Source organism: Rhinopithecus roxellana, chromosome 7 (assembly GCF_007565055.1).
Source record: "Rhinopithecus roxellana isolate Shanxi Qingling chromosome 7, ASM756505v1, whole genome shotgun sequence".
In the NCBI taxonomy this organism is placed as follows: Eukaryota; Metazoa; Chordata; class Mammalia; order Primates; family Cercopithecidae; genus Rhinopithecus; species Rhinopithecus roxellana.
In genome coordinates this window covers 113,477,350-113,549,438 of record NC_044555.1, presented here as the reverse complement: position 1 = coordinate 113,549,438, position 72,089 = coordinate 113,477,350, and the positions used below count along the sequence as shown (strand labels likewise).

Sequence of the window (72,089 nt, the reverse complement as noted above, 5' to 3'; positions counted from 1 at the left end):
GGCTACTTAGAGGTCAGGTTTGGCATTGGAGAGGAAAAAAAGATTTTAAACAAAGAAGCTACCTGATCAGATTTATGTCAGGGGAAGGCAGAGGACAAACATTTTGGAGCTAGTATGACTCAGTTTTGAATCCGTAGCTCTAGCAATAGGAGCTGTATGAGCTCCTATTTAGACAAGTTATTTAACTTTTTTGGCATCTGTAAAATAGGATAATGATGCCTACTATTATGGGTTAAATTTTATTTCCCCAAATTTTCTGTTGAAGTCTTAACCCCTAGTACCTGTGAATGTGATATGATTTGGAAATAGTATCTTTGTAGATGATCAAGTTAAAATAAAGTCTTTATTTGGACCTTCATCTAATATGACTGGTGATGATTAATTTTGGGTGTCAACTTGATTGGATTAAAGGATACACAGATAGCTGGTAAAGCATTATTTCTGAGTATGTGTTTTTTCACTCATGTTTGGGACAGTGTTTCAAAAAGAGGTTAGTATTTGAATCAGTGGACTGATTAAGGAAGGTCTGGCCTCACCAAATGTGGGCAGGCACCATCTAGTCAGCTAAGGGTCTGGATAGAACAAAAGGTAGAAGAAAGGAAAATGTGATCTTTCTTTCTTCTAGAGTTGGGACACCCATTTTCTCCTTCCTTTGGACATCAGAACTCGAGGTTCTCTGGGCTTCAGACTCCAGGACTTGCACTAGTCACCCCTCAGGTTGTCAGCCTTTAGAATTGGACTGAGCAAGCTACCAGCTTTCATGGTTCTTCAGCTTACAGATGGCATATCATGGGGCTTCTCAGCCTCCATAATCACATGAGCCAATTTCCCTAATAACTCCTCTCTCAAATATCTACACATCTATATATGTCATATTGGTTCTGTTTCTCTGTAGAACCCTGATTAATACAACTGGTGTCCTTATGAAAAGGGAAAATGGAAGGGCAGACATACACACACAGAGCACACCATTTGGAGATGAAGATAGAGATCAGTGTGATGCATCTGTAAGCCAGGAATGATAAAGATTGCAGCAAACCACAAGAAACTAGAAGAAAGAAGTGGAACAGAGTCTCCCTCACAGCCCTCTGTAGGAACCAATCTTGCTAACACCTTGATCTTGGACCTCTGGCCACCAGACCTGTGATACAATATATTTCATTATTTTATAGTTTTAAAAAATGTTTTAATTTTCAATTTTATGGATACATAGTAGATGTATATATTTATGGGGTACATGAGATATTTTGATACAAGCATGCAATGTACAATAATTGCATCAGGGTAAATGGGGTATCCATTACCTATCTCAAGCATTTATCATTTCTTTATGTTTCAAACATTTCAATTATATCCTTATAGTTATTTAAAAATGTACAATAAAATATTGTTGACTGTAATCACCCTGTTACACTATCAAATACTAGTTATTCGTTCTACCTAACTATATTCTGGTACCCATTAACCATTCCCACTTCATCTCCACCCCACATTACCCTCCCCAGCCCCTGGTAAACATCCTTCTACTGTCTATCTCCATGGGCTCAAATGTTTTGATTTTTAGATCCCACAAATAAGTAAGAACATGAGATATTTGTCCTAATATGTCTGGCTGATTTCACCTAACATAGTGATCTCCTGTTCCATCCACGTTGTTGCAAATGACAGGATTTCATAAAGCTGAATAGTACTCCATTGTGTCTATATATCACATTTTCTTTATCCACTCATCTGTTGATGGACACTTAGGTTGCTTCCAAATCTTACCCATTGTGAATAGTGCTGCAATAAACATGGGAGTGCAATTATGTCTTCAGCATACTGATTTCCTTCCTTTTGAGTATACTCAGCACTGGGATTGTTGGATGGTATGGTAGCTCTATTTTTAGTTTTTTCAGGAAACTCCATACTGTTCTCCATAGTGGCTGTACTAATTTACATTCCCACCAACAGTGTACAAGGGTTCCCCTTTCTCCACATCCTCTCCAGCATTTGTTATTGCCTATCTTTTGGATGTAAGCTATTTTAACTGGGGTGAGAAGATATGTCATTGTAGTTTTGATTTGCATTTCCCTGATGATCAGTGATGTTGAACACTTTTTCATATGTCTGTTTGCCATTTACATGTCTTCTTTCAAAAAATGTCTATTGAGAGCTTTTGCCATTTTAAAATCAGATTATTGGATTTTTTTCCTATTGAGTTGTTTGAGCTCCTTATATATTCTAGCTATTAATTCCTTGTCAGAGGTATAGTTTGCAAATATTTTCTCCCATTTTGTGAGTTGAGACAATTCACTCATGTTGTTTAAGTCATCTAGTTTGTGATAGTTTGTTGCGGCAGCCCTAGCAAACTAATATACCCACCTTAATGGAGGATTAGAGATAATCTAGGCATTCAATAAATGATGGCTATTACTATTGTTCTTTCTCTCAGTTGCTTAATCAGGTATGACTGGGAAGCTCCCAAAAAGCAGGACGGTGTGCAGTGTGAGAAGCACAGGTTCCAGGGCCCAACAAAGGCTTGGGTACACCACTTACTAGTTTTGTTATCTTGAGCATGTCACTAAAACTCCTTGATCTTCAGGTTCCTCAGCTCTAATATGGAAATAAGAGTAGTAGCCACCTCAGAGCGTTGTGAGAAATGCTTGAGAAAAAGGAATTTAAATGATTACTCAGTATAGTACCTGGAATATTAAAAGCACTCGGTAAGAGATAGCTATTGTTACTACTATTGTTGTGGTGATTATTATTATTATATGTAGTATAGGCTCTATAGGCTTATGTCAAGTTCTGCCTTATCCTTGAAGCTTTTCTTGAATGCCCTGATCAAATGATTTTTCTTTCCTCTTAATTCCTGCAGCTCAAGCCTTGACACTGAATTACATTTTGTCTTTTGAGTTGTTTCAAGTGTTTATCTTCTCTTTCCAAGGACACTGAATGCTCTATGAAAGCATGAGTTGTATCTTCCTATGTTTCCGTAACTCCCACGGCACTTAAACACAATTCTTTGCTTTTAGTAGATGCTCAGTTATTGCTTACTGATTGATGACTGATACATTGAAGCCAAGTAATTGCAGCTTCAACAGGGATTCAGGGGCGTTGAGAAGGGCTCATTTGTAAGCATGTCCAGCTTTTGAGTTACCTTAAGGGTTATATTTTTAAATACAGAGGTATTTGCTTTTATTGTCACCTTTCAAAAACAATAATATCCCATTGAATATTGTGTTAAATTCACTTAAGTATCATCCCACATAGACATGTAGCAGTTTAAAAAAATAAAAAATCAAACCAAAAAGCCCTCCTATCTCAAAAGAGTTGGATTAGATACTATTTAAATGCTAAATTCTAACTTAAATGTTAAATTCTAATTTTGTCAGTTAAAACATGTCCTGAGGTATCCATGGTGTGGTTGGGAGAAGTGGCCTGAAAAAGTGGGTTTAGGACCAGATTGTAAAAGGCACTGTGGTTGGTTCATGCTAAAGAGTTGGGATTTTGCTTTATAGGCCTAGGGACTCATAATGAAAGCTCTGAGGATGCTGCTACCTCTGAGGCCTCTCCAATGGGCTCACTTTCCCAGCCTTTTTAGCAGAAGGCCTAGAGGGAGAAATATTTTTTAACTGTGAATTGCTGTTTCCAAAACATGACTCTTTTACCCTGCCACTCTCATCAATCAAACTCTTGGCCACTTCCCAAGATTCATTGAAGACGGTGATCCCTGACTCTATGGCTTCCTCTCCACCTCACACTTTGCCCTTATGATAGGGGACTTCAATGCCCATGGTGACAATCCACCCAGTACCTCAGCTTCTCATTTTTCTGACTTCATCTACAGTGGCCTTTCCTCCCCTCCACCTGAGCTATGCACTCATGGCCACACCCTGAATCTTATCATCTTGGAGAATTACTCTATCTCGTGAATTCTGAACTCCACAAACTATTCTCTGAACATGATTTTCCTTCCAGTTCTCTCATTCCATTATTGCCAGCAGTTTTTAGCTTCATCAAAACCATCAGTCCCCTTTGCTTCTCCAATTACTCACCGTCTGTCCTATCTTTTCTCCCTTAGTATTTTAACCTTTGACCACCCTCTTACTGAAAACTTCAGCTTACATGTCCTCTCATTCATTGAATCTGCTTGGCAAAAGTCTTTGCCTTCTTCAACTATATTCCTGCAGAAAACCATACAACCACTTGCAGGTTGGAACTGCTGTAAATTCACATTCTTCAATTTCAAGCATGTCCTCAACATTGTCAAACAATCCTTCTATGCATCACTAAGATCGTTCCCATTTCACACAAAAGATAATTCGACCTGTCATCATTTTCTTTAAGATTACTACCTCATTACCTCTACCGTCATTCTCATATTAACTCATTTTTTACCTTACAAAGACATTTGGACCAATCAGGTAGAATTTCCTCAACTGCCTTTCCTCTTTCTTCCCACCACACATTGTATTTATGTTTAACTACGCCATTCCTTCTTGTATCATGAAAGAAGTGTATCCTATTACTCCTAAAGGCTTATTTTTTCCCTTGTACCCAGCATCTCTTCTCTGTTCCATGATATTATTATTTTTTCATTCTTGTATCTTCAACCTTTCCATGGATAGCATATAAATATTTAAGTCTCTCACATATTAAAAAAAAAATCTCATATTCCTGTTTAGAAAACCAACCTCTCCCCTTCTCAGATAATGTTTGTGCTGTTTTTGTTGTTGTTGATTTTAGTAAGTTTCAAAGACCTCGGGCTTTTAAAATCTCTGTACTCGACTGGATTAAGAAAATGTGGCACATATACACCATGGAATACTATGCAGCCATAAAAAAGGATGAGTTTGCGTCCTTTGTAGGGACATGGATGCAGCTGGAAACCATCATTCTTAGCAAACTATCACAAGAACAGAAAACCAAACACCGCATGTTCTCACTCATAGGTGGGAACTGAACAATGAGATCACTTGGACTCGGGAAGGGGAACATCACGCACTGGGGCCTATCATGGGGAGGGGGGAGGGGGGAGGAGGGAGGGATTGCATTGGGGAGTTATACATGATATAAATGATGAATTGATGGGTGCTGACGAGTTGATGGGTGCAGCACACCAACAAGGCATAAGTATACATATGTAACAAACCTGCACGTTATGCACATGTACCCTAGAACTTAAAGTATAAAAAAACAAACAAACAAACAAACAAACAAACAAAAAAAAAAACAAATAAAATCTCTGTACTCATCACTTACTAGTTGTATTACCTTGAGCAGGGACAGTACTTTGCAAGTGACAGAGATTACCCTGGCAGCATGACTCACTCTTTCCTTTCCTATATTGAGTTCCAGGGTAATATGGTGGCATTCCTTCAAAGTTCCTGCATATTCGAATTGCCATTTAATGTTTACTTGGTTAGAATTAAGTCCTTCTTCCCAAAGAAGATTACATTTTACTCAAGAGAATATTTTAGCTGGTGTTTTGTTGTTAGCCAATAGTATTCCTAGATGATTCCTGTCTTCAATAGTTCACTTGAACGAATATTTACTGAATGACTATTATGTTCCAGGCACTATTTATAGGTTCTCCCTCACCTCTGTGTCAGTTTTGTGATCTGTATCAGGAAAACATTTTTCATGGCTTCCATATGGCCAGTCTGTAGTCCACACTCACAAGGATAATACCTTTAACAGATGCTATTAATGCCCTACCTCATATATACTTGGCTAACCTAAAAATGTAAGGGTTAATGCTCCCAGGGGTGGCAGAGAGTAGATAAATGACCTAGCCTCCCTGTGTTCCAGTGAGACAGTTCTGAAGTATGTTATACCAGGCTTCTCAAAGAAGGTTTCCCAGTAGGATTGAGCCCCATTTGTCCATAGCAGTAACCTGCTCATTAATGTACATGCTATTGGTTTTTATCTCTTCCTGCCTCACTTTTCCCACTTTACCACTTAGGCTAGCCCACAAATAACCTACAGTCTAGTAGTCTTTGTTTCAATTCTGTTTTTGGAGGAGCCAAAGTAAAATAGTGTGTTACCCTAAAGGTGCACTTACTGTGGGCCAGCCATCATGATATTCACTTCACGTACCTTAGCACAGTGGTTAAGACTGAGATTAAGTTAGGCAAAATATACAAAATGCTTATAATAAGGTCTAGCACATAGCAGGTACTCAATAAATATTAGCTATATAATATATCAGACAAGGTCCAGAGACATAAATCACACCAGTTATTTGAACAGAAAATTTAGTACAAAGAATTGTTACCTGGGCATAAAGTCATTACACCAACAACTGAAAAGGTAAAAAGAGAACTTTAAAGCATCACAGAATTAACAACTGCAGGATATAGCTACCATCCCTGGGAAAACAAATGGAAGAGGTCAGAAGTGTTAAAGCTTAAAATCTTGGAAGAGATGTTCATCAGAGCTGAAGCTCAGACCTCTGAAGAGGGCACTGCTCAGCTGGTACTGCTGACTCTAAGCTTGCAGGAGTGGCTCCACGAACCTCAGACCTTTAGGGAGGGGCAGAGTTGGTATATTAGTCCATTTTTACACCGCTATAAAGATACTAACCAAGACTGGGTGATATATAAAAGAATGAGGTTTAATTGACTCATAGTTCTACACGGCTGGAGAGACCTCAGGAAACTTACAGTCATGGTGAAAGGGGAAGCAGACAACTTCCTCACAAGGCAGCAGGAGAGAGAAGAAGGAGCGAAGGAGGAAGAGCCCCTAATGAAGCCATCAGATCTCATGAGAACTAACTCACTATCATGAGAACAGCATGGTGGAATCCACTCTCATGATCCAGTCACCTCTCACTGGGTTCCTCCCTCAACACATGGGGATTATTGGGTTACAATTCAAGATGAGATTTCGGTGTGGACACAAAGCCAAACCATATCAGTTGGCTGGTGCTGTTTCTATGAAAGGGGTATGATAAGGTGAGTTTGGTAAGTTCTAGAAAAATGAAAATCTCAATTCAGAATGTGCTGCTTCTGGAAGAAACTGCAACTATTGGAGTGAAGAAGTGTTGTTAAGGGAGATATTTATAGGAAATGAAACCAACAAGAAGTACACAGTCAAGAGAAAGTCCCTTCTTCCTCCTCCAGCCACAAGAGTCTTCCTCTAATGTACCCTTTGGCACTTCCTAACAAGGAGCCGACTGGCAGAAAAGAAATATGGTTTGTATGGTATCTGTCTCAGCATCACAAAACTGAGTATAGACAGATGGGTTTTGGGCTGAGAGGCAGCAGTCTAATAATTGGCATGAGTGCTCTCTACAACAATCCTTTGGGGGCAGGTACTACAGTTATCCCTGCTTTTTAAAAAGACAGACTTAATTTTTTCAAGCAGTTTTACATTGCTGATGGTTAATCTTATGTGTCAACTTGGCTGGATCAAAGTTTGTCCAGATAATTGGTTAAACATTTTCTGGGTGTGTCTGTGAGGGTGTTTCTGGAAGAGAGTAACATTTACATTGGTAGACTGAATAAAGCAGATTGCCCTCCCCCACGTAGGTGGGCTTCATCTAAACTGTTGAAGGCCTGAATAGAACAAAAAGACTGAGCAAGAATCTGCTCTCTCTGCCTGACAGTCTTCAAGCTGGGACTCGAACAGGAATTTACACCATCGACTCTTTTGAGTCCCAAGGCTTTGGACTGCAGATATTGAGACTTCTCGACCTCCATAATCCCATAAGCCAATTCCTTATTATCTGTCTATCTATGTATCTATGTATCTACGTATGTATGTATGTATGTATGTATGTATGTATGTATCTATCTATCTATCTATCTATCTATCTATCTATCTATCCCGCTGGTTCTGAGTCTCTGGAGAACCCTACTACTACATAGGTTCACAGCAAAATTGAGTGTAAAGTATGGAGAGTTATATCCCTGAATTTTTATGATTATACTGCAAGTTACTAGTTCAAGATCACACAGCTATCAGTGGTAGAGCCAGGATTTCAACCCAGGATTTCAGGTGCCAGAGCCCACACTATTAATCACCTAAACAATATCCCCATGTAAACAATATCACTGTTTCTCTCTCCTTTTATCCAAGTTCACATGTTCTCCAGTGTGATTAAAGTTCTCTGCAACTCAAACCTTTTATGCATTTGGGTAGAACAATCTTCTTTCTTCTTCACACTTCTTTTTCCAAATTAGTGACTATTTTCTACACTTCAGAGTCAGAGCAATGAAGTGTTTATCAGGACACCACTCAGCACCTCAAACGGTTTTGGTGAACTTAGGTTTCTGTGGGTCCCATTGAAGAGCATGACAAATGTATAATACTGTTGAAAATGTATGTGCATTCAACTGGCATTTATCCTAAGTAGTAGGTAGAAGATAAACGTAGTGATTATGAACTGATGCCTGCAACATCTGGTAAGGAGGAGAAATCCAGGTATATTCTGTTCTCACTCCTGAGAGACCAAATGATTTTCCTTGGGCCAAGCTCCCTTGTGACAATGAGTTTATTCTCTGTGGACACTACCTTCATCTAGATTCAATGTCTCTTTCTGAACATTTCTAGTCATTATGCCAAGTCAGAAGCACTAAGCTCAAGTTTGAAGGGTAGGTGTAGGGTCACCAGAAGGTCACTAATATCTCTTGCCAAGTTGAAGAATTTTAAGACAAGTGATTGTCCAACTGTAGAGCCAACACCTGATAGCCTTCATGCTAGAGGGTGGAGACCTCTACAAGGAAAACTGCAGCTGGAATCCTTCTCAGGGGCTGCCCTTCAACAGAAAGTCTGGTTTCACTCAGCACAGAAATGTTGACCCTGGGTCTGTACAACTCACATGTGACCACATTTTACACACAACAGTTATCATCATTGTCTAAGGTTGTGATATCTCATGGTGCAGGAGTTCCTTCTTTCCTTTCTAACAGGTTGGAAACCTTCCATTTGCCGAAGTCTCCAAAGAGGGAATTTCCAACATGACAATTTGGACAGGCTTGAGCCTGGTGTGAGACAGCCTTTGCTCTTGTGATCTGCTTTGTGAGGAGTGAAACTGGATGTTATAATTGATGCTATTCAGAGAAAAACAGTGATACGTGACTGACATTCTGAGTTTCCTAACTGGATAAGTATTTGATGAAATCTATAATGAGTAGGATACGTTTTCCTATCATGTTAATCAGAAGCTTGAGCCATTCAGACCCTCTCAAGCAGTGGCCATTAGCCAACTACAGGCATTTCATGACAATGGCTTTCATCTTTAGCATCCCATTATTGGTGCATGTTGCTATGAAGACTGATGCTTAAAGGGCAAGAGAGGTGAAAATCTCTATTTTCTGTCATTCTTAGGAGAATGTCAGGTTCCAGTACTTTCTATCCCTTCTTATTATTGTTCCAATTCCTCTTTAATCCACTTGATCAGGATTCAATTATTCAGATTCTTACCTATAGCAGACACTACCAAATGAAAATATTTTGTGGAGTACCACAAGATTTATGATATATGAACAGGACCTAGATATAACACAGGATGTAAAACAAGTGGACTAGTGACAAGGTTTGAATCCTAGTGCTGTATTTTAAATTCTCAAAAACAAAGAACAATCTAGTCATGAAGGCCTAGAATAGAAGACGACTGTATTAATGACCTTGGTCATTAGAGAGCATAGATATTGAAATCTTGGAAAACCAAGAGAAAATATCAAGTCTGATGTGGCAGTGGAAGAACCAAGATGAGAGACAATCCTGAACTAGGAGCTACAAAAAACGTGAACAGAACAGATATAAGTGGGGGATAAAGTGAGGAGAATCAGGTGATGGTAGAAAATAAAATATATCTGAAGTGCTTGCATTTATCTGCTGTTGTCTGGGCATGGCATGGATGGGGAGGACTGGCTTAAAGGTACAGGGTCAGAGCAGACAGCAATGGCACTATGATCCTGAGGAGTTTCCATCAATGTGGCCCATGAACTTCTTCTGGATAGTCTACAGGCTGCTCATTTGTAGTTTGGGGTTTGAAAATATGACAAAGACTATCCTCTAGTTTGTGTCACAAATGAATTTATTGATGACATTGATGTCTCCTTTGAAATAAGGTGCTACAGTATGAATGTGTCCCCTAAAATGTATGTGTTGGAAACACAATTCCTCTGCCCTCATGAATAGATTAATGGATTAATGAGGATTCTGCCTTCATGAATGGATTAATGTTCTCCCACAGGAGTGGGTTTCTAACTATGAGAGAGGCTTTGTTATAAAAGCAAGTTTTCTCTGGCTCTTGTGCTCTTGCACTCTCACCATGTGATGCCCTCTGCCATGTTATGACACAGCAAGAAGGCCATCAGCAGATGTTGGTGCCATGCTCTTGGACTTCCCATCTCCAGAACTATGAGTTAATAAACCTCTATTTTTAGAAATTACCAAGTCCGTGATATTCTGTCTTAGCAACAGAAAATGAACTATGACATAAGAACATTATTTTCATTATTTAGCGGATTTTAAAGGTGGCAGCATGTGGGGCCAATGCTTTGTAGTGCCTCTGTTTCCACCAGAGTTCTCTGTGCATTATAGAGAATATGTAGGGAAACTCAGGATAACTTTCACCAACATTTCCAATCTCCCCAACCAACTCCAACCATATCAATTTTGAAAGGGTTCAGCTTCCCTCCAAGCCCCTAACATGTTTGTTCTAGTTTATTTCTGGTGACTTTAGTGTTTTTAAAAAGCAATATATCATTGTTTCAGTTGCCCAGTATAGTCCTTCAGAAGCTAACTCTTGTAATGCCACACACCTTTCTAGCTTAAGCCCTTACCATAGAAATAGTGGAAAACAATATTTGATTGTTATTAATTGCTACTGAAGGTTAGTAATGTATTTCTTTTGGAAAGAAAACAGATAGTCTCACATGAAAATGATGATACAATACATCGATCGGTGAAAATTTGAAGACTGGGTGACTGATTTCAGTGGCAGGGGTGGGGGGAGAAAGACACACAGAGAGAAAAATCTTCTCACTTTCACCTGTTTGACCATAGTTGACTGAATCAGCAATAAAGGTTGTGACATTACCAAGGAATATCAAGTCACTAATATAGACACAATGACCACTTTCTTGTAAGACAGTCTGGCAATCACGGTCACCTCTTTCACCCATAGACATTTGATTTGAAATACTACAGTTGTAGGGGTATCCCAGCTGTAACACACATTTCTATCCAAGTTACTTTTTTAAGTCTTTGACTTCAGCAGCCATGAGATGTTTCTTGTAAAGGAAAATAAAACTCAAATATTTAAAAGCCATTGGGTAAATAAAAAAGTTTGCCCTCAGTTGGTTTCCAGAGTTTGGTGAATTGTTTTAGAAAGATTTTACAAATTTAACAATTTTAATTACAAGAAATAAGGTAACATGACTGTCACTCTTCAAAAACATGCACTTTTTGTTCCAGGATTTGAAGATGCCTAACCAGAAAGTACACAATTGCAAAGGCAAATTTTCAAGTACAACATGGAGCTTAATCATAATAGTAACATTTATTGAGTGCTTATGTAAAAGTATTATCCCATTTTATAGATGAGGAAATGAACCTACAGAGTTTAAATAATACAATGTCAAACAGGTAATAAATGGCACAGCTGAGCTTTAACCCAAGTCTTAGACCAAGCCCATGATCTTAACCATTTTACACTTCTTATAGAACTGTGAATGGTATGTATCTCTAGACTACAGGAATCTCATACTTTGCAATTATTTTTGGTCTAGAAATCTTTTCAATAATCTATATGTCACTATTTTGTATAGCCAGTTTATGAAACAAGCAGTAAAAAGTGTCTCAATTCAATCAACGTTTATGGAACACTTCCTCTTAGTCTTCTATGTCAAGAAATTACCTTATAGTCAGGGACACAGTCCTGTGTCCTTGCAAAGGAAAGGAAAGAGGCAGGAGATGACAAAAAGGGCAATGGCTTGGAGGCCAGAATACCTGGGTTCATCTCTCAGCTCTTGCATTCATTTTCCAGCTGTTCAGCATAGGATGTTCACAGTCAAGAAATTACCTTATAGTCAGGGACACAGACATAATATGTTAAATGAAAAGAACACTCATAGATAATAACTCTGATTGAAGTGACAACTTGTATATCCAGAACTTTCTTGCTTTTAGGTAATTTCATTATTTTGAGCAAATGCAATTTGCTAAATCTCTAACTGAATAAAATGTACTTTTATATCATTGTCAAGCTTTCTATATCATTAAATTCATACATAAAAGAACAGTCTTTGTCAGATAAGGCGTCTTGATTTCTAATTCAGAAAACATGTCTGTTGTAGCAGGTGCTAGATTAGAAGTACTGACCATGCTAAATGTCAGAGGTGTTCAGCAAATGGAGAGATAACAGAGAGGATTGACTATCTACTTAGGGGGTGCTTCATGGAGGAAGAAAACTTTGAGCAGAACCTTGAAGGTTGAGTATAATTTGAATAGAGAGAGAAAGGAAATAAGCATAGGATAAAAGAAAAGAGAAAAAAAGCCTAAGGAGGTCCTCCAGGGGACGTTTATGTGTAGGAAGAGAAAGTTTAAATCCATGTAAGACACCAAAAAGGAATTACTAGAGAGGAAGAAAAAAATAGAAGCAGAGACAGAAGTCAAAAAAGAGAATTTCAAGGAGGGGGCAATAATCCTCTTCAAATCATAGAGATGTGGTGGAAGGTAAGAACAAGAACCGGGCATAAAATGGGTAAGCCTTGAAGCTTCTGGACAGTGGCCCATAGAGTGGAATAGGTAGTAGACAGGCTTGAAGGTTAACGTGGATGCATAGGCAGAGGAAGCAGTCAGTAAATACAGCATGTGTGGACTTTAGCAGTGAAGGGGCAAAGTTAGGTGAAAAGGAAATATCGACTCACACAAAAGGTCATCTACTTTTTAAGATAAGATGGTCAAGATTGTTTTTGAGGGTAAAAGGGAAGAAAACTGTGACCCAGGAGAGAGCAAAAATACCATGGATTAAAGATGTAATTGGAGAGATAAGAACCCAAAAAAGGAGGAAAAAATGTGGTCCAGAACACAGTTGTACCTTACTTTCAGAATAGCAGTTCATTCATTCAACAGATATTTGTGAGGTACCATGTTAGGCATGGGAGGCACAGGAGAGAAAAAACCAACTAACCAACCAATCAACCAACCAAACAACAAAAAATTAGAATCCCTACCTTCGAGACACTTTATAGTTTAGTGGGAGGGAAAGATTTTTAAACAAATAACCACTAAAATAAAAATAAAATTACAAATGGTGGTCATCATAAAAGAATTAAGTAGTAGCATGAAATAGAATCATGGGGGAAGCTGCAAAGACAAAGCCTTCCTGAAGAAAACCCGAAGGAAAAGCAGGAGCTGGCCATGTGAAGACCTGAGGTCTGGGGATAGAAATTTTCTGAACAAGGGCAACAGCAAGTACACAAGTTCCAAGGTAAAAATAAAATAAAATAAAAATAAATAAAAATAAAAAGTTTGGTATGTTCTAGAATCTAAGAGAAAGCCAAGTAAATGGCAATGATAACAGTGAGCCTCCTGGCCTCCTAGTGAAAAAGATCAGGCCCAGTTCCATTTTCTTTCTGAGCCAAGTGAGAGAGGTGAACCCATCCCACCACCACGACCGTACCAGCACTTTCCCTCTGATTCTGTGAAACAAGGAGAAGGAGCAGGGGCTGCTTCTAGGAGAGGAAGCTCAGCAGGAACCAGGGAAGAAGCTTTGAGTAGTTAGGCAGGCAGGCAGGCCAAGGTAGGCTTGGGCCAACTGAGGAGCAGATGGCTGCAGGAGCAGCAGCTGGGGCTCATCCACAGGCATGTCTCTGGCCTGCCCCTGAGCTCTGGATAAAACTTCTAAGGGTCACAGAACAAGAAGCTCTGTGCTGTGTGATTGATTGATTGATTGATTGATTGATTTACAAATGGACTGATTTTTTTTTAAAGCAACTAATAGTCATTGTCTGCTACCACATGTACCAAATAAGGTGGGTGATCAAGCTAGGCAGTACCATTAAAAATAATTTTTAATGAAATGTAGTGTGTGTGTGTGTGTGTGTGTGTGTGTATGTGTGTGTGTATATATATAGCATGCAGTTTGATGAGATTCAACAAATGTATACATCCATGTCACCACCACCCCAGTTAAGATACAGAACATTGCCAGGTGGTTCACGCCTGTAATCCCAGCACTTTGGGAGGTTGATACTGGTAGCTGGTGAATCACTTGAGCCCGGGAGTTTGAGACTAGCCTGGGCAACATGGCAAAACCCTGTATCCACCAAAAAATAAAAAAAAAAAAAACAGTGAGGCGTGTTGGCATGCGCCTATAGTTCCAACTACTCAGGAGGCTGATGTTGGAGGATTGCTTGAGCCCAGGTGGCAGAAGTTGCAGTGAGCCAAGATTATGCCACTGCACTCCAGCCTAGGCGACAGATCCAGACCCTGTCTTATAAAAAAAAACAAAAAAACAACCACCGCCCCCAGGAAAAAAAAAAAAAAAAACAGAACATTTTTCACTTCAGCAAGTTCCTTCAGTGCCCTTTCCCAGCAAAGAATGTCATGTCTTTCCCCAAAGGCAACCATAACCATTGTTCTGATATTTCTCACCATGGAATCATTTCACCCTTTTTGAGGGTGATATAAATGGAATCATGCTGTTTGTACATTTTTTGGATCTGATTTTATTCATCATAATATTTTTGAAAAATTTCCACCCAATTTCATGTATCAGTAGTTCATTTATTTTTATTGTTCTCTAGTATTACATTGTATAAATATACCACAATTTGTTAATCCATTTTACTGTTAATGGGCATTTAGGTTGTGTTTTTAACTATAATGCATATACCCACTATAAAAATTCATGTACAAATCTTTTTGTGGGTACATGTTTTCGTTTCTTTTAGGTAAATATCTGGGAATATAATATCTGTGTTATAAGGCCAGGGTAAATTTAACCTTATAAGAAAATGTGAAACATTTCCAAAATGGTTGTAACATTTTACTTCCCCACCAGCAATATATGAGAGTTCCAGTTGCTCCGCATCCTCTTCAACATTATGTACTGTCATTTTGGTGGGTATAAAGCAGGAGTCTCCAACCCCTGGGCCAGGGAACCAGACCTCACAACAGGAGGTGAGCAGCAGGTAAAAGAGAGAAGCTTCATTTGTATCTACAGCAGCTCCCCATCACTTGCATTACTGCATGAGCTCCACCTCCTGTTAGATCAGCAGCGGCATTAGATTCTCATAGGAGCATGAACCTTATTGTGAACTGCACATGCGAGGGATCTAGGCTACACACTCCTAATGCCTGATCATCTGTCACTGTCTCTCATAACCCCCTGACAGGACTGTCTAGTTGCAGGAAAACAAGCTCAGAGCTCCTGCTGATTCTACACTATGGTGAGTTGTATCATTATTTCATTATATATTACAATGTAATAATAATAGAAATAAAGTGCACAATAAATGTAATGCCCTTGAATCATCCCAAAACCATCCCTGCACTGGTCCGTGGAAAAATTGTCTTCCACAAAACTGGTCCCTGGTGCCAAAATGGTTGGGACGACTGGTATAAAGTATTACCTCATTGTGGCTTGATTTGCATTTCCTTAATGGCTAATGATGTTGAGTATCTTTTCATGTCCTTATTGACCATTCCTATATCTTCTTTTATAAATTGTCTGTTCATGTCTTAGGCCATTTTGGAGAGTTGTTAATCTATTTATTGGTGATTTTATGGAGTTCTTTATATATTCTGATTACAAGTATTTTGGCAGATATATGTGCATGTTGTTATACTGTATTAATTACTTTATGTGCATATTGTCTCCTCGTCTGTAGCTTGCTTATTCATTATCTTTTTAAAAGCAGATGTTTTCAATTTGGTATATTCTACTTTTTCAATTTTGTCATGGCTAATACTTTTTGTGTTCTAAGAGATTTTGTTTACCCCAAGATATCACAAAGTTTCTTCCAAAAGTTTTATGGTGTTAACTTCTAAGTTTAAGTCCCCAACCAATTGCAAATTAATTCTTGTGTGGTTTGAGTTAAAGATTAAAGTACACTTTTCTATATAGATATCCAGTATTTTCAACATGATTTTTTGAAATCAGATAGTATGGAACTTCGAAATTTTTTCTTCTAGCTTAAGTTCGCTTTAGCTGTTCTAAAACTTATGTGGAAATGCAAACACAGTTCTTTTTCAATTTTGGGGGGGCTTTCCTAGATCTTTAAATTTCCACGTACATTTTAAAATCAGCTTGTCTACAACTACCAATCTGGCTGTGATATTGAGTGGGATAGCGTTGGATTCATAGATCAATTTGGGGGAAACCAATTTTAATATTAGGTTTTCTAATTCATTAGTATAGAATATATCAATTTATTTAGGTCTTCTTAAATCTCAGTAATGTTTTATAGTTTTCATTGTAGAGGTCTACACATTCTCTGTTAAATTCATTTCTAAGTATTTTATAATTTTTGATGTTAATATGACTGGCATTTTGAAAATATCACTTGTAATTTTCTATTCTTAGTATATAGAAATACAATTGATTTTGTCTATTGATATTGTGTGGTGGACTGATCCTTAAGATGCTCCCTAAGATTTTCACTTCTTGATGTTCATACCCTTGTGTGACCTCCCCTTGAATATGGATGTGACCTGTGACTTGCATATAGTCAACAGAATATGACAAAGGTGACAGGATGCACGTGATTCTGTGTATGTGATTATGTTATATAAGATTGTAGCACTCATCTGGCTGTAGTCTCTCTACCTTACTGCTATGAGGAAGCAAGCAGCCATGCTGGACAACCCCATGTGGCAAGAAACTGTGGTTGGCCTCTAAGAACTAATGGTGGTCTGGTCAACAGCCGGCAAAAATACTGAAGTTCTCAGTTCTTCAGTCAAAATTAACTGATTGCTACCAATAATCATGAGTTCAGGGTACTGGGTCCTTGTCCAGTTGAGACCTCCACATGGAAACCCAGCCCTGTTCAATTCCTTGATCATAGCCCTGTAAGACCCTGAGCAGAAGATCCAGATACACTGTGCCCAGACTTCAGACAGAAATTGTGAGATAATAAATATGCTTTATATTTTAGCTACTAAGTTTGTGGTACTATTATGCAGTAGTAGAAAATGAATGCAGCTTGTATCCAGTGCCCTTTGTAAATTTGCTTATTACTTCTAATAGTTTTTTGTTTCAGATTCCTTTAGATTCTCTGTGTACATAATATTTCTGGTGGCAAGGACTATTTCACTTCCTCCTTTCCAAATATTTGGTCTTGTTAACTCTTCATTTGTCTGCCTTCTATTTTATTAATTTCCACTCTTAATTGAATTCCTAGTTATTTAGACTGTGTTAATTTCCCACTGTTTGGGGATATATATATAGCATCTTTTGGTTACTGATTTCTAATTTAAATCGGTTACAGTCAGAGAACATGAACGGGTAGAATGAATGAGTAATAATCCTGAAAATGTTGTTGTTTCTGCTGCCTCCTCATTGAAATAATACTGAAACCTGTGCTCCCATTCTGAGACATGTTTCCACAAATGAATGAGAGCCCTGGGGTGGGAGGAAATGGCAGATAGGGGGCAGGACTAACTTGCAGCTCTCACTCAGAAGGACAGAGCAGTGTGTGGAGACCCACATAATGAACTTTTTTTCTAAAAACTACTGCAGGAACATATCACGAAAGCTGAGATAATCCATACACCCTTTGAAGGAGGTAGATTGCTGCTGCAGGCTTTGTAGGACAACCAAGGAGAAGTCTGCTTGCTTTCTCAGCTGGGAGGCATGTTGCCTGGGGCAAGTTCTCAGCCCTGCTCACCAGCTGCCTGGAAATAAACTCAGTGCTGTTACGGGGGCACAGTGGGAGTGAGACAAGCCTTTTGGGCTGCAGGTGGTGTGGGAGCTGGGTGAAGCCTATGACTGCTGGCTTTCCCCCACTTTCCTGGCGAACTGTGTGATGCAGCAGAGACAGCCATAATCCCTTGGGAACATAACTCCATTGGCCTGGGAACCATACCCTCATCTCCCACAGCAGCTGCAGCAAGTCCTGCCCAAGAAGAGTCTGAGCTCAGACATACCTAACCCTGACCCTGCCTGATGGCCTTTCTCTAACCACCCTGGTAGCAGAAGACAAAGGACACAATCTATTGGGAGCTCTATGGCCCTGCCCACCACCTGATCCTCCCTATACTACTACAGCTGATGCACTCTTGAAAGTGCCACCTCCTGGCTGGAGGCCAACCAACACAAAGTGAGTGCATTTAACAAAAATACAACCAAGGACCCCCACAGAGTCCACTTCAGTCTCCTGCTACCTCCACCAGAGTAGGCACTGGTACCCATGGCTGAGAGACCTGAAGATGGATCACATCACAGGACTCTTTGCAGACACTCCCCACTACTGCCCCGGAGCCTGGTAGCTCCATTGGATGGCTAGATCCAGAAGAGAAATAACAATCACTGAAGTTTGGCTCTCAGGAAGGTCCATCCCTAGGGGAAAAGGGAGGGCACCATATCAGGGGAGCACCCCCGTGGAACAAAAGAATCTGAGCAGCAGCCCTTGAGTCCCAGATCATCCCTCTGACACAGTCTACCCAAATGAGAAGGAATCAGAAAAACAGTTCTGGTAATATGACAAAACAATATTCTCTAACACCCCCAAGAGATCACACTAGCTCACCAGCAATAGATCCAAACCAAGAAAAAATATCTCTGAATTGCCACAAAAAGAATTCAGAAGGTTGATTATTATGCCAATCAAGGAGGCAACAGAGAAAGGTAAAATCCAACTTAAACAAATAAGGAAAATGATACAGAATATGAATGGAAAAATATCCAATGAAATAGCATAAATAAAAAACAATAACAACTTTTGGAAATCAGGAACACACTTAGAGAAATGCAAAATGCACTGGAAAGTCTCAGCAATAGACTCGAAGAAGTAGAAGAAAGAATGTCTGAGCTCGAAGACAAGACTTTTCAATTAACCCAATTTGACAAAGACAAAGAATAAAGAATTTAAATAAAATAAACACAGCCTCCAAAAAGTTTGGGATTATGTTAAATGACCAAACCTAAGAATAACTGCTGTTCCCAGGGAAAAAGAGAAATCTAAATATTTGGAAAACATTTGAGGGAATAATTGAGGAAAATATCACTGGCCTTGCTAGAGATCTAGACATTCAAATATAAGAAGCTCAAAGAATATCTGAGAAATTCTTCACAAAAAAATCAGCACCTAGGCACTTAGTCATCAGGTTATCTAAAATCAAGACAAAGAAAAGAATCTTAAGAACAGTGAGGCAAAAGCATCAGACAACCTATAAAGGAAAACCTATCAGATTAACAGCAGATTTCCCAGCAGAAACACTACAAGCTAGAAAAGATTGGGGTCCTATATTTAGCCTCTTTAAACAAAACATTATCAGCCCCTGTCTCTACTAAAAATGCAAAAAATTAGCCAGCAAGACTAAGCTTCATAAATGAAGGAAAGATACAGCCTTTTTCAGACAAACAAATGCTGGGACGATTTGCCACTACCAAGTCAGCACTACAAGAACTGTTAAAAGGAGCTCTAAATCTTGAAACAAATCTTTGAAATACACCAAAATAGAATGTTAAAGCATACATCTCAAAGGACCTATATAACAATAACACAATGAAAAACAAAATCGAGAAAAACAATGTATTCAGGCAACAAGTAGCATGATGAATAGAATAGTATCTCCCATCTCACTACTAACATTGAATGTAAATGGCCTAAATGCTCCACCTAAAAGATACAGAATGGCAGAATGGATGAGAATTTACCAACCAAGTATCTACTATCTTCAAGAGACTCACCTGACACATAAGAACTCACATAAACTTAAGGTAAAGGAGTGGAAAAAGACATTCCATGTAAATGGACACCAACAGTGAGCAGGAGTAGCTATTCTTATATCAGACAAAACAAACTTTAAAGAAATTGCTGTTAAAAAAGACAAAGGAGAGACATTATATAATCATAAAAGGAATAGCCCAACAGGAAAATATCACAATCCTAAATATATACACACCTAACACTGGAGCTACCAAATTCATAAAACAATTACTACTAGACCTAAGAAATGAGATAGACAGCAACACATTAATAGCAGGGCACTTCAATACTCCATTGACAGCACTGGACAGGTCATCAAAACAGAAAGTCGGCAAAGAAACAATGGACTTAAACTGTACCCTAGAGTAAACTGACTTAAAAGATATCTACAGAACATTCTATCCAACAACTGCAGAATATACATTATATTCATCAGCACATAGAATATTCTCCAAGATAGACCATATGATAGGCCACAAAACAAGTCTCAACAAATTTAAGAAAATAAAATTATAGCAAGTATTCTTTCAGACCACAGTGGAATAAAATTGGAAATCAACTGCAAAAGGAACCCTCAAAACCATGCCAATACATGGAAATTAAATAACCTGCTCCCGAATGATCATTGGGTCAACAATGAAATCAAGATGGGAATTTAAAAATTCTTTGAACTACGTAATAATGGCACAACCAATCAAAACCCCTGGGATACAGCAAAAGCAGTGCAAGAGGAAAATTCATAGCATTAAATACCTACATCAAAAAGTCTGAAAGAGGCTGGGCATGGTGGCTCATGCCTGTAATCCCAGCACTTTGGGAGGCCAAGACAGGTGGATCACATGGTCAGGAGTTTGAGACCAGCCTGGCCAACATAGTGAAACCCTGTCTCTACTAAAAATATAAAAAATTAGTTAGGCATGGTGGCGGTGCCTGTAATCCCAGATACTCAGGAGGCTGAGGCAGGGGAATTGCTTGAACCTGTGAGGCAGAGGTTGCAGTGAGCTGAGATCGCACCATTGCACTCCAACCTGGGCGACAGTGTGAGACTCTATCTCAAAAAAAAAAAAAAAAAAGTCTGAAAGAGCAACAATAGACAATCTAAGGTCACACCTCAAGGAACTAGAGAAACAAGAACAAACCAAACCCAAACCCAGCAGAAGAAAAGAAATAATAAAGATCAGAGCAGAGCTAAATGAAACTGAAACAAAAAAATAAAAAGATAAATGAAACTGGTTCTTTGAAAAGATAAGTAAAATTGATAGACCATTAGTGGCATTAACCAAGAAAAGAAGAGAGAAGCTCGAAATAAGCTTAATTTGAAATGAAAACAGGAGATATTACAACTGATACCACAGAAATACAAAGTATTGTTCAAGGTTTCTATGAACACCTTTATGTACATTGTATTAGTCTGTTATCATGCCACTAATAAAGACATGCCTGGGACTGGGTAATTTCTTTTTTTGTTAATTTTATTTATTTTTTATTATACTTTAAGTTCTAGGGTACATGTGCACAATGTGCAGGCTTGTTACATAGGTATATATGTGCCATGTTGGTTTGCTGCACCCATCAACTCATCATTTACATTAAGTATTTCTCCTAATGCTATCCCTCCCCCAGTCCCCCATCCCCTGATAGGCCCTGGTATGTGATGTTCCCTGCCCTGTGTTCAAGTGCTTTCATTGTTCAATTCCCGCCTATAAGTGAGAACATGCGGTGCTTGATTTTCTGTCCTTGTGATAATTTGCTGAGAATGATGGTTTCCGGCTTCATCCATGTTCCTGCAAAGGACATGAACTCATCCTTTTTTATGGCTACATAGTATTCCATGGTGTATATGTGCCACATTTTCTTAATGAGACTGGGTAATTTCTAAAGAAAAAGAGGTTTAATGGACTCAGAGTTCCACATGACTGGGGAGGCCTCACAATCATGGTGAAAGGCGAAGGAGGAGCAAAGGCACATCTTACATGGTGGCAGGCAAGAGGGCATGTGCAAGGGAACTCCCATTTATAAAATCATCAGATCTCATGGGAATTATTCATTACCATGAGAACAGTATGACGGAAACTGCCCCCATGATTCAATTATTTCCACCTGGCCCTGCCCTTGACACATGGGGATTATTACAGTTCAAGGTGAGATTTGGATGGGGACACAGCCAAACCATATCATACATGGACTAGAAATCACAGAGGAGATAGATAAATTCCTGAAAATATACAACCCTCCTAGATTAAACCAGGAAGATATAGAAACTCTGAATAGACCAATAACATGAACAGTGAGATCGAAATGTTAATTTAAAAGTTACCAACAAAAAAGTGCAGGACCAGGCGGATTCACAGCTGAACTCCATCATACATTCAAAGAAGAATCGATACCAATCCTATTGACACTATTCAAATGGATAGAGAAAAAGGGAATACTTCCTAAATCACTCTATGAAGCCAGTATCACCGTACTACAAAATCAGGAAAGGACATAACAAAGAAAGAAAGCTGCAGACCAATATTCCTGATGAACATAGATGCAAATACCCTCAACAAAATACTAGCTAACAGAATCCAATAGCATATCAAAAAGATAATCCACCATGATCAAGTGGGTTTCATACCAGGGATGCAAGGATGTTTTAACATTCACAAATCAATAAATGTGATACACCATATAAACAGAATTAAAAACAAAATCACACGATCATCTCAATAGATGCAGAAAAAGCATTTGACAAAATCTAGCAACTTTTTATGATTAAAACCTTCAGCAAAATTGGCATACAAGGGACATACCTTAAGGTAATAAAAGCCATCTATGACAAACCCACAGCCAACATTATACTGAATGGGGAAAAGTTGAAAGCATTCCCCCTGGGAACTGGAACAAGACAAGGATTCCCACTTTCATCACTTCTACCCAACATTGTACTGGAATTCCTAGCCAAAGCAATTAGACAAGAGAAAGAAATAAAGGACATCCAAATCCATAAAGAGGAAGGCAAACTGTCACTGTTTGCTGATGATATGATCGTATACCTAGAAAATCCTGAAGACTCATCCAAAAAGCTCCTAGGACTGATCAAAGAATTCAGCAAAGTTTCAAGATACAAAATTAATACACACAAATTAGTAGCTTTGCTATATACCAACAGCAACCAAGCTAAGAATCAAATCAAGAAGTCAACCCCTTTTACAATAGTTGCAAAAAATAAAATAAACTACTTAGGAAAATACTTAACCAAGGAGGTAAAAGACTTCTACAAAGAAAACCATGAAACACTGCTGAAAGAAATGATAGATGACCCAAACAAATGGAAACACATTCCATGCTCATGGATGGGTAGAATCAATATTGTGAAAATGACCATACTGCCTAAAGCAATCTATAAATTCAATGCAATTCCCTTCAAAATACCACCATCATTCTTCACAGAACTAATAAATACAATCCTAAAACTCATATGGAATCAAAAAAGAGCCTGCATAGCTAGAGCAAGACTAAGCAAAAAGAACAAATCTGGAGGCATTACATTACCCCACTTCAAACTATGCTATAAGGCCATAGTCACCAAAACAGCATGGTGCTGGTATAAAAAATAGGCACATAGACGAGTGAGACACAGTAGAGAATGCAGAAAATAAAGCCAAATACTTACAGTCAACTGCTCTTTAACAAAGCAAACAAAAACATAAATTGGGGAAATGACACCCTATTCAACAAATTGTGCTGAGATAATTGGCAAGCCACATATAGAATGAAACTGGATCCTCATCTCTCATCATATTAAAAAAAACAACTCAAGGTGGATCTAAGACTTAAATCTAAGCCCTGAAACCATAAAAATTCTAGAGGATAACATTGGAAAAATCCTTCTAGAGGTTGGCTTAGGCAAAGAATTCATGACCAAGAATGATACAATGGACTTTAGAGACTTGGGGGAAAGGGCCGGAGGAGGGTGAGGAATAAAAGACTACTAATTGGGTACAGTGTACACTGCTCAGGTGATGGGTGCCCCTAAATCTCAGAAATCACCACTAAAAAACTTACTCATGTAACCAGTCACCATCTGTTCTCCAAAAATCATTTAAATAAAATAAAATTAGAATAAAATAAAATTGGACTTATGCAATTAAAAAAAAAGAACCCCGGGCTTGCCAAAGACTGAGTGGCAGAGGTGGTCACAGAGTCAAAGCAAAAGTAGAGGCTGTCACTTGGTTTGACAGGGCATTGCTGACCACAACGTTAGTAAGGTTGTTGGTATCCAGCCTGGCAAAATATGTACTTGTGATTGGTTAGCAGGGAGTCCCAAAATGAAGCACTCCTTTACCACTACTTAGAATTAAAGTAGTGATTGTTGTCTTTGCACAGCTGAAAGTGGGGTACCAGTTCTGCCAAAACAAAAGCTGCTCATGATTTTATTTTATGTATTATTGTTTTTATTATTTCATTTTTATTTCTTGTGGATACATACTAGGTGTGTACATTTATGGGGTACATGCGATGTTTTGATATGGGCATGCAATGTGTAATAATCACACTGTGGAGAATTCGGTGTCCATCTCCTCAAGCACTTATCCTTTGAGGTTACAAATAATCTAAATACACTCTTTTAGTTATTTTTAAACGTACAATTAAGATTTATTGACTATAGTCACTCTATTGTGCCATAAAATGGTAAGTCTTATTCATTCTTTCTATTTTTTTGTACCTGTTAACCATTCCTACCTCCCTCTCCAACCCCCTACCACCCTTCCCAGCCTCTGTTCTTCTATCTCCATGGGTTTAATTGCTTGGATTTCTGGATGCCACAAATAAGTGAGAACATGAGATGTATGTCTTTCTGTGCCTACTTTATTTCACTTAAATAATGATCTCTAGTTTCATCCATGTGGTTGCAAATGACAGCATCTCGCTCTTTTTTATGGCTGAATAGTACTCCATTGTGTATATGTACCACGTTTTATTTATCCATTCATCTGTTTATAAACACTTAGGTTGCTTCCAAATCTTAGCTATTGTAAACAGTGCTGCAACAGACATAGGAGTGCAGATATCTTTTTGATATACTGATTTCCTTTCTTTTGGGTATGTACCCAGAAGTGGGATTGTTGGATCATGTGGTAGCTCAATTTTTATTTTATTTGTTTATTTTTCTTTCTTTCGTTTTAAAACTTTAGATGTGGGAGTAGATGTAAAGATTTATTCTATAGGTAAACTTGTATCATGGGGGTTTGTTGTACAGATTATTTTATCACCCAGGTATTAACCCAGTACTCAATAGTTATCTTTTCTGAACCTGTCCCTCCTTCCACCCTCCACCCTCAAATAGACCCCAGTGTCTGTTTTCTTCTTTGTGTTCATAAGTTGTCATCATTTAGCTCCCACTTATAAGTCAGAACATGTGGTATTTGGTTTTCTGTTCCTGTATTAGTTTGCTAAGGATAATAGCCTCCAGATCCATCCATATTCCCACAAAAGACATGATCTCATTCTTTTTCATGGCTGCGTAGTATTCCATGGTATATATGTACCACAGTTTCTTTATGCAGTCTGTCATTCATGACATTCAGGTTGACTCCATGTCTTTGTTGTTGTGAATAGTGCTGTAATGAACATTTGTGTGCATGCATCTTTATGGTAGAATTATTTGTATTCTTCTGGGTATATACCCAGTAATGGGATTGCTGGGTCAAATGATAGTTCTGTTTTTAGCTCTTTGAGACATTACCATACTGCTTTCCACAGTGGTGAAACTAATTTATACTCCCACTAACAGCGTGGAAGTTTTCCCTATTCTCTGCAACATTGCCAGCGTCTGTTTTTTTTTTTTTTTTTTTACTTTGTAATAGCAGCCATTCTGACTGGTGTGAGATGGTATCCTATTGTTGTTTTGATTTGAATTTCTCTAATGATCAGTGATATTGAGCTTTTTGCAAGTGCTTGTTGTTCATATGTATGTCTTCTTTATGAAAGTGTCTGTTCATGTCCTTTGCCCAATTTTTAATGGGGTTGTTTGTTTTTTGATTTTCTCTTGTAAATTCTTCTAAGTTCCTCATGCATGCTGGATACTAGACCTTTGTCACATGCACAGTTTGTCAATATTTTCTCCCATTCTGTAGGTTGTCTGTTTACACTATTGATAGTTTCTTGCTGTGTAGAAGCTCTTTAGCTTAATTAGATCCCATCTGTCAATTTTTGCTTTTTGTCATAATTGCTTTTGGCACCTTTGTCAATAAATCTTTGCCCATTCCTATGTCCAGGATGGTACTGCCTAGGTTGTCTTCCAAGGTTTTTATAAACTTGGGTTTCACGTTTAAGTCTTTAATCCATCTTGAGTTGATTTTGTATATGGTGTAAGGAAAGGGCTCAGTTTCAATCTTCTGCATATGGTTAGCAAGTTATCCCAGCACCATTTATTGAATGGGGAGTATTTTCCCCATTGCTTGCTTTTGTCAGCTTTGTCAAAATCAGATGGTCATATATGTGTGGCCTTATTTCTGGGCTCTCTATTCTGTTCCATTGGTCTAAGTGCATGTTTTTGTACCGGTACTATGCTGTTTCGGTTACTGTAGCTCTGTGGTATCGTTTGAGGTTGGATAACTTGATGTCTCCAGCTTTGTTATTTTTGCTTAGGACTGCCTTGGCTGTTAGGGTTTTTTTTTTGGTTCCATATTAATTTTACAATAGTTTTTTTGTTTTTTGTGTTTTTTTTTTTTCTAGTTCTGTGAAGAATGTCATTGGTAGTTTTATAGGAATAGCATTGAATCTGTAATTTGCTTTGGGCAGTATGGCCATTTTAATGATATTAATTCATCCTCTTCATGAGCACAGAATGTTTTTCCATTTGTTTGTGTCTTCTCTGATTTCTCTGAGCAGTGTTTTGTACTTCTGATTGCAGAGATATTTCACCTCCCTGGTTAGCTGTATTCCTAGGTATTTTATTCTTTTGTGGCAATTGTGAATGGGATTGATTGCCTTTCTGATTTGGCTCTCAGCTTGGCTGTTGATGGCGTATAGAAATGCTAGTGATTTTTGCACATTGATTTTGTATTCTGAAACATTTCTGAAGTTGTCAGCTGAAGGAGGTTTTGAGCTAGGACTATGGGATTTTCTGATGTAGAATCATGTCATCTGCAAACAAAAATACTTTTACTTCCTTTCTTCCTATTTGGGTGCCCTTTCTTTCTCTTGCCTGATTGCTCTGGTTAAGACATCCAATACTACATTGAGTATGAGTGGTGAGAGTCTTGTGCCCATTTTCAAGGGGAATCCTTCCAGGTTTTGCCCATTCAGTATGATGTTGGCTGTGTGTTTCTCACAGATGGCTCTTATTATTTTGAAGTATGTTCCTTTAAGACCTAGTTTATTGAGAGTTTTTAACATGAAGGAATGTTGAATTTTATCAAAAACTTTGTCATGTGTTTTTTGCTTTTTGTTCTGTTTATGTGATGAATCACATTTATTGATTTGCATATATTGAATCAACCTTGCATCCCTGGTATGAAGCCTTCTTGATCACAGTGGATTACCTTTTTGATGATTTAGTTCTGTTTATATGATGAATCACATTTATTGATTTGCATATATTGAACCAACCTTGCATCCCTGGTATGAAGCCTACTTGATCACAGTGGATTAGCTTTTTGATGTGTGGGTTGGTGTAGTTTGCAAGTGCTTTGTTGAGCATTTTGCATTGATGTTCATCAGGGATATTGGAGTTTTGTTTTTCTGTTGTGTCTTCACCAGGTTTTGGTATCAGGATGATGCTGGCCTCATAGAATAAGTTAGGGAGGAGTCACTCCTCTTTAGTTTTTTGTCATAGTTTCTGTAGGAATTGTACCAGACCTTCTTTGTACCTCTGGTAGAATTCAGCTGTAAATCCATCTGGTCCTGGGCTTTTTTTGGTTGGTAAACTATTACTGCCTCAATTTCAGAACTTGTTATTGATCTATTCAGGCATTCAGCTTCTTCCTGGTTCAGTCTTGGGGGCGTGTATGTGCCCAGGAATTTATCCATTTCTTCTAGATTTTCTAGTGTATGTACATAGAGTTGTTTATAGTATTCTCTGATGGTTGTTTGTATTTCTGTGGGGTCAGTGGTGATAGCCTCCTTATCATTTCTAATTGTATCTATTTGATTCTTCTCTGTTTTCTTCTTTATTAGTCTAGTTAGTGGTCTATATATTTTATTCTTTTTTTTTTTTTTTCCAGAAAAAAAGCAGCTCCTGGATTTGGTGATTTTTTGGAGGTTTTTTTGTGTCTCTGTCTCCTTCAGTTCTACTCTGATCTTGGTTATTTCTTGTCTTCTGCTAGCTTTGGGGTTTGCTCTTGGTTCTATAGTTCTCTTAGTTGTGATGTTAGATTGTTAATTTGAGGTCTTTCTAATAGTTTTTTGATGTGGGCATTTAGTGCTAAAAATTTCCCTTTTAACACTGGTTTTGCGGCACCCCAGAGATTCTGGTACATTGTCTCTTTGTTCTCATTAGTTTCAAAGAACTTCTTGATTTCTGCCTTAATTTCATTATTTACCCAAAAGTCCTTCAGAACCATGTTGTTTAATTTCCATGTAATTGTATGGTCTTGAGTGATTTTCTTAGTCTTGGCTTCTATTTTTATTGTACTGTGATCTGAGTGTGTATTTGCTATTATTTCAGTCCTTTTGCATTTGCTGAGGATTGTTTTATGTCAAATTATGTGGTTAATTTTACAGTATGTGCCATGTGGTGATGAAAAGAATGTATATTCTGTTGTTTTGGGGTGGAGAGTTCTGTAGAGGTCTATCAGATTCACTTGATTGAGTTCAGGTCCTGAATATCTTTTTTTTTTTTTTTTTTTTTCCTCAGTGATCTAATACTGTAACTGGAGTGTTGAAGTCTCCCATTATTATTGAGTGGGAGTCTATGTTTCTTTGTACATCTCTAAGAACTTGCTTTATAAATCTGGGTTCTCCTGTGTTGGGTGCATATATAATATATTTTTAAGATAGTTGCGTCTCTGTGTTGAATCAAACCCTTTACCATTATGTAATGCCCTTCTTTGATCTTTGTTGGTTTGAAGTCTGTTTTGTCTGAAATTAAGATTGCGACCCCTGCTTTTTTCTGTTTTCCATTTGCTAGGTAGATGTTCCTCCATCCCTTTATTTTGAGCCGCTGGGTGTCATAACATGTGAAATGGGTTTTTTGAAGATAGCATAGCACTGGGTCTTGTGTTTGTTTGTTTGTTGGTTGGTTTGTTTTTAATTCAGTTTGCCACTCTGTTCCTTCTAAGTGAGGCATTTATTTCATTTACATTCAAGGTTAGTATTGACATGTGTGGATTTGATTTTGTCATTTTGTTGTTAGCTGGTTATGATGTTGGCTTGTTTGTGTGGTTGCTTTATAGTGACACTTTCAACTTTTTTCCATCACAATGAAAATAACAAAAGTAACACACAGCTTTACAAAAACAAATTTTTATTAGAAAGCAGTAGAATCTGAGCAGGAAGACAGTACAAAGAATGTAAACGGTGTAAACATCACTACATTCAGCTCAAGCCGATTGAATGCCGAAAGACAATTCTAAATGCTCTATGTGCCCTTCCTAGCAAACTACATCAATTCTATTTTACACAGACAATACACTCTAATTTTGATTAGGTGAAAGTATTTTATCAAAGTCAAACCCAGCGCCAAATACTGGCATCATCACAAACAACTATAAGAATGCTGCTATCTCTGCTAAAACTGGTTTGTTGAATAGCAGCATCACATTTATGATGAGTTAGTGTTGTACATTTGGCTTTATGAGGATCTTATACTTCTGAATTTCAAACATAAAGTTTTCCAACTTGATTGCCCAGTAAGCATCTTTTGCCAGAAATTCATGGAAAATCTCATGTACCAAATATCACACTGACTACAATCAAATCACCCAAGAATAGTCACATTAGACTCACCAGGTTGAATTGTATCTATATCACCTTCCATTTTGCCAGGTTTCCAACACAACTGCATTTTCACAAGACTTAGAAAGTATCAAATCACCTAACCACCACACACAATCAACATAATTCCTATGTATGTCTCTGATAGAAAAATCAGAAAATTGATTTTCTGATAATTAAATGGCCTGTAAGTTTTATTTGGGTTATAATCATAAGCTTTCTTAATTGAATTCATCATTCTCTTTGAATCGATCCACCAAAGTTTGAGTCCATACCACAGGACTTTATTTTTTCACCCAAAAGATCACAACCAGGGCTTAGAACTTCAACTCTGTGCCCTTCTATGCTTCCAAATATTGCCACCAGTGTGTCCATTTGGATATTCCATAATCATAAAGCATGATCTTTACTTACTGACAAGAGTAGATTTGGATCTCTAGGGTGGAATTTCAGCTCATTGATAGCATTTCCGCAGCCAACATAGTGCTTTTTACACTGGATTGTTATGGGATTAATCATCCCAGTTATGCTTCTACTACTATCATAGGTCCATGCACAAGTGTAAAAGTTTTCATCAGCATCAGCATCCATGTAAGATAGCAACAACCAAATTTCTCCTTGTCAATGACATTCACACAAGGTAACTCTGTTGCTTCCTATAGTTCCTAATAGTAATGGATCTTCTTCTTTACTGTGCCAATTAAGTTGAACTCCAAACAGTGGTTGGTTATGATCTTCCTTGAGACTATTTACACATTTGAAAGCATATTTGCATTTCTTTGACTTCCATTTTCCCTTTCCCCAACTTTGCCTTCCAGGTGCATTTGGCATGTTTATAGGTGTATCAGGGTATTCAGTGATTGTACCACTTTCTACTGACAGCGTCATCATTCTCCTCTCCAGAGAGGTGAGGGTTGCTGGTCTCGTCACTGCTCAGCTTCTGCTTCTTCACTGCAGGCATGTCTATTCCCACCAGCACAGTCGACATTTCCCTCTCTTTTTAGTTGTTTGAGGGACCTCCAAACTGTTCTCCATAGTGGTTGCACTAATTTACATTGCCACCAACAGTGTACAGGAGTTCCCTTTTCTCTACACCCTCGCCTGCATTTGCTATTGCTTGTCTTTTGGATATAATCCATTTTAACTGGGATTAGATGATAACTCATTGTAGTTTTGATTTGCATTTCTCTGATAATCGTGATGTTGAGCACCTTTTCATATGCCTGTCAGCCATTCTTACATCTTCTTTTGAGAAATGTCTATTCAAATCTTTTGCCCATTTTTTATCACATTATTAGACTTTTTCCTATAGACTTATTTGAGCTCCTTATATATTCTGCTTACTAAGGCCTTGTCAGATGGGTAGTTTGCAAATATTTTCTCCCATTTTGTGGGTTGTGTCTTCACTTTGCTGATTGTATCCTTTGTTGTGCAGAAGCTTTTTAACTTGATGTGATCCAATTTATCTATGTTTGCTTTGATTGCCTATGCTTGTGAGGTATTGCTCAAGAAATCTTTGCCCAGACCAATGTCCTGGAGATTGTCTCCAATGTTTTCTTGTACTAGTTTTATAGTTTGAGGTCCCAGACTGAAGTCTTTAATCCATGTTTATTTTTGTATATGGCAAGAGAAAGGGTCCAGTTTCATTCTTCTGCATATGGATATCCAGTTTTCACATCACCATTTATTGAAAAAACTGTCTTTTCCCCAGTGTATGTTCTTGACAGTTTTGTCAAAAATGAGTTCACTGTAGGTATTGTGGATTTGTTTCTAGTTTCTCTATTCTGCTCAATTGGTCTATGTGTCTGTTTTTATGCCAGTACCATGTTGTTATAGTTAACGTAGCTCTGTAACATAATTTGAAGTAAGGTAATGTGATTCCTTCAGCTTTGTTCTTCTGGCTTAGGATAACTTTGGCTATCCTGGGTCTTTTGTGGTTCCATAAAAATTTTAGGATTTTCTTTTTTATTTCCGCGAAGAATGTCATTGGGATTGCAATGAATCTGTAGATTGCTCTGGGTACTATGAACATTTTAACAATATTGATTCTTCCAATCCATGAACATGGAATATTTTTCCATTTTTTGGTGTCTTCTTCAATGTCTTGCATCAGTGTTTTATAGTTTTCATTATAGACATCTTTTACTTCTTTGGTTAAATTAATTTCTAGGTTTTCAATTCTATGTGTGGCTATTGTAAATGCAATTGCTTTTTTGTTTCTTTTTCACATTGTTCCCTCTTGGCATATAGAAATGCTACTGATTTTTGTATGTTGATTGTGTATCCTACAACTTTAGTGAATTTATTTATCAGTTCTAATAGTCTTCCTGTGGAGTCTTTAGGTTTTTCCAAATATATATATTTTTTTGTCTGATTGTTGTAACTAGGACTTCCAGTATTATGTTGAATAACAGTGGTTACAGTAGGCATTCTTGGCATGTTCCAGATCTTAGAGGAAAGGATTTCCATTTTTCCCCATGCAGTATGGTACTATCTGTGAGCTTGTCATATATGGTTTTTATTATGTTGCATTAAGTTCTCTCTATCCTCAGTTTTTAGAGGGTTTTTATCATGAAGGGATATTGAATTTTATCAAATGCTTTTTCAGCATCAATTGAAACGAGCGTTTGGTTTTTACCCATCTTTTTTTGATGTGATGTATCACATTAATTGATTTGCATATGTTGAACCATCTTTGCATTCCAGGGTCAAACCCCACTTGGTCATGGTACATGATATTTCTAACGTATTGTTGAATTTGGCTTGCTAGTATTTTGTTGAGGATTTTTGCATCAATATTCATCAGAGATATTGGCCTGTAGTTTTCTTTATTTGATGTGTCTTTGCCTGGTTTTGGTATAAGGGTAATACTGGCCTTATAGAATGAGTTTGGAAGAATTCCCTCCTCCTCCTCTATTTTTCAGAATAGTTTGAACAGGAGTGGTATTAATTCTTCTTTAAATGTTTCGTAGAACTCAGTAGTGAAGCCATCAGTTTCCAGGCTTTTCTTTACTGGGACACTTTTTATTATACCTTCAATCTCATTACTTCTTATTAGTCTGTTCAGATTTTGTATTTCTTCATGGTTCAATCTTGATAGGTTGTATGTGTCTAGAAATTTGTCCATTTTTTCTAGATTTTCCAATTTATTGGCATACAGTAGCTCATAGTAGCCACTAATGATCCTTTGGATTTTTGCGGTATCAGTTGTAATGTCTCCTTTTTCATTTCTGATTCTATTTACTTGGATCTTCTCTCTTTTTTTTTCTGGCTAAATGTTTGTTAATTTTGTTTAACATTTCAAAAAATCAACTTTTGTTTCATTGATATTTTGTACTTTCTTTAAAATTTCAATTTTATTTATTTCTGCTCTGATCTTTATTATTTATTTTCTTCTACTAATTTTGGGTTTGATTTGCTCTTACTTTTCTAGTTCTTTAAGTTGCGTTATTAGATTGTTCATTTGAAATTTTTTCTCTTTGTTAACGTAGGCATTTCTAGCTATAAACTTCCCTCTTAGTACTGATTTTGCTCTATGCCATAGGTTTTGATATGTCGTGTTTGCATTATCACTTGTTTCAAATTTTTTTTCAATTTCCTTATTAACTTCTTCATTGACCCACTAGTCATTCACAAGCATATTGTTTAATTTCCATGTGCTTGTGTAGTTTCCAAAATTCCTCTCACTATTAATTTCTAGTTTTATTCTATTGTGGTCAGAGAAGATGCTTGATATTATTTCAATTTTTCTTTTGAGACAGGGTCTCACTATGTCACCCAGGCTGGAGTGCAGCAGTGAAATCATGACTTACTGCAGCTTCAACTTCCCAGGCTCAGGTGATCTGCCCACCTCAGCCTCCCAGATAGTGCAGACTACAGGTGTGCACTATCACACCTGGCTAATGTTTTGTATTTCTTTGTAGACATGAGGTTTTGCCATCTTGTCCAGGCTTGTCTCAAACTCCTGAGCTCAAGTGATCTGAGCATCTTGGCCTTCCAAAGTGCTGGGATTACAGGTGTGTGTGACTGCACCTGGCCTATTTCTATTTTTTTCAACATTTTATAACTTGTTCTGTGACCTAACATGGTGTATCCTTGAGAATGATCCATGTGCTGAGGAAAAGAATATGTATTCTGCCTCCCTTGGATGAAATATCCTGTAAATATCTATTAAATCCATTTGGTCTGTAGTGCAGATTGAGTCTGATGTGTCTTTGTTGATTTTCTATCTGGAAGATCTGTCCAGTGCTGAAAGTGGGGTATTGAAATCTTCAGCTATTATTGTATTGGGGTCTATGTCTCTGTTTAGCTCTAATAATATTTGTTTTATATATCTGGGTGCCCCAGTGTTTGGTGCATATATATTTAAAAATTGTTATATTCTCTTGCTGAATTGACCCCTTAATCATTACATAGTGACCTTCTTTGTCCCTTCTTATAGTTTTTGCCTTAAAAGCTATTTTTTTTCTGATATAAGTAGAGCAACTCCTGCTGTTTCTCATGATTTTAAGCCCTTTATGGTAGCTGCTGCTGCTGCTGCTACCAGCCCTGTTCACTCTCTAGATCACAAAGTAAATTGATAGGTCTTTAAGACTACACAGAAATCAAAGAGGTGAATCAGCGCCTATGGGCTGAAAAGAAATGGCCTTGTCAGTGGGCAGCTTCCAGCTCATGTGCCTGGTTTTTGTTTTTGTTTTTGTTTTGATTCAGTCTGATTAACAGCAGAGCTGAAGCATGAAACTAGATCTTCCAATTTTAAATCCAGTTTTATATATGACAATAATTTTTGCATGGAGTTTATAATCTAGACCTGAAGACAGTTCCCAAAAGAGTTATTAAAGTTATTTGATAGCTAGCATGGGTAGGAATAGTGTATAACCATTCAGGATGAATACTTAGAAGAACAGTATTTATTTAGATAAGATTCAAAAAATGTTACCTCCGTCTAAAAGTTAGCTTTGCTACTTTACAATCACATTTATACTCAGTTATCTGAATTGGATTGTGGGTTTGTATCTCTAGTCATTACTTCCAGAAACATCTCTTTCTCTACTATCCTGGGGATCTGTGAGCTTCATCAACAGCAAGAGTAGACATGCCACTCACTTTAGAGTGGCTTCCGTCACTAATACTTCCAGTCTGGGATTGTCATGCTAATAATTACAATCTCGTGTACTTTAAGGTTTATGAAGCACTTTTCAACATATGTTTTCTTATTATATACCAGAGTATTAGACACCCGAGTGGGGTCCAGATAGAGTTTTTAGATTTAAATCCAGTTAGCAGATGAAGAAAATCAGAGGTGAGATAACTCTCTCAAAGTCCCACAAGCAGTCAGCAGCTGAGCCACGATTGGAATTCACATCCCCCAATTTTAAATCCTGTGCTTTTCTACCACCCTCATGAGAAGGTAGTACAGGTCCCTTGTCTCCTTGCATGGAGAGGTGTGCATGCACAACAATTTTGTCTATCCTTTGTCTCCACAATACTGCAATAGGTCTTTTCTGGGCTGCATTATGACTTTCATCAATCCTAAATGCTTATGACTTTATGGGCCTCTTCCTCCATAAAAATATAAAGTGCACCCACCATTGGAGCATCCAGATATATAAAAATATAAAACTTATGTTTTACTACTGCACTGTTATAAAGATGAATATGTTTTATTATATATTAAAACATTTTCTTTGATGTAATAGTCCAAAGTTTTTCTTCTGATTTTAAAATAAATTAAGACATTTTCATGAGTTCCTAAAATTATTGTGGACACTAGGCTTTGTGCCTCCTGTTTTTAATGGAGAAGAGGGCCCTGGATATTTTTCTGGACAGAGTGGTGCAGTAAGAGCAGGAAGACTTGCTAGAGTACTTCATAACCTGAAATTTATAGACAATCTGAATCACTGAAATCAATTAAGTGGCATAGAAAATTCTGGACATATGTAGAGATGTGCATTTTTCTGAGGTAAGCATGCGGAGTTTACATTAGATTCTCAAAGGGATCCATTTTCCAAAAACAGATTAAGAAAAAGGAGACCATCTATTGTAGTGAAGGTGTACTAAGGAATCCCATGCCAGATCTTGTTGAGATAACTCAGTCTCTGTATTTCTATGGACTATAGAAGCAGTTGCATTGGTTTAGATGCTCCTTGACTCAAGCATAGGTACTGCCCCCCAATTCCCATCCCTCAACACACACAGTCAAATCTTGAACTCTGTCCTAACAGCCCTGAAGGATTGGTCAGGTGAAAAGAACCGTACCTTTGGCGTTAGTCTCCAGGACCCCAGGATTAAGCCTCAAGTCTATCCCTTTATCCACTAACTTCTAAGACTAGTGCTCTGGGTAAGGAAAGCATTCACCCGGAAGCACAAAAGATCCAAAGGCCATGTGCTTTGGCTGGGGACAGTGGCTGACTGTTGGCAGAAGTAAGACATCAGGTGGTGTCACTTAAATGCCCTCAAGCCAGCCCTTGGCAACTTGTCCCAAATTTTTCAACAGAAGGCTCTGTCAACTCAAAGAGCCACAACACCCTTTACGAAGCTAATAAAGAGCTGCAAACATTGGCAGGAAGAGAACCCACCCACACACTGGCAAGAGCAACAGCAGTGATGAGAAGAGCCCTGCAAAGGCTAAAGAACATGGGTACAGAAGTTTGCAGCTGCTAATCAGGACCAGCAGGAGACCTATAGGAGAGTGACTTTGATGCTAGTTGCAAATAATATAATAATGCCCACCATTACAAGAGAGGGGTACAGCCTGGAGGGCTTGGGGGCCAGTAACTCTCCCACAGTGCGAGGGCTCAGAGCCCCACCCCCACCCACAACCCAATGGAATACCCACGTGAGAACAGCAGCAGTGGGAGCAGGCAACCCTGCAGGAAGAAGGATTTTATCACTGACATTGTTTAGGATGGCTAGCACATGATGAGCATGAAAAGAAGACAGACTTTGAGTTCGTTTTATTATTGTTTTTAAATTCACCACAGGCAGTGCCGCCCTCTCCTCCTTATTGCCTGCACCTGGGGTGGAACTCTCCCACCACCTCTCCCCCACTTGGCACAACATTGCCCCAATCACTAGGGCCTGAGAAACAGTGGAGATGAAATTAGCCTCCTACTATTGGCAGATTGCAAAATAACTGTGGCTCTCCTGGAGGGAAGGCCATCCATTTGTAGTTCTTCCCACATAGGCTCTAGGAAGCAAGTGGGCAAAGGCAGAAAATGCTAAGTCAAGTCCTGGATGGAGTGATGGCAGCCAGTATCCCAGAGCCAGAGAGAATTCCTTTCTGTTCTACTCTTGTAGCTTGCTTCAAATACAAAGGGCATTGATCCATGTGGGCTGCAGAAAACACTTCCATATGGGCACAGTATTAGATGCTTGGGTCTTCAAGTGCTTAAAGTGAATGGCAAATGTAGAGTAGGCCTTTCATAAGGTACCGTTCCAATTATCCCACCATTTTGGGGGTGGGGGGGGTCCAGGATTGACCCTTCTTTTTACCCTAATAAAGATCTCACATAGAAGTTTCTTCTAATTTGTGGGAGAAATACCTGCTCACCTTGTTTGCCTTTTTCTTCTATTAAAGCTGTATTCCGTCCTGTCTTTACACTGCTTTTCTAGTCTAGCCTCACCTTGGAAAGTTTCCTTTGCAGAGTCTATTTAAATGAATGCTGTGTCTCTTTTACTCATATACCAGAAACTTAGAAATCTGGCCTTTTCATTTGAGAAGGATATTTGGGGGTGGGGGGGAAATCTCATTAGCTTGTCAGCCAAATGTATATTTGCAAACACATAGTGCACATCAAACAATACAGACTTGGATAGGGAACAAATGTATTGTGCTCATTAAATTATTAGTATTATTATTTTTACGAAAAGGAATGCCTGAGAAAACAAATGCATTTGGGTGTGTTTGACTACTCTTAGTTTTATAATAGGATTTACTATTTTCTTTCCAAAAATCCCTGTTCTTCAAATTTGTAAAAATAATAAATCCTTTATTTCCATGTCCAACTTGATTCCCTAGTGTTTGATTACTGTTTCACCAAAAGGAAAATAAATATAATATGTGCTATTAAAGTAATTCAGTGCAAATTGGGCATAACACAAAATTACATTATTAACAGCTGTTAAATGACTATAAAATGTAATTAGACACACTCAATTCACTACTCATGAACTGCACCTGATTTCTAAAATATCAATTTAGAACTTCGATTATTCTTGACAAAAGAGAACATACTAAGATTTTAGGTTTAAATTCCTGATAATGGATGTATTCCCCTGTGACCTTTACTGGGATTCCAAATAAGAGGAGGAGGAAAGAGTTGTTTAAGCGCAGGAGGGGGATTGTGAGTTATCATGTGGGTGCCGGCCGGGTTCCCACTGAATCCCTGCCAGCTGCAGTGAGGCATGAGTGTCCTGGTTAAATTTTAACTCTCTGCTTGCAAAGAAGCAACAAAGCCCAGCACAGACACTTGTATTCTAGATGTTTATAACTTGCTCTTCTTGACTCCTCAATTTCTTGGCTGCCTTTTCAATGTATTCTGTTAATTTGCTTAATAAAAATAAATAAAATAATGCCAGTCAAAAAGTATGGGGATATTCATTCCACACTTTCCTCCTCCAAGGCAGGATGGAGGCAGGATGACATGATGTCCAATATATGCTTTGGGATACACATGGGATCATAACTGGTTCTCATCGCAGACTCCTTACTCTAGTCACCCTGGCTTTTCCTACTCTGCCCCTACCTACCTTCTCAGTCTGATTTCCAGCTTCTCCCCTCTCTAGCCAAGGCTACTTGCTATTTACCCAAATGTGCCTTGGGTAGATTACTTTCCCCTTTTCATAGTCCTCTTTTTCCTTCAAGCTGCAGTTCCACATGCACATTTCCTTTTTGGAGCTTTTACTAACCCCCCAATGAGAGGCCCCCTTTTGTTCATCAGATCCCCTGGAGCCTCAGCCTGAGCCTCTTCTGTGATAGTTGCTACACCGTTTTCTGATGAGAGGTTGGTATTGCACAGTGGTTTATAGTGTGGACTCTGGAGTCAGACAAAATTGGGTTTCAATCTTGGTGCTTCTAATCTCTCGTGGTGTGATTATGAGAAAATTGCATCACTTCTCTGAGCCTCAGTCTCATTATTTATAAAATGAACACAATAATAGTTTTATTTCCTCATTCTCAAATCATGAGGACATGAAAGTTTTAGAATTCAAAGATTTGGGGATTTTAAATGGTATAGCGCACATTTTGTACACTACAAAACATCCCTCAGAAGGGATACTGCCTTGAAAGCAAACACGTTAGTACTTCTACAGTGAAACAAATGAATAATTACACAAAGTAGGTTAAAATGACAAAAAGCCTCATGTCAGTTCAGGTCAGCTTTTACTGCCAAATTGATTCTGGAAAAAATCATATGAATCAACTCTGGGTTTTTAAAAACTTTGTACTTTAGAATTATAGATAAAAGACTGTGGACTTGTGAAGGTTAAATAAAATATGTGTAGCACTTAACATAGTGCTAGCACATAATAAATGCTTAATGAAATTAAGCTATTGTTACATGATCATTTGTGTACTTGGCTTTAACCCTTTATTGTCAGCGAGCTCTTGGAGAGGAAGAGGTTTTGTCTTAAACAGCCAACCCCATGCATTGAATTGTACTTTGTAAGTGCTCAATAAATGGTCTTTGGGAGAAAGTCATCACCACATTGCTTAAATATATTTCCAGTTACAGAAATGTAGAACCTTGTAAATGGCTATAATCTAAAGATTAGATCTGAATTCCTCCAAATAAAGCTTATAGTCTGGGCTACTAAGAAGTAAAATACGTCACAATAAAGTCACATGAATTTTCACAAGGAGAGTTACATTGCTTAGTCTCTTACAACAATCATACAAACCTGACCAGCTTTCAGACAGAGTGGGAAAAGAATGCAGTTGGGAGCAAGCACGCTATCCACAACCTAGCCGGAACCAAAGCAAGGGCAAGAGAGAGGCGTTTGACCCAGAGGTCATGTGAAGCCCGAGTGGGAACTGAGAGAAAGTAGCTGACTCCTGGGTGGGATGAGCACTTTGGTGGCATGAGTTGGTGGTCTGAGGGCATTCACCCTCCAAACGCAACCAGCACAATCAAGACTAATTGGTCTTTGTTGGCAGCCTCAATGCAGTCCCCAATCTGAATAGGTCTCCTTCCCTCAGGCTGACACCCCTAAGAGGATTCAGCACTTGTGAGTAATTTGGCCAAGCCTAACTTGAAGTAATAAAACTTTTAGAGCCTTTCCAAGATCTTTCTACAGGAAAGAAAGATTCTGCAGGCAGATCAGAGGAGCTTGTCTTCCCTCAGCACAGGTAACGGCCTCAATGAACCCCATTTGGGATCTTCATACAGATGAAGGGAGAATAGATCCCTAAGGAGAAAAATGAGCTGGTTTCTACACTGGTTGAGATACAGTTTATTGAATGGCAGGTCACTTCGCTTGGATGATCAGCCATTTGTCATATGTGACTGGAGGCCTCTGAGAAACAGGGACAGGGAATGTGAAAGGAATCAATGGGAGTTCTGGCCCAAGAGAAACATTTGCCAGCATGAATTCATTCATTAACTTCTCTAAAGTCTGCTTTTATCTTTTAGCCTCAAGGCCACTCCTGAGTTCAAGATGGTCTCAGTGTAGGAACTAGTCCTATTAACAGACCATAGGGTCTGCCAAGAGCTAGCCAGTGCAGGGTCTTTGCTCCTGAAATACTTCCCACAAAGGCAGTCATATTGAAAGAGGATCTTTAAGTGCATGATATGGGTTAGATTCACTTTGAAATGATGGTCTCATATCAAAAGATATGCCTGGAAAGTAACAAGCCCGGATGCTGCTGTTTTAATTTCAATAAATGTATGTGAACCTATATAGCTCATAGGGGGTCTGGCCAGTTATTACAGTGATACTGACACTATTGAAAATATTTTTGAGACCTCTTTTTGGGGACTACCTTCAGAGTGTGCACTATATTCTTAAGAATCTCTTCAATGGTGACAAACCTATATCTTTGCGGGGTGAATTTGATTTTTGCAAAGAGCCATAAATAACCCCAAAGAAAAAAATCAAGTAGTTAGCCTAGGACATACCTTTTAAACATAGAGTAAGGTAACAATAAAAATGAAAGAAATAATGGCATTTGTAGCAGCCTGGATGGAGTTGGAGACCATTGTGCTAAGTGAATTAACTCAAGAATGGAAAACCGTATATCACATGTTCTCACTTATGAGTGGGAGCTAAGCTATGAGGATGAAAAGGCATAAGAATGATAAAATGGACTTTGGGGACTCAGGGAGAAAGGGGGAAGAAGGTGAGAGTTAAAAGACTACATGTTTGGTGCAGTGTACACTGCTTGGGTGGCGGGTACACCAAAATCTCAAAAATCACCACTAAAGAACTTATCCATGTAACCAAAGACCACCTGCTCCGCAAAAACTATTAAAATAAAAAAAAAAACTAAAAACATAATAAAAATAGAGTAATGAAGAAGCAATGCTTTTCTCAGTGACTAACCCTAAAGGAAAAAGAATGAACTTTCACCTACCACATGCCAGTTACCTTTATAAGACCTTAACCTTACTTCATCTTTAAAATAACTGTCTTAAGGTATTAATACTCTCATGTATAAAATGGGGCTCAGAGAAGTCAAGTACCTTCAGCAAGGTCACACAGGTCATCGGTGCAGAGCTGAGACTGATGGCCATTTCTTCCATTCGTCTGCAAGCCAGAGAGTGTTCTTTCTGTTATACCACACTGCCTTCTTTGAAGGTCATTAGAAGGATAAAAAAGGGTGATCCTTCCCATCTTGATACACTCACAAAATTTCTTTCTCATTTTCACACCAAATAAAATAAAGTGAAAATATATATGTTATTTGTTTTGAGATAGGAGATTGCCAGGAAAGTTAGGAATGAATCAGGCATTTATAAATCACATAACTTTAGATGCTGAAGAAGAGCTTTTTGTTGAAAGAAGCCGTGGTAATTATTTGATAAATGTAATAATTCTAATGGAAATGACTTATTTTTCCTAGTTAACCTATATTTTAACTTCCAAGTACAACTGGCAGTGGTGGTGGCCCCCAGGGAGTTCACATTCTAGTGGGGAGGACAGAATCCCCCTACTCAAAATCAAGTAAACAGATAAAAAAGGAAGCAACAGATAATTGCAAGTTCTAATGAGGTCTATGAAGAAAACAAGAAAGAGGTTGAGATAGAGAATAATAGGGGCATATCTACTTCAGGCCTCTCTAAGGCAGGACAGGATAGCACATGAAGTGTGGGGCCAAGAGCATTCCAGACAGAGGAAACAGTGTGTGCAAAAGCCCTGAGGCTGAAAAGAGCTTGGTATGTTCAAGGAATAGAAAAAGGTCAAGATTATGGTGAATGAGGAGAAGTAGTGGCACAAGATGAGGTGGAAGGGAGGGTTAGAAGCAGATCGTAAAGAGTTTCCCAAACTGTGGTAAAGACTTTGAATCCCATTTTAGATAAAACTGGATGGGTTTAGGCAGAGGAATGACATGACGGATAGTCACTGAAGGTAGATCACTGGCTGCAGTTGTGGAGACTGGATTGGAGGGAAAGCAAAAGCAGAAGAGGGAGGGCCTCCATTGTAAGTGTAAAGGAAAGCGATGATGGTGACTGGGACTAGGGTGATGATGGTAGAGATGGAGAAAGGAGGCTGGACTTAGGATATATTTAGAGATGGATTCAAGGGACTTCTAATAAAATGGATATGGGGACTGAGGAAAGGAAGAAGCCTAGGATGAATCATATATTTGGGGCTTGAATGACTTGGTGGGTGGTGGTGCCAGTCACTGAGCCAAGGAAGGCTGGAAAAGGAACAGTGTTTGGGGGGAACAATCAACGTTCAATTTTGGACTTGCTAAGTTTGAAAAGCCTTTCGAAATATCTACATGGAGATGCCAGTTAGGCAGTTGGAGATGTGAATCTGGGCTAAAAACATAAATTTGGAGGTCATCAGCATATGTTGTTATCTATAGTCACGGACTTCATAAGATCACCTAGGGAGAATGTGTATATAGTAAAAAGATGGAAACAGATTGAACTCTGGTGCACCCCAACATTAAGAGGCTAAGCAGAGGAGGAGTCAGCAAAGGACACTGAGAAGGAGTGGCCTATCGTGTAGAAGGAAAAGAAGAGAGTGTTGATTTTTGACCTCCTCAAGTTCATGAATCCAAGGGCTCTAGGATAAGGGGAACTTGACTATCATCCATTACTGCAGTAGGACTTCGATGGTTCTTGTAAAGTCATGGTGTCTAGTTTTATGCTTGACAATTAGTACTGGTTCCTGGCCTCAGGTTACCGGTCTTTGGGGTCAACTCCTATGTCAAATAATGTGCTGGTAGTAGACTTTCTTGGTACTCTGGGCATTAATAAACCAGCCCGGGAAGCTTCCTGGAGTGCCCACAGCAACACTGATGGGTGTAGTCAAAGCTACAGCCTTGGGACTTAGAGCCAGGCAAGACCAAGCACCCATAGGTAGCACAGAAAATCAGTATTCAAAAGACGCATAAGGCCCCTATAACCTCCTTGGGGAATTTATCACGTAATCTGATAAATTGTGTAATATTCATTTAATGTCCATCTCATGCCCTAAACATGCCCCTCTCAAAGCAGGAATTTTGTTCTGGCTTGTTTCCCACTTTATCCCCTGTGCCTAGCATAGTGCCTGCTCATGCTAATTAACAGACGTACAAACCAAATCAGCAGTACGGGATTGGTGTGGGTTGATAAATGGGCTTACTGGAGCAAAGCCAAGTCTATGCGACTCCTGGTTCCCAGAAACTACTACTATTGGGGGATCTAGGCAGGCACCAGCCCCAGCAGCTCTGTAGGCAGTCAGAACACCTTTACTCACAATATTTAACAAAAGGGAGTTGAGGCTATAGAGCTGAGATTGGGGGTTGCACTGTCATCATCAAGCCTGAATGTTTTCCAGTGGGTCTTAACTTGTATACCCACATGGCATGAGGCTAGCTTTGCCAGTGTTAGAGCAGAGTCTACCATTTGTATGGTAGACAGAGTCTACCTTTGGCTGTCAACAACATGGTGAGCGTCTCTTACTTGCTTGTGCTCCTTCACTGCTTCAAAATCAGCCCAGCTGGTATGGAGCAGGATCCACTAGCCATCAGATGTAGCAAGTGGTCAGCTTGCTTTGGATGTGTACACAGCAGGTCACAGGTTGGACACAGTTGCCCCCCTGCTAATGAGAGCACCTCCTAAGAGTAGGGAATGCACGGGGCCCTTTCTCAAAGCTGTATGTTCCAATGAAGGCCCACAAACTGTCCTCATCCCAGGGGAAGGCCTCTATTTGACAGCTGGGTCTCTGAGGCAGAGCAGCTGGTTATGGATCATGTTGTAAAGGGGAGTAAGTCCACCTTGTGGGGTCTTTAAGGATCACTCCAAACACAGTCATGGAAATTATACTGGGAAAGGACATGAAATGAAAGGATTCATTATACTCACAGGCCCTAGAGACAGAAGGCATGGCATACCACACAGGACCATATGGGAGGAGCTTCCAGGGAGCAGGCTTAACCAAGAAGGTGGGGAGCTGAGAAAGCAGGGACCTGTGGTCAAGCGCATTTATGGGGAGTCAGAGTAAGTAAAAGGCATGAGGAGATTTTACTGGTGCATCTGAATGTCTCTAGGTCCCAGTTGGGGGAGGAAGAGAAGGGGAACTTGTGGCAGGGCCCAGCCTTATCACACAAGTATATATATGGTCACCTGGGTGGGGTGCTCACAGCTGGTTTGTGGGGACGTTGAGGAATCAGGAAAATATGGAGTTTTAAAAAAATTTCTGATACATAAATTGAATGTGTCTCCCCGAAATTCATTTGTTGAAATCCTGACCCTCTATGTGAAGGTATTTGGAGATGGAGCCTTTGGAAGGTGATTAGGTAATAAGGGTGGAGCCCTTGTGAATGGGATTAGTGCCGTTATAAGAGAAACCCAGAGAGCTCTCTGGTCCTCTTTTTCACCATGTAAGGACACAGCAAGAAGTTAGCAATCTGTAACCCAGAAGAGGGCCCTCACACAAACCCAACCATGCTGGCACCATGATCTCAGACTTCCAGCCTCTGCAACTGTGAGAAACAAATTTCTGTTGTTTATTAGCCATGCAGTCTATGGCACTTTACTGGAGCAACCTAAGCTGACTAAGACACAGGTGGCAAACTCCTCCTTGATAGAGGTGACAAATAGCTCCTGTGGGGCACTCACACAGCATGACAGACGACAAGAATCCAGTTTGGCTTTCCCGTGGGCACTTCCTAGCTGCCTCTGTGGAATTACCTGACTCCACCGCCTGAACTACTTAGAAAAACTAAAGTACAATGTGATCCATCAACACAAGAAATACTAGTTGCTGGGGGTCATCAAAGTATCTAAGTACATGAAGAATTTAGATAGCAGCACATAGTTAAGAGCATGGGCTTTGGAGACAGAGATAACTGGATTCAAATCTTTTTTTTTTCTGTTTCATTTATTTATTCATTTATTTACTTATATATGTATGTATATTTATTATACTTTACGTTCTAGAGTACATGTGCATAACGTGCAGGTTTGTTACATATGTATACATGTGCCATGTTGGTGTGCTGCACCCATTAACTCATCATTTACATTAGGTATATCTCCTAATGCTATCCCTCCCCCCTACTCCCCCCCCCACAATAGGACCCGGTGTGTGATGCTCCCCTTCCTGTGTCCAAGTGATCTCATTGCTCAATTCACACCTATGAGTGAGGACATGCGGGATTTGGTTTTCTGTTCTTGCGATAGTTTGCTGAGAATGATGGTTTCCAGCTGCATCATGTCTCTACAAAGGACACGAGCTCATCGTTTTTTTATGGCTGCATAGTATTCCATGGTTTATATGTGCCACATTTTCTTAGTCCAGTCTGTCACTGATGGACATTTGGGTTGATTCCAAGTCTTTGCTATTGTGAATAGTGCCACAATAAACATACGTGTGCATGTGTCTTTATAGCAGCATGACTTATAATCCTTTGGGTAGATCCCCAGTAATGGGATGGCTGGGTCAAATGGTATTTCTAGTTCTACATCCTTGAGGAATCGCCACACTGTTTTCCACAATGGTTGAACTAGTTTACAGTCCCATCAACAGTGTAAAAGTGTTCCTATTTCTCCACATCCTCTCCAGCACCTGTTGTTTCCTGATTTTTTTTTAATGATTGCCATTCTAACTGGTGTGAGATGGTATCTCATTGTGGTTTTCATTTACATTTCACTGATGGCGAGTGATGATGAGCATTTTTTCACGTGTCTGTTGGCTGTATGAATGTCTTCTTTTGAGAAGTGTCTATTCATATCCTTTGCCCACTTTTTGATGGGGTTGTTTTTTTCTTGTAAATTTGTTTAAACTCCTTGTAGATTCTGGATATCAGCCCTTTGTCAGATGAGTAGATTGCAAAAATTTTCTCCCATTCTGTAGGTTGCCTGTTCACTCTGATGGTAGTTTCTTTTGCTGTGCAGAAGCTCTCTAGTTTAATTAGATCCCATTTGTCAATTTTGGCTTTTGTTGCCATTGCTTTTGGTGTTTTAGACATGAAGTCCTTGCCCATGCCTATGTCCTGAATGGTATTACCTAGGTTTTCTTCTAGGGTTTTTATGGTATTAGGTCTAACATTTAAGTCTCTAATCCATCTTGAATTAATTTTCGTATAAGGAGTAAGGAAAGGATCTAGTTTCAGCTTACTACTTATGGCTAGCCAATTTTCCCAGCACCATGTATTAAATAGGGAATCCTTTCCCCATTTCTTGTTTTTGTCAGGTTTGCCAAAGATCAGATGGTTGTAGATGTGTGGTATTATTTCTGAGGGCTCTGTTCTGTTCCATTGGTCTATATCTCTGTTTTGGTACCAGTACCACGCTGTTTTGGTTACTGTAGCCTTGTAGTATAGTTTGAAGTCAGGTAGCGTGATGCCTCCAGCTTTGTTCTTTTGGCTTAGGTTTGTCTTGGCAATGTGGGGTCTTTTTTGGTTCCACATGAACTTTAAAGCAGTGTTTTCCAATTCTGTGAAGAAAGTCTTTCGTAGCTTAATGGGGATGGCATTGAATCTCTAAATTACCTTGGGCAGTATGGCCATTTTCACAATATTGATTCTTCCTATCCATGAGCATGGAATGTTCTTCCATTTGTTTGTGTCCTCTTTTATTTCACTGAGCAGTGGTTTGTAGTTCTCCTTGAAGAGGTCCTTGACATCCCTTGTAAGTTGGATTCCTAGGTATTTTATTCTCTTTGAAGCTATTGTGAATGGGAGTTCACTCATGATTTGGTTCTGTGTTTGTTACTGGTGTATAAGAATGCTTGTGATTTTTGCACATTGATTTTGTATCCTGAGACTTTGCTGAAGTTGCTTATCAGCTTAAGGAGTTTTTGGGCTGAGACGATGGGGTTTTCTAAATTACAATCATGTCATCTGCAAACAGGGACAATTTGACTTCTTCTTTTCCTAACTGAATACCCTTGATTTCTTTCTCTTGCCTGATTGCCCTAGCCAGAACTTCCAACACTATGTTGAATAGGAGTGGTGAGAGAGGGCATTCCTGTCTTGTGCCAGTTTTCAAAGGGAATGCTTCCGGTTTTTGCCTATTCGGTATGATATTGGCTGTGGGTTTGTCATAAATAGCTCTTATTATTTTGAGATACGTTCCATCAATACCAAACTTATTGAGAGTTTTTAACATGAAGGGCTGTTGAATTTTGTCGAAGGCTTTTCTGCATCTATTGAGATAATCATGTGGTTTTTGTCTTTGGTTCTGTTACTATGCTGGATTACGTTTATTGATTTGCGTATGTTGAAACAGCCTTGCATCCCAGAGATGAAGCCGACTTGATCATGGTGGATAAGCTTTTTGATGTGCTGCTGGATTCGGTTTGCCAGTATTTTGTTGAGGATTTTTGCATTGATGTTCATCAGGGATATTGGTCTAAAATTCTCTTTTTTGGTTGTATCTCTGTCAGGCTTTGGTATCAGGATGATGTTGGCCTCATAAAATGAGTTAGGGCAGATTCCCTCTTTTTCTATTGATTGGAATAGTTTCAGAAGGAATAGTACCAGCTCCTCCTTGTACCTCTGGTGGAATTCGGCTGTGAATCCGTCTGGTCCTGGACTTTTTTTGGTTGGTAGGCTATTAATTGCCTCAATTTCAGAGCCTGCTATTGGTCTATTCAGGGGTTCAACTTCTTCCTGGTTTAGTCTTGGGAGAGTGTAAGTGTCCAGGAAATTATCCATTTCTTCTAGGTTTTCTAGTTTATTTGCATAGAGGTATTTATAATATTCTCTGATGGTAGTTTGTATTTTATGGGGTCGGTGGTGATATCCCCTTTATCATTTTTCATTGCAACTATTTGATTCTTCTGTCTTTATTAGTCTTGCTAGCAGTCTATCAATTTTGTTGATCTTTTCAAAAAAACAGCTCCTGGATTCATTGATTTTTTGGAGGGTTTTTTGTGTCTCTATCTCCTTCAGTTCTGCTCTGATCTTAGTTATTTCTTGCCTTCTGCTAGCTTTTGAATGTGTTTGTTCTTGCTTCTCTAGTTCTTTTAATTGTGATGTTAGTTTGTCAATTTTAGATCTTTCCTGCTTTCTCTTGTGGGCATTTAGTGCTATAAATTTCCCTCTACACACTGCTTTAAATATGTCCCAGAGATTCTGGTATGTTGTATCTTTGTTCTCATTGGTTTCAAAGAACATCTTTATTTCTGCCTTCATTTCGTTATTTACCCAGTAGCCATTCAAGAGCAGGTTGTTCAGTTTCCATGTAGTTGAGCGGTTTTGATTGAGTTTCTTAGTCCTGAGTTCTAGTTTAATTGCACTGTGGTCTGAGAGACAGTTTGTTATAATTTCTGTTCTTTTACATTTGCTGAGGAGTGCTTTACTTCCAACTACGTGGTCAATTTTGGAATAAGTGCGATGTTCAAATCTTGATTCTACTATCAGTCAGGCAATGTGACCAGGCTACTTACCCTCTCTAGCATCAGTGACTTCATATTCAGTGGGATAATAGTAATACACACACATCTCCTAGTGTTGTTAAGAGGGTGAATAAGATCATGTATGTGTAATACTCAACGTGGTACCTGCCACATAGTAAATGCTGTAAAAAATGTAGCTATTACTATGATCAGAGCAGCAATAGGCATAGTGGTCAGGAGCTAGTCTGGGGCCAGTCTGCTATGCTGCAATCATGGCTCTACCTCTTACTGTGTGAATTTGGGCAAGTCATTTAACATTTCTAAGCCACAGTTTTCCCATCTGTAAAGTAAGAGTAACAATTTTTCCTACCTCAAAGAGTTGTTTGGGGCTTAAATAAGAATTTATATTCCATGAGATTTTTGTAGGTGTGGCTGGGTTTGGGGAAAATAACACAAAATGACAGAAACAGTTCAATGGAAAATAAGTTTGGGAGTCACTGCACACTAAATATCCTTCTTAGAGAGTCACAATGCACCGAGGCATATGACTAAAGGCTCTGGCAAGTCCTGCAGTAAAGCAACCCTATTATTGTTACATAATTCCATGTTTCTCCAAATCATAGAATCTACACCTCCTTTTCATGCTGCATATATTAACACGTGGTAAACCAGTACCCATGGGATACTTAGAACAGTGCTTGACACAAAGTAATGTTTCAGTAAGTGTTAGCAATCAATATTTAATATTATGTATTAATTCCCTAAGAGGATGGTGCCACAACTGAGGAAGGTGGCAGAGCTTTTGATTTTCTTTTTACTTTTTTTTGTTGAAAACTGGTTTGTTATTATTATTATTATACTTTAAGTTCTGGAATACATGTGCAGAACGTGCCGGTGTGTTACATAGGTATACATGTGCCGTGGTGGTTTGCTGTACCCATCAACCTGTCATCTACATTAGGTATTTCTCCTAATGCTATTCCTCCCATTGACCCCCACCCCCTGACAGGCCCTGTTGTGTGATGTTCCCCTCCCTGTGTCCATATGTTCTCATTGTTCAACTCCCACTTATGAGTGAGAACATGCAGTGTTTGGTTTCCTGTTCCTATGATAGTTTGCTGAGAATGATGGTTTCCAGCTTCATCCATGTCCCTGCAAAGGACATGAACTCATCCTTTTCTATGGCTGCATAGCATTCCATGGTACATATGTGCCACATTTTCTTTATCCAGTCTATCATTGATGGGCATTTGGATTGGTTCCAAGTCTTTGCTATTGTGAATGGTGCCACAATAAACATACGTGTACATGTGTCTTTATAGTAGAATGATTTATAATTCTTTGGGTATATACCTAGTAATGGGATTTCTGGGTCAAATGGTATTTTTCTAGTTCTAGATCCTTGAGGAATCACCACACTGTCTTCCACAATGGTTGAACTAATTTACACTCCCACCAACAGTGTAAAAGTGTTCCTGTTTCTCCACATCCTCTCCAGCATCTGTTGTTTCCTGACCTTTTAATGATCATAATTCTAACTGGCATGAGATGGTATCTCATTGTGGTTTTGATTTGCATTTCTCTAATGACCAGTGATGATGAGCTTTTTTTTCATATGTTTCTTGGCTACATAAATGTATTTTTTTTGAAAAGTGTCTGTTCATATCCTTTGCCCACTTTTTGATGGGGTTGTTTTTTTCTTGTAAATTTGTTTAAACTCCTTGTAGATTCTGGATATCAGCGCTTTGTCAGATGGATAGATAGCAAAAATTTTCTCCCATTCTATATGTTGCCTGTTCACTCTGATGATAGTTTCTTTTGCTGTGCAGAAGCTCTTTAGTTTAATTAGATCCCATTAGTCAATCTTGGCTTTTGTTGCCATTGCTTTTGGTGTTTTAGTCATGAAGTCCTTGCCCATGCCTATGTCCTGAATGGTATTGCCTAGGTTTTCTTCTAGGGTCTTTATGGCTTTAGGTGTTACATTTAAATATTTAATCCATCTTGAGTTAATTTTTGTATAAGGTATAAGGAAGGGGTCCAGTTTCAGTTTTCTCCATATGGCTAGCCAGTTTTCCCAACACCATTTAATAAATAGGGAATCCTTTTCTCATTGCTTCTTTTTGTCAGGTTTGTCAGAGATCAGATGGTTGTAGATGTGTGGTGTTATTTCTGAGGTCTCTGTTCTGTTGCATTGATCTATATATCTGTTTTGTACCAGTACCATGTTGTTTTGGTTACTGTAGACTTGTAGTATAGTTTAAAGTCAGGTAGCGTGATGCTTCCAGCTTTGTTCTTTTTACTTAGAATTGTCTTGGCTATACAGGCTCTTTTTTGGTTCCATATGAAATTTCAAGTAGTTTTTTCTAATTCTGTGAAGAAAGTCAATGGTAGCCTGATGGGAACAGCATTGAATCTGTAAATTACTTTGGGCAGTATGGCCATTTTCACAATATTTCACAATTTTCACAATATTGATTCTTCTTATCCATGAGGATGGAATGTTTTTCCATTTGTTTGTGTCCTTTCTTATTTCCTTGAGCTGTGGTTTGTAGTTCTCCTTGAAGAGGTCCTTCACATCCCTTGTAAGTTGGATTCCTGGGTATTTGATTCTCTTTGCAGCAATTGTGAATGGGAGTTCACTCATGATTTGGCTCTCTGTTTGTCTGTTATTGGTGTATAGGAATGCTTGTGATTTTTGCACATTGATTTTATATCCTGAGACTTTGCTGAAGTTGCTTATCAGCTTAAGGAGTTTTTGGGCTGAGATGACGGGGTTTTCTAAATACACAATCATGTCGTCTGCAAAAAGAGATAATTTTACTTCCTCTCTTCCTATTTGAATGCGCTTTATTTCTTTCTCTTGCCTGATTGCCCTGGCCAGAAGATCCAATACTATGTTAAATAGGAGTGGTGAGAGAAGACATCCTTGCCTTACACCATTTTTTTGTTTTGTTTTGTTTGAGACAGAGTCTCACTCTGTTGCCCAGGCTGGAGTGCAGTGGCACGATCTTGGCTCACTCCAACCTCCACCTCCCGGGTTCAAACAACTTTCCTGCCTCAGCCTCATGAGTACCTGGGACTATAGGCATGCAAGACCACACCCAGCCAATTTTTGTATTTTTTAGTAGAGACAGGGTTTCACCATGTTAGCCAGTTTGGCCTTGAACTCCTGACCTCAGATGATCTGCTTGCCTTGGCCTCCCAGAGTGCTGGGATTACAGGTGTGAGCCACCATTCCTGGCCACTGGGCCTTTGATTTTCTTGGCTTTGGTTTTCTCTAGTAGGCAGGCATCTCCAGGCTTCATAGCAGAGAGTAGATGGGGCTGTCTCAACTGATTATCCTTGTATATACTGCAATTAATGCACAGTGGACAACTACAGAAGTTGGATATAAAGCAAAGGCCTTGGAAGTTTATGCTTTGCTCCTTGACTCTCTATTACTCAGGCTTTGTAGCACTAACAATTTGCATCCAAAGTCAAGAGAAAAGACAGACAGGGTAGCAGTGCACCCTCCTCCAATTCCCACTTACAGTGCTTAAACACATTCTTCCCTTCACACCACCCCACTACACCCATACATACACATTGCACAATAGCCTCACATCCTTGCCCCAGCAGGAAAGGTAGTGAATATAGGAAGAGGGTGCCTACATAGAGAGAAAGCGCTGGCCTGGGAGTCAGCAGATCTGGCTTTTACTCTGGCAATGGCCACTAACAAGCCCCACAACCTTAGAGAAAACTCAAATGGAGACCACCTGTCTGGGCTCACACTTCAGACTTAACAAATTGAGAGACTGAACTGGATTATTTCAAAACTTCTTTCTAGCCCTAGGATTAACATTCAAAGTGAACAGAGATGAGCATGCCCATTTTTTAGAATAGGAAACAGGTACAGAGTGATTAAGTGACTTTCCCAGGATTATACCAGTGGTAAATGGTAGATCTGAACTGGGACAGGTCTCAACCCCCTGCCTTCCCACCACAGATCTGCCATGATCTCCCTAGATCCCCCTGTGTTCTAGGAACCACAGACACAAAGTGTGGAAACAGGTAATTACAAAACAAAACCAAAACAAGCAAGAAAAAATTAGAACGTACACTCTTCCAGTCTTAAGGGATCTTCTAAATGGCCCAACGGACTTTTTTTTTTTTTTTTTTTCATTTTCCTTCTCATGGTTGTTCATCTTTTCTACGTTTAGTCCTTTCTCATTCCTTCCTTTTTCTTCTCTCTCTTTATTTATTTACTTTTTGGAAAGGATTTGAAAGGTAATCTGTTGTAAAGCACCTTTCCCTTTTATTTGTGCTCAAATTTTTTTTCATCATAATCATTCACTTTCCCGTTTATTGAGCACATATTATTTTTAACATTTATTTTAGTTTTGGGAGGTACATGTGAAAGTTTGTAATATAGGTAAACTCATGTAATGGGGGTTTGCTGTAGAGATTATTTTGTGACCCAGGTATTAAACCTAGTACCCAGTTATTTTTTCTTTCTACTCCTTTCCCTCCTCCTACCATCCACCCTCAAGTAGACCCCAGTGTTTATTTTTCCTTTCTTTGTGTTCATGAGTTCTCATCATTTAGCTCCCAGTTATAAGTGAGAACATGTGGGTATTTGGTTTTCTTTTCCTGCATTAATTTGCTAAGGATAATAGTCTCCAGTTCCATACATGTTCCCACAAAAGACATGATCTCATTCTTCTTTATGGCTGCATAGTATTCTATGGTATATATGTACCATACTTCATCCAGTCTGTCACACATGGGTATTCAGGTTGATTCCATGACTTTGGTATTGTGGATAGTGCTGCAATAAACATTTGCATGTATGTGTCTTTATGGTAGAATGATTCATATTCTTCTGGGTATATATCCAGTAATGGGATTGCTGGGTCTAATGGTATCTCTGCTTTTAACTTTTTGTGGAATTGCCATATTGCTTTCCACAATGGTGGAACTAATTTACACTCCCACAAACAATGTATGTGTGTTCCTTTTCTCTGCAACATAATCAGTATCTTTTTTTTTTTTTTTTATTGGAGTTTTTGCTCTTGTTACCCAGGCTGGAGTACAATGGCATGATCTTGGCTCGCTGCAACCTCTGCCTCCTGGGTTCAAACAATTCTCCTGCCTCAGCCTCCCTAGTAGCTGGGATTACAGGCATGCAACACCATGCCCGGCTAATTTTTGTATTTTTAGTAGAGGCGGGGTTTCGCCATGTTGGCCAGGCTTGTCTCGAACTCTTGACCTCAGGTGATCCGCCCGCCTCTGCCTCCCAAAGTGCTGGGATTACAGGCATGAGTCACCACACCCAACCTTCTTATTTTTTAATTTTATAATAATAGACATTCTGACTGGTGGTGTGAGATGGTATCTCATTGTGGTTTTGATTTGCATTTCTCTAATGATCAGTGATATTGAGCTTTTCTTTATACGCTTGTTGTCCACATGTATGTCTTCTTTTAAAGGGTGTCTGTTCATGTCCTTTGTCCACTTTTTAATGGAGTTGTTTTTCTCTTGTAAATTTGTTCCAATTCCTTACAGATGCTGGATACTAGACCTTTGTCAGATGCATAGTTTGCAAATATTTTTTCGCATTCTGTAGGTTGTCTGTTTACTCTGTTGATAGTTTCTTTTGCTAGGCAAAAGCTCTTAAGTTTAATCAAATCCCATTTGTCAATTTTTGATTTTGTTGCAATTGCTTTTGGCATCTTCATTATGAAATATTTGCTCGTTCCTATGTCCAGAATGGTATTGCTTAGGTTGTTTTCCAGGGTTTAGGGTTTTACATTAAGTCTTTTATCCATCTTGAGTTGATTTTTGTATATGGTGTAAGGAAGGTGTCTAACTTCATCTTCTGCATATGACTAGCCAGTTATCCGAGCACCATTTGTTGAATAAGGAGTCTTTTCTCCATTGCTTGTTTTTGCCTGCTTCATCAAAGGTCAGATGGCCCTATGTGAGCAGTCTTGTTACTCTGGGCTCTCTATTTTGCTCTATTGGTCTATGTGCCTGTTTTTGTAACAGTACCATGCAGTTTTAACTACTGTAGCCCTGTAGTACAGTTTGAAGTCAGGCAATGTGACACCTGTGTCTTTGTGCTTACGATTGCCTTGGCCTATTCAGGCTCCCTTTCTTTTTCTTGAATGGCTCTATAGGATTTTCTTGCCTGTTACCTAATCTTCACTTATGTCCTAAGCTCCAAATTGGGGGAAAAAACAAACAAACAACAAAAAAAACTTTCATGCTGTTACAAGGTGTGTCTTTTGCCTGAGTTTTTGATATGGTTTGAATCTGTGTCCCTGCCCAAATCTCATGGCAAATTGTAACCCCAACTGTTGGAGGTGAGGCCTGGTGGGAGGAGATTGAATCATGGGAGCAACTGCTGCCATGAATGATTTAACACCATCCCTCGGATGTTATTCTCATGATCGTGAATTCTTGTGAGATCTCATTGTTTAAAAGTGTGCAGCACTTCCCCCCTACTTGCTCCTGCTCTGGCCACATGAGACGTACCTGCTTCTCCTTCACCTTTCACCATGATTGTAAGTTTCCTGAGGCCTCCCCAGAAGCAGAAGCATCTATGCTTCTTGTACAGCCTGCAGAAACATGAGCCCATTAAACCTCTTTTCTTTATAAATTACTCAGTCTCAGGTATTTCTTTATAGTGGTGCGAAAATGAACTAATACAGTTTTCCACCTGAAATTGGACCACCTTTTTTTCTCTTCGTTCGAGAGCCTCATTTTCTCTAATGTATTGGTTCTGAAAGTTAACTGTACATTCAGAATCACCTAGAAGTTTTGGTTAAAAGAGAGAGAGAGAGAGAGAGAGAGAGAGAGAGAGAGAGAGAGAGAGAGAGAGAGAGAGAGAGAGAGATTGCTAGACCTCACCCCAGAGTTTCTGATTCAGTACGTCTGGAGTGAAGCTGAAGATTTTGAATTTTTCGTAAGCTCCTAACTGGTGTTGATACTGCTGTTTCTGGAACTACTGCTTTAATGAGAGTTTAAACTTGCTATCTTCATGTTCCTCCCATCACAATTTAGTGTCCACGGAAAGTTAGTCACAAATGTCCCTTGCTCTAAAGAGACCTTTTGTTTAAATCAGAAACAAAAAAAAAATGCTGGTTGTTTGGGGTAAGCCTCATCCAAAAGTGATTTGCTTTGATTGCGCTGATTGACAAGTGTCATTTTTCATGGCTTATTACTAATTCCAAAGCTTGTGAGTAAACTGAAAGTTCAATAATGAGCCAATGATGGCATGAATAATCGCAGCCTTATTTATGAGAGAAATGACATCTAAGAAAGCTTCCTATGACATTTTTCTACTCTCTGATCAAGAATACTTCTTGTTTGGTTTATAGTTTGCATCCAGAGGAAACTGAGAGTGAGTTGGCCTGGTGTGTGTGAAAAAACATTAATCTGGGAATCAGGGAAAACAAGGTTTAGTCCTGGCTCTGCTACTGACTAGTTGAATGACCAGCTTCTTTCCCTCTCTGGGCCCTAGACTTACAGATGTAAAATGAACTTACTGGAAATATATATTTCATGCAGATTTTAAGATGTGAAGCCAGTTTGGGAGGAAAAAAACCCAGTCAAACAGTTCAATAGTAAAATATGTTCTGTTATCACTCCATTCTATACGCCCTTCTCAGAATGTCACACTATTCCCTGGCATATCTCTTAGTCTGTTTTATGCTGCTATAACAAAATACTTCAGGCTGGGTAATTTATAATGAACAAGAATTTAATTGGCTCATGGTTCTGGAGGCTGGGAAGTCCCACAATAGGTCATTTGCAAACTGGAGGCCAGGGGTTACTGCTAACATGGCTCAGTCCAAGTCCAAAAGCCTCAGAACTAGGAAAGCTGAAGGTGTAACTCTTAGTATGAAGCCAAGGGCCTGAGAACCTGTGGGGCTGGCATCTAGCAAAAGCCTTCTTGCTTCCTCATTCTATGCTAGAAGGCAGAGAGGCAAAAGAAGGTGAGATAAAGGGACAAAATAAAGACCAAAATTGTCCTTTTAGAATGAGCACACTCATGTGATAACAAACCCACTCCCAAGATAACATCATTAATCCATTCATGAGGGCAGTGCCCCACCTCCCAACAGTGCTGCACTAACGATCAGTTTCTCTACACATGAACTTTGTGGGGGCACATTCAAACTATGGCAGCACGTTATAAAGGCTCTGAGAAGTCCTGCAGTAGCACCACCCTTTAGTGTTTTTTAACTAAAGTATATGACCATGACACACATCTTAATGCTACTAACACCTCATAGACCAGTATTCCCAAGGCAGCAATCATCACAGGATGATCCACAAGGGCTCTTTCAACTTCAAATGCACTGAGTCTGGGACCTGGCTGTCAAGAATTGCAACTGACATCACAGGGATTGTGTAATACCTGTGATTTAGGGAAAGCAGAAGCTCATACCACCAATCCAGGTTGTTTTTTATTTTCTTATTTTCGAGACAGGGTCTTGCTCAGTCCCCCAAGCTGCAGTGCAGTGGTATGATCATAGCTCACTGCAGTCTCGAACTACTGGGCTCACGCGATCCTCCCACCTCAGCCTCCTGAGTAGCTAGGACTACAGGTGTGCATTACCACACCCAGCTAATTAAAAAAAAATTTAAGATGGAGTCTTGCTATGTTTCCCAGAATGGTCTCAAACTCCTGACCTCGAGCAATCCTGCAGTCTCAGTTCAGGGTTCTTTTAGTGTTTGGTAGTTAGGCAAAACCTCCTGAAGGCATGAGTACGTCACCACTGTAAGAACTATGCCTGTATTTACATGTGTGCTGTTTTCCACATGTCAAGATGTTGCACTCACTTTCTGGGGCCTTGAAGAAGGGCCTCAGGCTCCCACTTTACTACTTATTGAAGATGGCTGAGGTACTTCCTCCTGGTAAGCTGTGCTTTTGCTGTGACCTCCTTTAAAGTACCAGGGGTTTTCTCACTCACTCTCCACCATTTCTGTGGTTTCCATAGATCTCTCAACCCCATGCAATGTCAATTTCCCCTGCATGAGTGGCTTTAATGTTTTATCTAACTGATCTCTTAAAAGCACCACCATGTCTGGTAGTTACAAGTGTAGGTTGAAATTCCAGAGTGGGGAATGTCACATATGTACAATCTTCTATAACTACATATCACTTTTCAATGTAGTATCCCATAATATGCTGTCAATTTTGGGAAGGACTTTTATTAATGTATGTTTGGCAGGTAAGGAAACTGATGTCCAAAATGGGCTAGTGATTTTTCACAGATTATAGAGTCAGTGAATACCAGAGCTAGAAGCTGAACCCAAATCTTTTCACTCCCAAGCTCATATTTTTGCCTTTGAGAAAGTGTCCATAGAAAGCATTTTGCTTACTTGCATGGATTCATTGGTAGTGGATGTGTGAAGTTCTGTATTAAGGATTCAGAGGTTGGGACTAGAATCAGCTTTAAAAAGAAAAGTATTGTGATCAATCAATCCTGAATGTAGTTTGGAGTAGAAGCCAGAGGGGCATGGGAAATTGGGCTATATGTGTGGTCCCTAAGATATGCAAAACCTTACTTCTTGTCTTATTGATACGCTGTCAGGCACTTTTAAATATTTTGAAATTATGACACCCCAAACTAGAATTTATTTTCTTTGAGGCTTAAATTAATAGAGTACTAAAAGTGAAAAGAAATCCTTAAATAACCTATTTCAATATTGAGAACTGTGCTGCCCAATATGGTGGCCACCAGCCATATGTCACTCTTGAGCTCTTGAAATGGGGCTACTCTAAATTGAGATGTGCCTTAAGTATAAAATGATATTGAATTTAAATACTCAATATAAAGAAGGAAAACTATCACTAATAATTTTTTCTATTGATTACATATTAGATGATAGTAATTGGAGTATATTGGGTTAAATATACCATTAAAATTAATTTCATCTATTTCGTTTTACTTATTTTTAAAATATCTACCAGAAAATCTATAATTTTATATGTAGTTCACACTATATATTTTGATTAAACAGTGGCATCTGTCACTTGTTTTCATGAATAAAATTTTATTGGAAAACAGCCATGCCCATTCATTTACATATTTTTCATGGTTGTTTTCATGCTGTAACAGTAAAGTTGAGCAGTTGTGACAGATCATATGTTGAAATATTTACTATTTGGACCTTTCCAAGATAAAGTTTGCATACCCCTGATCTAGAATCACAATCTTTGTATGTTTATTATTTGTGAGGTACCATATGAAGCTCTTCACATGGATGAGTTCACTTAATTCATACAACCACTCTGAGAGGGGTTCAAGTATTTTCCCCATATTATATGAGAAAATTGAGACCCTAACTAACTCAACCAAGTCCACAGATCTAGTAAATCCCAGGGGCAAGCCTTCAAACCCAGCTCTGTCTGACTCTAAAGCTTGCACCCTTAATCATCATGCCATATTGCCTCCCTGTAAGGCTATGCCTTCTTTCTTTCCTTAAGCTTACATTTATGAATTGATGCTGCCTTCCACTTCCCTTTGGAGCCCTGCTCTCACTTAGCCTGATTGATAAAATGTATTTTGCTCTTACTTTGCATCTACACTGTGTCAAATACTCAACTAGTAGGTTTACATGCAATAATATCTCATGCAATTCTTCTAACTTCCATATTCAAGCCCTTGATTTTGCTGTTCACACTGCCAAAAATGTGTTCCTTTCATTATTCCTCCTATTTAAATCCTAATATTTTTCCATTTTCCCTTAAGCCTCACTTGCTTCTCTGAGAAGCCATTCTTACTTCTGTTCCTCTAGTGCTCCCTAGTCACATTGGGTCTTTATATATGCTATGTTGCTTCTTACCTCACAGTACTTCATGTTTCATCTCCTCAGCTTTACTGTATTTTTCCACAGGGCAGGTTGTATTAGTCATCTTCATGTGCTGATAAAGATATACCTGAAGCTGGGAAGAAAAAGAGGTTTTCTAACAGACCCTTTTTAATAGACTTACAGCTCCGTGTGGCTGGGGAGGCCTCACAATCACGGCAGAAGGCAAGGAGGAGCAAGTCACGTCTTACATGGATGGCAGCAGGCAATGAGAGAGAAGAGCTTGTGCAGGGAAACGCCCATTTTTCAAACCACCAGATCTCCTGAGACCTATTCACTATCACAAGAACAGCACAAGAAAGACCCACTCCCATAATTCAATCATCTCCCAAAAGGTCCCTCCCACAACACGTGGGAATTATGGGAGCTACAAGATGAGATTTGGGTGGGGACACAGAGCCAAACCATATCACAGGTCTTATGGTCCTTCAGAGCCTAGTTTAGCATTCACTATGGGTGTTCAGTAGGCTCATAGAATGAATGCCTTAAGAAGACTGGGACACTAAACAGAGGAGAGTGAAGTAACCCAACTTATGTTACCAAATCCTGGAAAGACATCTGACTGTTGATTATTGCAGTCTTGTAACCCAGGGGCACAACATAAATATATGATTTTGCTTTTAACAACTTGTCAAAACTTGATTTATTTCCATTTCAGGAAAATATCGAGTACATGGTTCATCAATTGTGCACTTAAACTTAGGTGAGAGGTTAGAATGTGTGGCTCAAAAGACCACTGCTTTGATACACTTTAGATACCAAGATTGAGAGCTATTAGGGCACAGAGGTATTAGATTAGGTTCAGACACTGGTCCAGGCTGAACAATCTGTTTGATAGAAAATAAGAGATGGCCTGGTTGTTCTACAAATAATTAGTAAAAAGTTGGAAATCAGATTTCTCATGACCTAATCACCCCCCAAAAGTCCCACTTCTTCATACCATCACATTGGGGGTTAAGTTTCAATTTATGAATTTTGGAGGGTTATTAACATTCAGACCATAGCAAGTATTTTGTGTTCCTTTTAGTAAAAGAAATTCACAAACCGCACTTCAATGTGCTCTTTAACTCATTTAACATTTGAGCACTCTAGCCATGTACTTTACTTCTCCATCTCCACTTACTCCTCAGGTAAACTCCTCCAGTCCCATGGCTATAAAACTTTAAGCAGATAACTATCGCCTTTATAATTTAGGCTGTGATCTTCCCGCGACCTCCAGACTCCCATATCTGACTGCCTGACTGACTTAACTAGTCCCAAACCTCACCTCTTATTACCACCACCCCCAACCTAATTTTCTATTGTTTTCTCCATTTTTCGCAATAACAACTCCATCCTTCCAGTTGTCTTGTCCAACAAATCCTTGGAGTCCTCTTTGACTCCTTTCTTTCCAACACATTCCACATTCATTCCATCAGTAAGTTCTCTTGGTTTCTCTCTTCAAAGTATACCCAGAATATGCCTACTTTTCATCACCTCCACTGCCCTGAACCTATTCAATCTGTACTGCTACCAACTTTTTGGTGTATGGTGCCCATTATCTTTCATCTGGATTGTGATGATAGCTTCTCAAATGGTCTCCCAACTTCTAATCTTGCCACCATCCCAAACTATTCTGTTTTCAACAGCCAGAGTGATCCTATGAAAACATAAGACAAATTATGTTACTGTACTGTTCGAACCCCTTCAATGGCTTCTAATCTCATTCAGAGCAAAAACTAAAATCCTACATGGCCCCACTGATTTGGCATCTTGACTTTCTCTCAGAAAATTCTCCACTGAACTCATTCTGCTTCAGCCACATTGGCGTGTTGTTGGTTCTCAAAAACACTAGACAAATTCCTGCTCAGGACCTTTGCACTTGTTTCTCCTACCTGGAATACTTTCCTCCCAAATACAATGTAACTTATTCTATAACCTCTTTACAGATCTCTGCTTAAATGTCATTTGGTCTATAAGGTTTCCTATTATCATCCTAACTGTCTCCCTTCCCTGTTTTATTTTTTTCCATAGCATATATCACCATCTACTATACTATATATTTGACTTATTTGTTTATTGTTTGTCTCCCACCACTGGAATGCAAGCTCCCTGAGGAAAGAGGTATTTATGTCTTGTTTGTTACTGTATTCACCAATGCCTGAAACACTGCCTAACATATAGAGACCTTCAATAACTAAATGTAGATTGAATAAATGTAGAGAGAATAAATGAGTCCTGGAGTCCTTTGCAATCTCTCATTGAATAACACCTCTGGCGTTGAGACTTGGCATCATGGGGCCATTTGCAAACCTGTCCCTGTTAAATCCTAGTCAATTGCTAGAACATCTACAAGCTTCCAGGCACAGTGTGATGCCCTAAAAAGCCCCACTCTTAATATTCAGCTGTGGTATTTGCAATTCATCAAGTCATACTTCTGAGCTCTCACAGAACTTCTTGATAAGGGTATCTTCTTCTGGCTACACATTACAACGCACACTCCAGTAAATAGCCCACACAGACTTTGCACATATTGAAGGAAGGCTGGTGTTCATATCTTATTGTTGTTAATGCAGTTTATAATTTTATTATTGAGCTTAATATGTAATTTGTGCCAACCTGTGGCCTCAGGCGTTGAGTCCGTAGTGACATGCCATTGCAGGGAGTCACTACTGCTTTGCGAACTACATGGCATCAGTAGTAGCCTCAATTTTGTAGCAATGGCTTTTTAGTCATTTCCATGCAAATTTAGTTTTAAAAAACCCTATAATGATTTATTTCTGTTTAAAAACATTACCCCTTATTTAATATTGAACTTATTCCTCATTTTTATGCTCTTGATGCAGGATGTTGAAAGGCAGAACTCCTGGAGAAATGCCAGTGGATTGAAGTGCTCCAACCCTTTTTACAAGAAAACCCATGAGGAGTATCTGTCCAGAGAGGATCATCAGAAGAGAGCACATACAATTAAAGGCTGCAGATAGTGGGTCTCCTGGACTAGCCCAGCCTAGCCCAGAAATAAGAATATCTAAGGTTGCTTCTTACCCTAGGTTTCTTCAACATCCCTATCACTTCACCATCCCTTGTTTGCTGGGGAGAAATCTACCTACCCTACTCCTCTTGTAATTAGTGCCTAGCTCAGCACCAGACAAGTAATAGGCACCCTGAAAATGTTTGTTCAATTCATTTATTTATATATTTATCCATTCATTCACTAAATATATATCTGTTGAGCGTTCATTATGTACCAGCATCATATTAGTACTGGGATACAGTAAGCACTGATCCAGACAGTCTCTGCTTTCCTCTCAGATCTCCTGTTTTAGTTGTGGGGGAGAGGGCAAAGCAATAAGTGCGTTGATAAGGTGATAAGTGCTACAGAGAAAATATAAAATGAGAGAGAGTGTTAAGGCATTCCAACAAAGAAAAAGGAGTTGTAATTTTCATTTCTGTGGTCAGGTCAGACCTCACTGAGAAGGTAACATTTGAGCAGAAAGCCCTGAAGGAAGAGAAGGATTAAGTTGTAGGGTTATTTGATGAAAGAAAATTTCAGACAGAAAGGAGAGAAGATTCAAAGGCCCAGAGGCATGAGTGTAACTGACATATTTGAGAAACAATATGAAGGCCAGGGTGGCTGGATTTAAGTAATCAAGAAGAAGAGAAGTAGGATATGAAGTCAACGAGGTGGAATGGTACAGACCCTGTGGGATTTCATAGGCCACTTATATATAGGCTCTGTGCTCTAATCGAATAGGCATGATTAGGGGCTTGGGGCAGAGAGATGACATGATCTGACAGATTTTAGGAAGATCCTTTTGGCAACAGTATTGAAAACAGATTATACAGAGAAGCAAGAGACCAGTGATATTGTAGTAATCGAGTTAAAGATGATGGAGGTTGGAACCTGTCTATAATGTTCCAAATGCAACCTCATGACAGACTGGCAAAAGTCTAGCCTGCCTTATGCTGTAAGGGGCCAGTCAGTGCTGTGTAACCCGAGGCTGGCTACAAGACCCACACTTGTTGCCTACCATATTCTCTCTAAGGGACACCAAGAATACTGCCATCATGGGGAACAAATAGCTGTATAAACATTCAGAATAATCAAGTTGCCTGATGACTAATAATTTTTGTTTTGTTTTGTTTTGTTCATTTGTTTGTTTGTTGAGATTGAGTCTCACTCTGTTGCTCAGGCTGGAGTGCTTTCTTTTGTTTGTTTGTTTGTTTGTTTGTTTGTTTGTTTGTTTGAGATGGAGTCTTGCTCTGTCACCCAGGCTGAAGTGCAATGGTGCGAACTCAGCTAACTGAAACTTCTGCCTCCCAGGTTAAAGTGATTCTTCTGCATCAACCTCCTGAGTAGCTGGGACTACAGGTGCGCGCCACCACACCTGGCTAATTTTTGTATTTTTAGTAGAGACAGGGTATCACCATGTTGGCTAGGCTGGTCTTGAACTCGTGACCTCATGATCCACCCACCTCGGCCTCCCAAAGCGCTGGGATTACAGGCGTGAGCCACCGGGCCTGGCATGACTAACAATGTTGAGCACAGTATTTTGTATGTGCTTACTGTTCCCTTTATCATTTTTGTGAAGTCGCTGTTCAAGACTGTTTACTTTTTATTGGTTTTTAAAATCTTTATGATCAATTTGTGGGAAATCTTTACATATTCTTGATAAGAGTCCCCTTTCAGATATATGTATTGTGAGTATTTTCCCAGTGTATGGTTTGTTTTTTCATCTTCTTAACCATGTCTTTAAAAGAACAGCATTTTTTGATGAAGTCTAATTAATCAAATTTTCTTTTATGGTTAGTTATTTTTCTACCATCTCCTAAAAATCCTTTTCTACCCCAAAGTCCTAAAGATACCATACCATGTTTTCTTCCAAAATATTTATAGTTTTAGCTTATACTTTTCAGTCTATGATTAATCTCATTAATATTTGTATACACTGTAAGGTAAGAGTCAGTGTACATTTCCTTCCATACATTTATCCAGCCATTCCAGCACCATTTGCATAAAAGTTTTTTCTTTCCTCACTGAATTGCAATGGAGTCCTCAATTGACCATATGTGTGTGGATCTGTTTCTGTTCTGTTTTTTCCCACTAGTTATTAGTCTATCCTTAGTGAGGGGTCAATCACTCACTGTCATGATTACCTTACCTTTGTAATAGCTCTTAAAATTGGGTAGTATAAGTCTCCCAAAATTGTTCTTCCTTCATAAAAGGTTGTTCTTGTCTAGATTCTTTTGCATTTATAATAAATTTTAGAATCATCTTGTCAACTTCCACAAAGAAATAACTGTAGTGTTTTTAAACGGAATTGCATTGAATCTGTCAATCAATTTGTAAATAAATAATACCTTAACAATATAGTATTCCAATTCATAAACATGGTATATCTCTTCATTTGTTTAGATTTTTTGAACTTTATTGAGGTATGATGGACAAATGCAAATTGTATGTATTGAAGATTTACAGTGTGATGCTTTGATGTATGTGTTCACTGTGAAATGATGACCACAAGCTCATTAACATATATATCACTTAATCTAGTTATCTTTTTGTTTTATATAGTGAGAACATTTGAAATCTATTCTCCTAGCAAATTTCAAGTATTATTATTAATGATTAACTATGTATTATTATTACATTATTAGAGACAGGGTCTCTAAAATAGGTTGGACTGTAGTGGTGTGATTATGGCCCACTGTAATCTTGAACTCCTGCGCTCAAGTCATCCTCCTGCCTAACTTCTCAAGTATCTGGGACTACAGGCATGTGCCACAATGCCTGGCTATTTTTAAATTTTTTTGTAGAGATGTGGTCTCACCATGTTGCTCAGGCTACTTTACTATTAACTATAGTCACCTTGCTGTACATTATGTCTCCAGAAATTCTTCATCTTATAATTGAAAGTTTGCAACCTTTGACCAACATTTCCCCTTTTTCCCACCTCACAGACCCTGGTAACCACCATTCTATTTTGCGTTTCTCTGAGTTTGACTTTTTTTTTCAGATTTCACATGCAAGTGAGATCATGTTGTTTGTCTTTCTGCGTCAGGCTTTTCACTTAGCCTAATGTCCTCCAGGTTCATTCATGTTGTTGCAAATGGCAGGATTTCATTTAAGGCTGAATAATATTCATATACATATATGTGTGTGTATGTGTATTATATATATGTATAAAAAACATTCTCTTTATTCATCTGTCAACAGACACTTAGGCTGTTTCAATATCTTAGTTACTATGAATAATTTACTATGAATAATACTGCAATGAACATGGGAGTGTAAATATCTCTTTGTGATAGTGATTGATTGATTGATTTTGAGATGGAGTCTCACACTGTCGCCTTGGCTGGAGTCCAGTGGAGCCATCTCGGCTCACTGCAACCTCCACCTCCCAGGTTCAAGCGATTCTCCTTGCTTCAGTCTCCCGAGTAACTGGAATTACAGGCATGCGCCACCACGTGGTATTTGTATTTTTAGTAGAGACGGGGTTTCACTATGTTGGCCAGACTGGTCTCGAACTCCTGACCTCATGATCTGCTTGCTTCGGCCTCCCAAATCGCTGGGATTACAGGCGTGAGCCACTGCGCCCGGCCGTGATTTTATTTCTTTTGGATATATACCCAGGACATCTGTGGTTCCTGGATCCTGGAATATGCCTTGGGTGAGCAGCTGGGGTTGTGGTGGGCAAGGGGTCACCCTGGTCCTGGGTGGCACAACAGCAGCTCCTTCTTCAGGCAGGGTGCAGTAGCGTCTCTATCTCTGAGGAGTCCGCAGTGACCATGATTGTTGGATAGCTCAGTGGTAAAAGCTGCTGGTATCCTCTATGGGGCAGGCTGATGGGATCCACACTGACCACCACTAAGGGGACCTCCACTGTGAAAGCTGCAGGGAGTCCATGACTACCACAAGGGCTGTTAAGTTCCTCATCAGCAAAGGCTGCCGGGGTTCTCTGCAGGACAGGCCATGGGGGATCATGTTGGCACCTTACGTATGGCTGATGCTGATGGCCTAACCCTTCTTTGTCTCCAGATGTCTCAAGTATGCCGATTCAGTGATTCTTTTCATGTGTTTTTTCTCCATATTTTACTCCACTCTGTTTCTTCAAGTTCTTGGTTAAACTATTGAGCCCTCTCTGATCTGTCTGTTTATGGATATCTGTATAATTGATTTGTTGTTGTTGTTGTTGGGGAACAAATTCTAGTATCTCCTATTCTGCCATCTTGCTGATGTCACTCTCTCAGAACACAGGTTTCTGATGGGGTTAATTCTGAAACTTGGGACGTCCAAGATCAAGGCATCAGCAGATTTGGTGTCTAGCGAAGGCCCGTTTTCTGGTTCATAGACAGTGCCTTCTTGCTGTATGCTCACATGGTAGATAGGTGAGGAGTCTCTCTCAGGCCTCTTTTATAAGGGGCTCCACTTACTCAGGTTTTAACATTCTTCTCCCTGTGATATTATGTAGTTTGTATTTGGTCATTCTTTGGTAAAATTTTTGGGACAATTTTATGATTTTGGTGCTATAGTGAGTGGCATCACTTTAGAAAAGTTGCAAATTGTTGCTGGTATATACAAAAATGAGATTTTTGCATATTGATCATGCAGTCTACAACCTAATTGAATTTACTTATCTGTTCCTATGGCTATTTTTTGCACTCCTTATGATTTTCTCTACTCACAACCATACCATTTGCAAATAAAGACCATTTTATTTCTTCACTTCCAATTTTTATGTCTTTTATTTATTTATTTGTTTGCCTTATTGCACTGGTTAGAACTGCAGTGGAATGTGAATTGGAAGTGATGATAACTGATTTTCTTGCTCTTCCCCATTGTTAAGGAGGTAACATTAAATATTTCACCAGTAAAAAGTATATTCACTGCAAGTTTTTACATAGAAGCCTTTATCAACTTTAGAAAGTTTCCTTCTATTCCTAATTTGCTGAAATACTTTATGATGAATGGCAAATGGTAAATTTAATCATGAATGGTGAATGGTCCTGTATTAGTTTTCCTATAATGTGCAACAAATTGCCATGACTTACTGGTTTAGAAAAGACATTTATTAGCTCACAGTGCTGTAGGTTAAAAGTCTAACATGGGATTCCTGGGTTCTCTTTTCAGAATCTCACAAAGCTGCAATCTAAGTGTTGGCAACTGCATTCCCATCTGAAGCTTGGGTTCCTCTTCGTAGCTTTGGGGATGTTGGCAGAATTTAGTTCCTTGTGACTATAGGGCTAAGGCCCTCAACTCCTAGAGGCCATCTGCAATAGGCGGTTTACATCATAGCAGCTTGCCCTACTTTTAATTTTCATTATTTTTTGCTTGGACTACCGAAATAGTGATCTACTTGGCCCCCTCTTAGCTCCCTTAGGTCCTCTCTTACTCACGTTAAAATTTACATCTGATGATGTCACCCCTTTAAAAAAAAAAAAAAAAAACTCTGATGACTCCTGACTGCCCACAGAAAGAGGTCTAAACCTTTGCATATGGTAACAAAAGTTTTTCATGCCCTGATCCCGACCTCTCTCTTTGGTTGCCAGTCATAAGCAGCCTATTTTTGGAGCCGTAGGATGTGCCATGCACTTTGGCATGCTTGTCCCAGCAGCTGTTATTTCCTCACCTAGAATGTTAGAAGTCACCTCCTCATACTCCAGCACTGCACCTAGTCTTTCCAGCTGGAGAAATCTTATTCCCTTATGTGAAAGCCAGGCTCAAATGTCACTTTCTCTGTGATGCCTCTTCAATCATTTTCTTTTCCAGGGCCCACGTATCCAAGCGTCTAATTTTGGGTACATGCTTTTTAATTGAGTATTTGTCTCCTAATAATCTGTAGTTGTCCTGAGGGCTGGGACCATATTTTATTTATTTGTTTTCTGAGGGAGACTGCTCTGGACCAGGCTCTGTAGAGGGGTTGCAGGTACAAAGATGAGGAAGGCCGTCGAGAAGGAAATTCTGAGCAATAAGTACACAGTTACAATACAGTGTGATATGGACTGGGCTAGAGTGATACACAAAGTGCTGTTGGTGTGTAGAGAATAGGTAATTTAGTTGTTCTGGGGCGAAGGTAGAGGTGTAGAGAGTCAAGAAAAAAGGCTTCACAGAGAATGTCCCACTGGTGCTGGAGGCATAGAAAATAAATAGAGAGGGGAAATGGTATAACATGACAGTAGAAGAAAAAAACCCAAAGGTCTGTAATTGTGTAGTGCATAGCTGGAAGGGATCTCAGCCCATGCACAGGTGGACTTAAAAAGCTAAATAGCAAAACTTCAGATTTTATGACACATGCTAATTCCACTAGTGGTGGTTTCCTGGAATGCTATGCTAAGAAGGATTCTTTTTTAATTGAGGTAAAATTCACATACCATAAAATTCACCCTTTTAAGGTGTACAATTGAATGGCTTTCATATATTCACAGATTATGCAACCTATCACTGCAATGTAATTCCGAGATATTTTTATCACCCCCCAAAAGAAACCTCATATGCATTAAGCAGTCCCTCCCATTATCCCCTCCCCCTAGCTCCTGGCAACCACCAGAGCCCTTTCTGTCTCTACGGATTTTCCCATTTTGGACATTTTTACATAGATGGAGTCATATAATATGTGGCCTTTTCTGCCTTAGTTTGTTTTACTTAGCATCATGTTTGCAAATTTCATCCATGTTGTATCATATAACAGTACTTCATTCCTTATTGTTTCTGAATAAGATTTCGTTGTATGGATAGACCACATTTTGTTTCTCCAGTTGGTTCTGAGAAGGATTTTGAGGGAAGAAAGCCATGGCCATGGGTGTCTGTCAGGTGCTGGGGGAGAGAGAGCTGTGGTGCTTCCCATGTACCACAAATTTTCTATCCTGCTGACAGAGGAGCGGTTTCATTCACAACTACTGCCCAATGTGATCTGAGATGTCTAACAAATTGATAAAATTGTATACTTGAAGAAAAATGTTACTTAATAGCTAGACTAATTTCTAAGATACATTCAGATCCCTACAGGATCATAAGAAGTCAGAGTTAGAAGAGTGGGAAGAGATCATCCACTACTCTCCCTTTGTTTCCTTGCTAAAAAAGCAATCAATGTCACCAAGAGCATTTCTAAAATTACAACATTTCTTTTCATAAAAGAGCCCAGGGACTTCTAAACACTGGGGGACATTTTCAATAGACAAAGAGAGAATGTTGAGAAAAGCCTTCTGCAAGTAGAGATTGAAGAAGACATGCTGCTAGAAGATGCAGAGGTGAGAGACCAGAGAGAAAAAGACAGACAATGGCTGCCTTGCTTCCTGGTGGGTTTTCACTTCCTACCCTAGAGTTCTGTGAGACTTCTAGAATCTTTATAATGCTAGCTCAAGTGGGATTCTATTATTTGCAGCAAAATTCCTAAAATTCATGGAAAAGTTTCTCTAGCCCAGTTTTTTTTTTTTTTCAGGCCAAGGGAAATCCTGCCTCCATAAACTCAAGCATGTGTTTATCCAAATGACCCCTGAGGGCAGTGATTTGAATGCATATCCCAAGATGCTTATTTATCAGTGGTATGTAGGGAATGTTGTTCCCCACTTACAAGATCCAGAAATCCTGCCTAAATACCCATGTGCCCATCACTGAATGTTCTTAACTTTCCCTTGGAAGGCTTCTGATGAATAGAAATTTTATACTTGGAAGGAGGAAAGTGAATAATTTAAATGTGTTGCTTGAAGAACTATGCTATAGATTAGCCCAAAGCTAAAAATGATAGACTAACTTGGAAATGCAGAACATTAAACAATTGGGAGTACATTAAGAAAAGTCATCTCTGTGCAAAGAGCCCCAATTCAACTTGCCTCGAAGCAAAACTTCACAAAATAATCTTGGTTGTATGCCTCCAATCAAAATATAAGGTAATTAAAGACCGGTAGGAACCTGTAGTGACCTCTTAAAATCCAGACTGAAAATGGTGAAAAGAAACAAAACTATAGTAAAAGAAATAATCTCTGTTTTAGTGCTAATAAACTTTTTTTTAATCTCACCATTTTTAAATGAGTGTGGGAGTGGGGCAAAATCGAGACAAACTTGCTCAAAAACAAAACATGCATAGGTCTTCCTCCCTTCTTTGAATAAAGAATCAGTGCTGACTCTATGCAGACACCTGCTACTTGGCACTCGGCCAACTTGCTAACCAACCCTGGCTTTCAGCCCAATTAGCTAAGCACGCGTCATCCAGAACGCGTTAATTATTCCTAGTGATTTCCCAAAGTATCCGATGGGATTATACAAAGAAAGGTGGACATAACCTTCTTTTACAAGGACATTTACTAAGGAAACACCATTGCATGCATTCTTGAAAATTCGAGACATCCCTGTAAATGCATAATGTCAGAGCTGGCAGGTACCTTCTAGAGTCTCATTATCCAAGCCCCTCATGAAAGGGAGAAACTGGGGCACTCCCAAAAGCTTCCAATAAACTACAAGTAGACAGAAGATAAACATAAAAATTAAAAAAATAATTGAATAAAGTCTACTATTTCAGATACAGCGTAGGGAGAGATAATGCATGTCATGGCATTTTTGTGAATTAAGTGATAATAATTCACTTTTAATTTCAGTTTATTTGGAACAAAGAGGCAAGATAAGAGAGGATGGGAATTGATAGTGTCACATCCTTGCCTGCCATTTCTTTTCAACAGTATTCCTATGCCTCAGTGTCTCCATCTATAAATAAGGGAGCAGGAAAACTTAAAAGTAAACCAGAGTAACATAATGGTTGAAAACACAGGCAGCTTTGAAATTGTCTTTTTCCTGGCTATGAAGGTGCATTTGGTGAGAGGTTCATGGTTCATGCCTAAGAAAAATCAGTCTTACATTTATTCATCCCTCATGTACTAGGCTATAGGTGTTCCCCCTGTAGATTTGTGAACCTCTCATGTGCATTATGTTATTTAACTATCAGCCAAACCATGTAAGTTGTCATCGACCCCATGCTACAGATGGGGAAACAGAATCAGAGAGTTTGGGTTATCTGCTTGAGGTCACACAGCAAGAGTCAGAGTTGTGATTTAAACCAGATTTCTGAGTCCAAGTTCACGTTCTTTCCACTATACTATGTTGCCTTTCATACACTCGTATAATCTCCACGTAATGTACCATATGCCCCACAGCACTTTCTACACATACTAGGTATTCAATCCAGTGGTTGCTTTAATGAAGAATGTACAATTACTGTGATATAGGCAATGTTTTAAGTACCTTACAGGTTTCGAACTACTTTTAATCTCACAACAATCCTGTGAGGTTGTTTCTATTATCCTAATTTTGGAAATGAAGAAACGAAGGTGTACAGAGTTTTAGTGACTTGCCCAAGGTCATCATACCAGTAAGTGGTTCATCTTCTGCCAAGTTCCGACTCGTAACTTTTGGTATTCACTGCAAGTGTAATGAGCGCTCTTTCTTTGGCATCC

At 39.0% G+C, this 72,089-nt stretch overlaps 1 pseudogene; it reads right to left on the bottom strand.

Annotated features, from left to right (window-relative positions):
- Nucleotides 1-29,534: 29,534 nt before the first annotated feature.
- LOC104671852 lies at nt 29,535-57,872 on the bottom strand (annotated as a pseudogene).
- Nucleotides 57,873-72,089: the final 14,217 nt, after the last annotated feature.